At 52.4% G+C, this 70,472-nt stretch overlaps 2 protein-coding genes across 2 annotated transcripts; both read right to left on the minus strand.

Moving 5' to 3' along the window:
• Positions 1-2,112: 2,112 nt before the first annotated feature.
• LOC135324040 (olfactory receptor 14A16-like) lies at positions 2,113-44,180 on the minus strand. The gene is made up of 5 exons (XM_064499471.1): positions 44,151-44,180; positions 38,450-38,698; positions 37,760-38,293; positions 2,476-2,601; positions 2,113-2,382 (listed from the first exon to the last, which is right to left on the minus strand). Exons 1-5 carry the CDS (start codon positions 44,178-44,180, stop codon positions 2,113-2,115), a joined length of 1,209 nt encoding a protein of 402 aa, XP_064355541.1.
• A 9,786-nt stretch (positions 44,181-53,966) lies between these two features.
• Positions 53,967-55,164, minus strand: LOC135324041 (olfactory receptor 14A16-like; the record flags this gene model as incomplete). Its single annotated transcript, XM_064499472.1, has 2 exons — positions 53,967-54,083; positions 54,703-55,164. Coding segments are annotated over 2 exons (579 nt in total), but the record flags the coding sequence as incomplete, so codon positions are not given.
• Between the last annotated feature and the right edge of the window lie 15,308 nt (positions 55,165-70,472).

Here is a 70,472-nt window from a genome sequence, read left to right on the forward strand (position 1 = left end):
TGGCTCCCATCTGCGCCTCATTCCTGCACTGGCCCAGACCTGCTGCCCTGCACGTGGCCCCACAGCCCCACTGCCCCACTGTGCAGGCACTGCACAGGACCAAGTGCATTCAGGAGTAGGGAAACATCTCCGCAGCATGGTCCTCATGACAGCCCTCAGTGCCCAGGCCACCATGGCCCTCCTGCCCAGCAGCCTCCCACCAGTCCCAAGCCCCTGCCCAGCCCTCATCCTGTCCCATCCCCTGGGGTTAGCAGAAGGCCATGCTCTGGGGACTGCTGGATTCCGGGTCCAGGGAGAGAGGCCAGGCGAGGCAGCCATTCCCCCCATACAGGTGCTGAGCCCAGCAGGCAGATGGAGCTGGTCATAGTCAAAGATCACCCCTCAGCAGGACCACAGGGAATGGCCAGTGCTGGAGATGGCTGGTACCAGGGACTGGGTGGGTGAGGAGTTTTCTGGGACAGCTTCTCCTCTCTGTTCATACAACAGCAAGCTGGGCTGCATCTTTGCACTGAGGCACCCTGCTTGAGGGCTCCCATGGGAGAAGGATGGTCTACAGGCCCAGTAGATGGCCCCAGGGCCTCCTCTGCTGCTCCCTGCCTGACCTGCAGAGGATCCAGAAGAGGGCTTGTCCTCCCAGGCTCACAGCTGGATGCCCAGTCCTCCAGATGGGCATGGAGCCTTGTCTGGGGATGACTTTTGGGGTAATGGCCAGCATGCAGGGTGGGGGAGATTGTCTCAAGGACATGTGCTGGGGATAGCGCCTGAGAGAGAGCAGCAAACTGATATGGCTCCTGGGTCCTGCTTCCTTCAACACAAGCTCTGACAAAGAGTCCCAGCCTTCCTTTTGGTGCCACCCATCAGGAGGGATGATGGCAGGATGAGCTGGGCGGGTGGGGAGAATTAATCCTTCTTCAGCCACTTCCCAGGCCATGTGGAGGCCAGGACAGCAAGGACTTCTGCCTCTGCAATGAGAGCTCGCTTTAGTGTACCCACACTCCGAACCTTTTTTTCTTGGATTAAAAGTTGCCATTTTTCTCTCCAAGACACTTTCAAGCCCAGTTCCACTTCCTTCTCACCTCTCCCAACTCCTCCTCTGATCTCGCTGGCCATTCCCACAGCCCTCTCCTGTTCTCCCACAGGACCCCGAGCTGATGGTGCTGCTCTGCAAAGCAAGCAGGCTGTGAGGCCACAGGTCCACAGGGTGACTCTGCACTGGCCATGCTGGTCAGGGTGGGAATCAGACCCAACCAAACGAGGATCATGGCTTCTAATCCTCTCCAGGGGACTGCAAATGTGGCAGGTGCTTGGAAGGACTATGGAGCATTTCCAAGGGTGCTAGTTGTGTCCAGGTGTGCCTCTAGATCCTGTCCCTGGTATTTCACAGAGGGTCTCCAGTCTTCCTTTCCTGTGCCAGCTGGCTCCTCACTGCCTCTCCTGGGATTGCAGAGTCCTCCTTTGCCCACAGATGCCTGGGTTTAGCACTTTACCTTTAGGTGACTCCACCTTGGAGGACATCTCCCTTTGTGAGGCTCCACTCACTGCCCACCCAAAGAACCCGCTGTCCCAGCAGATCCCCTGTGCTCTCCTGGCACCTCCAGATTCCCCCTCCAGAAGGACAGGCATCTGACACTGTGCTTTAACATGTGGCATGGCTCTGGGTATGTAAATCTGTGACCATTCATCCCCTCCACTGTCACTGGACACTGATGGGGGAGTCCTAAATCCAGCCCTTGGTCTCTAAGAGATAGTTACAGATTATGAGCTTTTTGCTTCTGAACCCATGGAGAACCCTACACAGCACACCATTTTTGGGTGCAATTCCTAAGGCCTACTCTTGACACCAGCTTTGGAAGAAGAGCCAGCCTTCAAGCACTGCACCAGGAAGAACCTGCTTTATTTCAGAGATACTGTGAGGGAGTCAGCTCTGACCCAGTGTTGAACACAATGTTATGTGGGCAACAGGTGAGACAGAGCAGTCTCAGTAGAGGTGGAATGAATCCAAGCATTTGTGTAGCAACAGGATTACAAATGTTACTAATAATAGTAACAATAGTCATAATAAAAATAAAATGAACAAACAATGCTCAGTCTTGGTATAGGACACAGGGGGAGTCATTTGTGGAGAGCAATGGCAATGTTGCCACTGCTGAAAAGTATCCATGAAATCATTTTCCTCAGTGCCTCCTTGAGCTCCTTGTTCCTCATGCTGTAGATGAGGGGGTTCACTGCTGGAGGCACCACCGAGTACAGAACAGCCACCACCAGATCCAGAGCTGGGACAGAGATGGAGAGGGGTTTCAGGTAGGCACAAAATGAGGTGCTGACAAACAAGGAGACCATGGCCAGGTGAGGGAGGCACATGGAGAAGGCTTTGTGCTGGCCCTGCTCAGAGGGGATCCTCAGCATGACTGTGAAGATCTGCACATAGGACAGCACAATGAAAATGAAACACACAAAGACTAAACAACCACTAACCACAATAAGCCCAACTTCAATTAGGTAGGCATCCGAGCAGGAGAGCTTGAGGATCTGGGGAATTTCACAGAAGAACTGGTCCACTGTGTTGCCCTGACAGAGTGGTGTTGAAAATGTATTAGCAGTCTGCAGCAGAGCATAGAGAAAACCACTGGCCCAGGCAGCTGCTGCCATTTGGACACAGGCTCTGCTGCCCATGAGGGTCCCGTAGTGCAGGGGTCTGCAGATGGCAATGTAGCGGTCATAGGCCATGACAGTGAGGAGAGAATACTCTCCTGTTAATGAGAAGACAAACAGGAAGACTTGAGCAGCACATCCTGCGTAGGAAATGGCCCTGGTGTCCCACAGGGAATTGGCCATGGATTTGGGGACAGTGGTGGAGATGGAGCCAAGGTCGAGGAGGGAGAGGTTGAGGAGGAAGAAGTACATGGGGGTGTGGAGGTGGTGGTTGCAGGCTATGGCGGTGATGATGAGGCCATTGCCCAGGAAGGCAGCCAGGTAGATGCCCAGGAAGAGCGAGAAGTGCAAGAGCTGCAGCTCCCGTGTGTCTGCAAATGCCAGGAGGAGGAACTCGTTGAGGGAGCTGCTGTTGGACATTTTGCTCTCTCCAGGCATGGGGGACTGTCCAAAGAAGAAAAGACACTGAGACGTTAAGAGAGACTTTTCAAGCAAAAAAGCCCCCAAATATTTCCGTTCTCATACCATCCCCCACATTGTCACTCTCTTTACCTAGAGGATCTGTGTGCAGCTCCCTTGCTTGAGCTCCACTTTGCACTGGCTGAGTGTGCTGCTGTGAGGAGCTGGGACATCTGCCTGTGGACTCCAGAGGAGTCAGTCCTGCTGTGCAGTAGTGGGAATGGGTTAATGGGTTTGACTATCCCTGATATTCACAGTTCCTGTCAGGTGAAATCCACCCGTCACGCGGAAAGGCTTTTCAGCATCTTCACTCCAAGTTTTAAAGAAGGAGGTTTGAGGAACAGAGTTTTAGGGATTTTTAAATAGCATTTATTTTCTTTGAGATGTCCTTGTCACCCCTGGGGAGTATTCCTTAAAGGCAGAAATTCTCAGCATTTCTACTGTGAGTCCTGAGAAGATTGGATTCAATGTCATGTACTGTAGAGTGAGGACATCTTGTCTATTAGCCTTGTTTCCAGCAGTCCTGTGCTCGCACCTGTTTGAGTGAAGGATGATGTTACCCTAAAAAGAAACCAGCCCCAGATGAGGGCAGAGGAGTCCAGTTTCAAAGTACAGGTCTCCAACTGTCTCACCCTTTCTCCAGGCACCTGAGGGAGCTCTCCACGCTCCCCTTCTAGCCAAGGACACACAGGGCTCTTTTCAGATGCCCACCACTAGCTCCATACTCTCAGCATCTCTGCAGCTTCTTCATGGGTCTCTCAGATATCACAGAGATGCTATGAGACAGCTGTGCCTTGCTGGAGGGCAGCTTGCAGCCTGGCAGGACACCACAGGGAAACCATCAAAGGACCATTAGGACTGAAGATGGGCTCTCCTTAAGGGACATTCAGCTCATTTGCCAACCCCACAGACTGCATTTCCAGGGGCCACACAGCTTAGAAGGGGGCTGGGAAAACCTCTTTTCCATGCAGACTCCTCTGTTGCCCAACTCGCAGCGCTGGTGTCTGAATTGCAGCTGAACACCCCTCCCCCACACACACCCCAGGGAGCCCGAGAGAAGAACAGGAACAGCGTGGACAGGAGGGAAAAAAAGAAGCAACATCATGGTCTTGGTGCTGAAGGAGGCAAAGAGAGAGAGAGAGAGAGAGAGGGACGCTTGGGAAAGCCTTCACTTTACCCAGCTGGGCATGTCACCTTGCAAACGGTGACATCACTGGGCAGTCACTCTCAGCCCCTTTGTCGGGCAGCACAAAATGGACCCATAGCAGGAAAGATGCCCCTCTCCTCTGCTGGAGGTCTGCCTGCAGAGGAGGCAGACTCATGCCCTGGACCCCATGGCTGTCAGGGCAGAGGCTCTGCTGGGTGGGAGGGGAGACAGGGGCAGCTTGCTCAGAGGAAGCATTGGAGGGACCGACCAAGACTTGCTCGAATCCATCCTCCCATGATGATTCTGTTAGCAGTTCCCTCTCATTGGCTGGCCATCTCTGCTGCCTGGCGCTGTCCCTGATGGCAGCTCTTTCTCTGTCCCAGCATCTTTTCCCTGTCAGTGCTCACAGACCCCATCCCACCCTCCATGTGTGCTCAGTTCTGCCCTACAGTAACCTCCTGGATTAGAGCACTCTCCAGGGGCACCTCTGTGCATGCACGTCCTAAGGAGCAGCTCACATAAAGTCCTATGAGGCCACAAAGCTGATATTGATGCTGTCTCTAGGTTAACGTGGGGATGAAGCAGCTTGCTGAGGTTTCTCACAAACCTATTAATCTCTGAGCGTGAAGGTTCAGCAGTCCCAGTTCCTTGACAAAAAGAAAACTCTTTCCTTCATTCTCCCTGCCAAAATTAGGAAAGTGAAAGTGGAAAAACCTGAAGGAAAGCTCCTTGTCTTTCAAGTAGCCCTTCCCTTGATATTCCTCTTGAAAAGGCTCCTCGGACATCTCCTGTGCATGAACTAGAGCTGTGAGCAGCCCTGACCTATGCAGCAGCCTCTCAGCAGGAGAATGAACCTGCCCTGCTGGGAGTCGCTCCTTTGACCCACAGCTTTTCTGCACAGTGCTGTGGAGAGCTCCCCAGGCAGGCTGAGGGCTGTCCCTCGCAGGTGGAAGTCACTGCTCCAGGCACACAGCACCCTGGGTCATAGGGACACTGCTCTGAATTACAGCCCTGGGCAGACCTGTGTGCACACCCTGGCTTCACACCCCTGCAGGGTCCCTGGAAGTGGGTAGGAGCACGCCCTGTCCTTGTGATGGTGCGGCAGAGAATCCCTGCTCTGAAGCATCTCCTTCTCCTATGCACAAGAGGAACTGGGAGAGCAATCCTTAAAAAGCCTATCAGTCATGCAATGGGTTAAGTTCAGAAGACCCCTCGAGGAACCACAGTAACATTGCTCTACAGCCAGAGACTCACCAAGTCAAGTGCTGTGAAGATTTCTCCCACAAGCAGCTCTCCTCTGGCCTCCCACTCCACACTGCCTTGCACTTCTCCTTGCCTTCTCTCATCCCATGTCAGCAGCAGCAGGCAGTGCCCGCAGCCCTGCTGCTCTTGGCAGAGGAGCTGCTCCTGCACACAGCTGTGTCTGGGCAGTGCTGCCAGGTTGCCATGAGCTCCCTCCATCCCAGGAGCCTGGCCCCACTCAGGAGCAGAGGCCCAGCTGAAGACACAAATGTCTCTGTCCCTTGAGCTCCCTCCTCCTGGGAAATGTTCACTGAAGTAGACTAAAATAGTCACCAATGGTCCCTCTCTAAACACTGAAGGAAGATTGATTCCAGCATTACAATTAGTCTCATCAGAGGATGGTTGTCTGCAAGAGGTGGAAACGTCCCACCTTGGAAGCCCTAGTCCCATCTCCTAACTAGGCAAGATAGGGACAGGAAAGGAGTTCACTTACTCATGGTTCAGGTGTTGATTCCGATGAGTCAATTGAGGCATCTTATGCCAGGTTAGAAGCCCCTGGGCTGGAGTGGGATTCAGCTAATTCCCGTGAACTCCACAAGCACACAGGAGGTGGGATTGCCCAAGCTGAAGTTTGCACAGCATAGATGTCTGCAGGCAAGCTCCTTGTCTAAGCTCCCATTGGAATCACTGGAGATGGAGGGTGGGAGTCAGTTGCCCACACACAAACACCTGGTGACAGTTGAAGAGACAGAGGTGGTCCAAGGCATATGCCAGTGTCTGCTTGCTCTGATGGAGCGACTGTGAGACCTGCATCCTTCTAGAGCCTCAGGTGGGGAATCTCCTTGGCCATCTGAAACGACTGCAGATGCCTTCTGCTACTATTAGAGCGCCACTCATTATGAGGCAGAGACACAGGTAGATCTCCACTGTGCAAAAAGCTAACAGAATTCAGTGCAGACACTTGATTCAGTGACAGAGAAATAGGCCTACAGGGCCATGTCAGATGCTTGGGGTGTCCAATGCAACCGCATGTGTCTAGCAGATACTGCATGGAACCTACAGGAAAGGCATGCCCTTTTGGAGTTGCTACAGGGCAACTGTTCCAGAGCATCTCAGGTTTCCTACCTGTGGCCAGACAACTGAATCCCACCTCTGCCTTTAGGCCAAGTCCATCCTGTCTACACCCAGGTGTGCTGCATAAATGAGAGGCCCACCATACCAGGGTCTCCACTCCACACTCTGCACTCTCAAACCCTTCTGGCTTTCCTCCTCCTGAACATCTTCTCACTCCCAGATGATATGAACAAGGAATGGACTAATGATAAACTCAAGGTGGCTGGATCACAGGCTGTTCAGGCTCAGGGACTTTCTTCACTGGCAGCTTGTGCTGCCTGGAGATCAGTTCACCTCTGTCACAGGCCTCATGGTGCTGCAGAGTCAGCTCAGGCAGCAAACCCCTCTCCTGCCATTTCAGCACAGCCCAGCTCTGTTTCTCCCTGGCCTTGGGCACTGCAGGGTTTGCTCTCTTAGTGGGAACCTCCTTTCACCCTTACGTTGCCACCTGCTACCTATGCCAGCATGTCTCTGCCCTGAAGTGCGGCCATTGCACACGCGTTGCCCTTGGCTCTTGCTAACTGGTTTCACCATGACCAATCTGTTCTCTGTGCCACAGCTGAGGCTCTGTAGCCCAAAGAGATGCAAATGCCTGCAGCCTGGGGCACAGCCAGGAGCACAAGCTGTCACAGGACTGCAACATCACTGGAATACCTGAGATGTGGTGGGATCCCCCACATGACTGGAGGGCTCTCCTTGGAGGGTACAAGCTCTTCGGGAGAGTCTGTCAGGGACAATGAGGAGGGGGGATGCCCTTGGTGTGAAGGGGCAGCTCAGCTGTGTGGAGCTCTTCCATGGCAGAAGCAAGGCTTTGGGTGAGTGCTTGGCTGCAGTCTCCTTTAAGCAATGTGAACAAGTCTGTGGATCACAGGCCCTGGTTCTTAGGGTGGTGGTGGTGGTGGTGATTTTCATGTCCCAGACATTGACTGGAAGGGCAAACAGCAGAGTGCAAGCAGGCTAGGAGGTTTCTGGAGGGCATCGGGGACAACTTCTTAGCACAGGTGTATGATGGGACAATACTCATGATACTTTCTTGTATCTGGAAATTTCAAACAGGGAGGAACTGATCAGGGATGGGATAGGCAGTAGCAGCCTTGCCTACGGTGACCAAGGAAAAGTAGAGTTCCAGATCCTGAGCGGAGTGAGGAAGAATAATAGCAGAGCACAGACCCTGGACTTCAGAGGAGCAGACTTGGGCCTGTTCAGGGCACTGGTGGATCCCAGGGGAGGCAGCTCTGAAGGGCCCAGGAGCTCTGCAAAGCCATCAGGTCTTTAAGGACAGCATCTGCCACACACAGGGATGGTCCATCTCAATACTCAGTAAAACTAATATACATCTCAGGAGATCGGCTTGGCTGCATTGGGAACTCATACCTCAGCCCCAGGGCAAGAAGGCAGCATGCAGGAAGCAGAGGGAGGGAGAGGCTGCAATGGAGCAATTCAAAAATGTTGTCCAGCGAAGCAGGGATAGTGTTCGGGAAGCCAAAGCTCCACTAGGATTGAGAATTGCAGGGAACATCAAGAGCATGAAGAAGAGCTGCTACGGTTTCAGTTACAGTAGAATAATATAAAGGAAAATGTTGGCTCACTGCTGGACTGGGCAGGGAATCTAGTAACAGAAGACGCAGGTGGGTCTGAGGAGCCCAGTGCCTTCTTGGCTTCAGTCTTCACCAGCAAGGTCTCCCAGGCTGTTGTGACCAGAGTCAGGACTCCAGAGGAAAAAAAAATCAACCAAAGGTGGATGAGGGTTCAGTGGGAGATGACTTGCAAGAACTCCACCCACACAAGTCTATGGGATTGGATTGGCTGCATCTGAGGATGCTGAGAGGGCTGGCCACTATTGCCACAAGGTCAGTCTCTATCATCTTTGAAAGGTTGTGGAGATCAAGGGAGGTCCCAATGAGCAGAAGAAGGAATATTTTTTGCCTATCTTCAGAAAGGCCACAAGGACACCCCAAGAAGCTGCAGGCCATTCAGCCTCACTTGAGTGAGGAGTGTTTCATGGAGTGAATCCCCCTGCATCACATTTCTGGGCACATGAAGGAGAAGAATGTGCCTGGGAACAGTTAACATGGGTTCACTCCAGGTCAGTCATTCCTGAGCAACCTGATTGCCTTCATGATAAAGGACCTGTACTTGTGGAGGAGAGGAGAGTAGTGGCTGTCATTTGCCATGACTTTAGCAAGGTGTTTGACACTGTCTCACACTATATTCCTGTATACAAATAAGGCATTATGATAGGCTGGGTAGACAACCAGAGGGGTGAAAAGCTGGTTGGATGATCGAGCTCAGAGGGTTTTTATGACTGGGTTGTGATTTACTGGGAAGCCAGTGACAAGTGGAGGATGCAGGGGTCTATACTGGGACCTGTCCTGTCTAACAGGATCATCAGTGACCTGGACAACACACCTCTCATCACATTCACAGATGGCACCTCATCAGGAAAACAGTCATAAGCCCAAGGGCTGCCATTCAGAGGGACCGCAGCAGGCAGGAGGAATGCGCTGTCAGGAACTTTGTGAAATTCAAAAGCAAAACCAATGCCAGGCCCTGCACCTGGGGTAGACCAACACCCTGCAGTGGTACAGGCTGGGGAGAGCCCGGCTGGGCAGCAGCTGTGCAGAAAAGGACATGGGAGTCTTTGTGGGCAGCGAGGTAAGCATGAACCAGCAGTGTGCCTTGACAGCAACGGAGGCCACAGCATCCCAAGCTGCCTGAACGAGAGCACAGCCAGGAGATCGAGGGAAGTGATTATCGCCCTCTACTCAACACTCGTTAGAGCACTTGCAGATACTGCATCCATGGGGGGACCTCTGCAGAAGAACACTGTTGATCACTTGCAGTGAGCTCGGTGGCAGGCCTCCAAGGTGGTCGGTACCGGAGCACTTGCCATGTGAGGAGAGGCTGAGGGAACAGGCCTTCTTCAGCCTGGAGAGGGAAAGGCTTTGGGAGGAACTCATAGCAGCTCCCAACTCAAGATTACCACCCATAAAGAATCAGGCTTTTGCAGAGTTGGCAGCACAATGAGAAGCAACGAGTATAAGCTGACACAAGTGCAGCCAAAATTGGATATAAGGAAGAAAACTCACCAGGGATAATTAAGCATTTGAAGAAGGGTCCAGAGAGGTTATGGATTCTCTGTTTTTGCAGGCTTTCAGGACTCTGTTGCACAAAGTCCTGAGAAACTTGGTGTGAATTCAGTGTTGATCACCATGTGAGCAGGAGGTTGGACAAGAAACCTCCTGAGGTCCCTTCCAACCTGAATGGTTCTGTGATTCCATCATCTCTGCTGATAGTTGCTGCAATTCTTGCAGGTCTGAATTCCTTTGCTGCATGTGGGTTAGTCCCAAACATGGCCTCTCCAGAGCCAAGCTCTCCTAGTGATGTGAGGTCGCCTCTTGGGTTGGGAAGGTTTTCAGTTCAAGGGTTAATTACGAGTGACTGCTTGTGCAGAATGGGCCCCCTTCACAGCCTACAACACCTGTACATCACAGCACAGTGCCAAATGAGTGTGATGCATGCAGAAAGTCATGGCATGTGGGTGACTGCACTCTAATGTGCCTAAGGTCTTTTGCAAATCCATTAAAACCCAGAAGGACCAGAAGAGCCTTAAACATCCTAGGCACACCTAGTTAATGTTGACTTTGTCATTATGGGAGGCTGAGGGAGCTGGGTTTGTTCAGCTTGGAGAAGAGAAAGCTTTGGGGAGACTAACAACAGCCTGCCCATACCCATCAAGAGTTTATCAGGAAGATGGAGCCAGGCTCTTCACTGTTGAGCGCAATGGGAGGATGAGGCCCAGTGGGCATTAGCTGTAAGAACAGAGGTTCAGGCTGGGTATAAGGAGAAACTTTTGACCCATCCAGACAGTCAAGCACTGGGGACGGTTGCCCTGAGAGGCTGTGCCATTTTCCATCCTCAGAGGTTTTCAAGTCCTAAATGAGTAAAGGCCTGAGAAACCTGGTTGGACCTGAGAGCTGACCCTGCTGTGGGAAGCAGGTTGGGCCAGAGACCTCCTGAGGTGCCTCTCAGCTGGAATGATTCTGCATTTCCCTCCACCCCCAGTCTTCTCTTGACCCTAGGAAAACATTCAGCTTGCCTGTGAGCATGGAAATAGGTCTCAAAAAAGTATGACCAGATCAACTGCATGTTTTTTTTGTCCTGCTCCAGTCGGAGTAATTCAAATTCAGGAATGCTTGGCAGGTACCCATAAATAGCCTGATTTCTTTTTCTTTGCTTCACCTTTTATTGCATTTTCCACCTTTTCCACCTTCCAAGTTCTTTTCTTTTACCATCCTGATCCCCTCCCATGCAGTCAGCCAACCCCTCTCTCCCTTCCCCATTGGTCCTGGTTTTGCCTTCTTCGTACCTTCATTCAGCTTTTCTGAGATGGTTGCCATGCTGACTTCTACTGTTTTAAGCAGTTCCTCTTTTACTATATCTGCAGTGTCCTGCAGTTCCTCATGCTGTTATCCTGCCAGAGGCACCGCAAGACAGGATGAGCCTTCTGCACACACACATGGACAGCTGACACAAAGGAGCGTCAGTCCAGAGGGGCCTTGAGAGATTTGGAGCTTTGGCCAACAGAAACCTCATGACATTGTGTAAGGGGTAGTGGACAGTCCAGCATTGCACGACAGACCAACACGTGCATCAGGACAGGCTGAGATCTGATCGGCAGAGGAGTGACCTTGAGGAGAAGGGCTTGGACGTTACGAGGGATGCCATAGGAGCCAGTGGTGTGGGCTCACGACAAATGAGGCCAGCTGCATGCAGGACTGTATTAGGAAGGACATGGCCACCCAGATAAGGAGAGTTATTATCCCCCTTGGCTCAGCACTAGCATGGCCACATGAGGAATAGTGTGTCCTAGTGTGGGCTGCCCAGTGCTGGAGGAATGGGGAGCAACTGGAGAGGGCCCAGAGGAGTCTGCCAGTATGGGATTAGGGGCCTTAAGTGCATGGAGAGGCTGAAGGACCTGGGCTTCCTTAGCCTGGTGAAGTGTTACAGCTGAGGCCAGTACAGTAGGTGCCTGTGACTGCTTGAAGGGTGGTTTCAGAGATACTGGCACTCTTCTTGGTAGTGGGAAAAAGCATGAAAAGGGGAATCAGCCACAAAGAGCAGCTTGAAAGATACAGACTGGACTTCAGCAAAAAGAAATGTCATAATGGCTTTGTGTTTCAACAAAAAGCAAGTGAGCAAAAAGGGACGTCAGTAAAGGTGGGGAGATCCTGCAGTGAGAGCAAGGTGGGGAAGCAGGTTGGGTGTCTGCAGGCTTCAGAGAAAGAGGCGCAGCTTTGGGACAGCTTAGGACAGTATGTGGTGCAGATGACCGAGGACGATGCCAAGGCCGAAAGCCTCCAACAGAACTGAGGTCTCTGCCCTCTTGTCTCTGACAGCAAGGCCTACAAGAAGATGGCGTTTCCTTATGGCACTGGGCCTCATTGCCTCCTCACCCCCAGGGAGCCCAGGAAGTGCTGTAACATTGTCCTGCATTCGGCATTGTGCACTCCCCCCCAGCAAGAGCCCTGAGTAACACGTGAGAGAAAGGATCGCCCTACCAGGGGCTGGCTGTGGGGCTTGGCCATTCTGCTTGATAACACACATCAAGGTTGACTTGGCATCACAGCCACCTGCACATTGCCTTTGCCTGCCTGCAATCAGGGCCTCCAACTTTGTGCTCTAATCAGCCCCTGGGGAGGCCTTCTTGGTAATGGCCCTCAGTGGGACCTATTAACGCTCCAAGAAACTTGGAAACTTGTCTTCTGACTAATTCTTGAGAAGTCTGTTCAGCCTCAGCATCGGAGGTTCATGGGCTCAGCACCAAATACCCCATGGGGTTCATTAAAATGCAGAAAACCCTAAGCAGCCATGCCTCTTCCCATAATTTTCTTCAGCTCTTCAATTCTTGTGTGCATAATTGGAGAGGTTTCAGGAGTCTATTTACAAGAGGAAGATTTCAATGCGCATTAAAAAAAAAAAAAAGATGCCTGCTTTTAAAGTTTTCCTTATTTTTCAGCTTACAGAACAGAGTGATATCCACATTCTCCAACTGAGATTGATCCAGAGTGTCTCCTAATGAAGTCTGGACATGTAGGAAAAGCAGCATCCTTGAGGTCAGACATCCATGGGAAATACTCCTCTGCACCTCCCCAGCCCTGCCATTTCTCTCATCAGCCACTGGGGACTTAGAGCACTCTTGTTGAAATCTAACCTTTTTCCACTCAAGGCTGTAGCTGAATGTTACAGCTCATGCGCACCAATTCCCGCCTGCTTTCAGTAGAGAACTAGCTGTAAAGAGACACAGAAGGATTTGTCTTAATGGCGATCAAAGTTGCCACCAGTGAGGTCCACAGTCTACAAGGAACAACCTTCCTTTCAATGTTTTCGACAGATAGATAGGAAAGGCTGGATAGACACACAGTGAAGGAGTTGGTTGAAGAGACAATTAGACCCCTGAGAGACGAGGCAAGCTTTAGACTCCCTGAAGTTCAAAGCAGCAACTGGAGAGTAGAGAGGTATCTGAATGCTAAAGAGAAGGGGAGGAGGAAGAAAGGAAAGAGCATATGCCCATACCGTCTGATACACAGTTGCCTTAAGAAATGATCAGTTTAATCAGGGCATATGGAAATAGGGGAAAGATTAGTGAGGTTAAAGCCACAGCATAACAGAGAGAGTAGCGGTAACGCAAGTTAAGGGGCAGATCAACATTTCTTCCCCTGAGATTCTTGACCTTCCTCAAAATCTCCATTATGTCATCATGGGAAAACACTGACATTTTATTAAAATTATTCAGTCCTTTCAGCTGATGAAAATGGTCTCATATGCTTTTATTTAATGTTGAAAACAACTCTTCACCTTTACAGGCAGAGCTCAGGTGTCCAACCACAACCAGCCAGTGGCACTTGCAGAGGCCCTGGTGTCTCTGAGGCACCTGCCTGGGCCTGGCAGCTCTCACAGGGGACCTGCAGGAGACCGGAGCCCCTGGGAGCTGCAGAGGGAGGCTGGGCAGAGGGCACCAGGGCACCAGCCATCCATGACCCTGTGACTGCATCCCACCCAGGTTCTGGAAAATCACTTTCCTTTTCAGACAAAAAGATAATGCATAATCGCCCCAGAAGACTAGTATACTGAAACAGAACAAATCAAGAAAGACAATAAGGACATGCAAAGAAAAGAAAAGCTGGAAAGTATAACAATGCATTTCTTTGCTTTAAATCTCTTTTTTTCAATTGCTTTCTTGTTTCATTTTTAATATCATTTTCTAAACAGTTTTGCTATAATCAGGCTTGCACCATTAAAAAAGATTTTTGTGTCACATACAGAGCCTGGTGCTCAGAAAACCACCCCTTGCCCACAGCTATCCGTGCCACTCCTCACTCTTTGCACAAAGCATGTCTTACTCTGAGGTGTCGGGCTCTCTCGACTGGTGAGGAAAGCAGGGTGACCAGCTTCGTCTATTTTTGGGTGGCCAAATTGGCACAAATCTCAACATAGCTGTGTTTCTGTGACCTTTTAAAGGAGTCCCGAAAACATCTAGCCACACGCCCTTTTCCTTCCCTGCACAGTCAATGAAGTGCAACTTCATTTTTAGGGGACAACAGGGAGGAGGCTGATCTCACCCCATGCCAGACCCCATCAGCACATATGTCTCTGTCTAATCCAGTTTTCTGGACTTCCCTTTTTAATCTATGGAGGGAAAAAGGTTGTCTCAATTGAGTTGTTTTGAGATACATTTCCTAATCACAAGTTAAGGCCCCGTAGGAGACAGAGCAAAAATTTCCAGCACCACATGGGAACACAGCTACACCAGGGCATCTCAGGCAGCAGCAGCCTCTCTATGTAGCTAGATGAATCAAGGCCCAAAAGTAGATTCTAGTCATAAGTTGAAATCTTCTCAGAAGATAACTCAGTGCAATAATTGACAAGAAATCCCCATTTCCAAACCTTCTTCATAGTTCATAAACTTCATACATATTTTACCAATGCCAAATATTCTTTTTTCTTTCTTATTTATTAGCAGCAACATATTCATGCACTAGACATTAGTCTGTCCATGCAAGTATACGTACATATATACACATTATTCATCAAATTACATTTGCCACCAATACTCTGAATGGAGAATCTTTGTTCTGAGGAACTGCTTTATTTAAATGGACATGTTTCAGATCTCTTCTGCCTCTCTGTCCTTTCTTCTTCCTCTGCCTCTTCTCTCTTTACAGAGCTCTCCAGGGGATGGTTCACTGAATCACAGCACTTAGGGTGGACAAGACCTCTGGATGTCCTCTAATCTGGATGTCCTCTAATCCCAGCCCCCCGGTCAATGCAGAGGGAACTAGATGAGGTTGCCCAGGGGCTCCTCCTAGTTATGCATTGTCCACAGAGGTGGTGGGATTGTTCTCCATCCACTGTGCAGGCCATTAACAAAGAGGTTAAACAGTCCTGCCCCACATGTTGATCACTGAGGGATGCCACTAGTAATGAGCTGCCACTTGGAACGTGTACCACTGAGCACAGCGTTTCAGCCTGATGATCCAGCCAATCTTCCACCTTCCCTATGGTCCACTGATGCAGGGCAGATCTCAGCAATTTGGCTATAAGGAAACTATGAGGGACTGTGTCAAAGGCCTTGCTAAAGAGAAGGTTCACAAAATCCCCTGCTTTCCCCTTGTGCACAAAGCCATTCATCTGATGGCAGAAGGCAATCAGGTTGGTCAGGCATGGTTTCCATTTCCCCTTCCTCAACCCATGCCGCCCTTCTCCTTCATATGCTTGGAGATGGTTTCCAGGAGGATTTGTTCCATCACCTTGCCAGGGACTGAGAGGAAGATGACCAGCCTGTCATTCCCCAGATCCTCCCTCTTGCCCTTCTGGAAAATGGGTGCCATGTCTGCCTTTTCCCAGTCATCAGGAACCTCCCTGATCACCCTGACATTTCATAGACAGTGTTGCAATGACTCCAGCCACTTCTCCCTGCACCCTGGGGTGCTTCCCATCTGGTCCCATGGACCTGTGTGTTCCCACTGGGCAGAAGTCCTCTCCAGCTGCAGCTTCCTCTGCCATGGGTGAGGCTTTGCTAATACAGATGCTGCCAAAGGACGCAGGGGCAGGGAGGCCTTGGCAGGAGACAATATCCATGAAAGACAAGGTGAAAGAGGCAATGAGCACCTCAGCTCTGTCTTTGTCACTAGGTCCCCTGCCCCACTGAGCAGGGAGACCACATTTTCCTTGGCTCGCTGCCTTGTACTGCCAGCATCCTTACAGAAGCCCTTCTGGTTGCTCTCTCCATCTCTTGCTAGCTCCAGCTCCAGCTCCAGCTCCAGCTCCAGCTCCAGCTGAGCTGTGGCTTGCCTAACTCCATCCCTTCCACCACAGCAAATGTCTGTCTTCTTCCTGGGTAGCCCATTCCCCTTCCAACCCTCTGTGCACTTCCTTCTGCCTTTTCAAGTCCTAAATCACAAAGTCCCTGCTCATCCACGCCAGCCTCAGGCCAGGCCCTGCTGGACTTTCCTGCAGAATAGAACATTCCTGTGCTTTGAGAACATTGTCCCTGAAGATCCAAGAGGGCTCCATGGCTCCTCTGCCCTCCAGGGCAGTCACCCCTGGGATCCTGACAAGGATCCTCCTGAACAAGATGGAATCCTCTCTGCTGCAGTCCAGGGCGAGGACTCTGTTATTCCTCTTGCCTCTCCACCATTCCACGGTCACTGCAGCAACAGCCAGCCTCCACATTTGCATTCCCATCCAGGCTGAGCTTCACGGAAGAAAGAAAGAAAGGGGAAGATGGCACCATCTACTTAGAGGTGCAGCTACAGAGTTAGAGAACTCACACTGCAGAAAAGCCTGCATTTCTTCCCCCACCACTGAGGGGATTCAGGACTTTTGTGTGGTTAAAGGTGGATGCAAAGAATTTCAGGAGTAATGCAGATATGCCTGTGGCAGTGCCTCCCAGGCTGCCTTACAGTCAACGGGGAGGAGGAGGTGTTCACCTGCCTTCTTTTAGATGGTCACATAAAGCACAAATGACTCCTGTCCCATTGCTCTGTGCTTGCAATGGGGCCTGAGGTCACAAGCTTTTAGGATAATTCATGTTGAAGGGCACACAGGAGCCCTGTAGTGCAACCTACTGCTCACAGCAGGGTCAGATATAGGGTCAGGAACCAAAAAAGGCTCCTGCCAAAGGATTTTGGGGTGATACAGCAGGAGAAGACAGGAGAAGGTTGAGGAGGCAGTAGAAGTCCCCTGGACAAAAGGGTTTCCTTTTTTGCTTTCTCCAGAGAATTAAATCCTCAGCTTTCCAGAGGGAAGAAGCTGGGACACTAACTTTGCCACTAACATGGAGGCAGAGAAGCTCCTGAGCCCCTTACAGACAGAGGTTGGACCAAAGGCCACCACCCCCATGGCACCAGACCCCGAGGCATGCCTGCCTTGCTGCTGGGCACCCTCCAGCCCCAGGCAGGAGGTCTGTGGGGAACAGCGTGGGGTCTGCAGCCTGCAGCCCTGGCCACCCAGCAGGGGTGGTGGGACCCTGCTCCTCTAGGCGAGACTGGGCTCTGCTGCATTTCCCCAGTCTGAAGCTTGTGTCCCCTCTGGCTGGGAATACAGCCCGGCAGGGAGGTCCAACATGGGAAACATAATCTCTGTTCTGTGGTGTGAAGAGAGAGGGGAGGGCAGAGGGGGATCTGCTCATGCCTCGGGCAGTGATTCCCTCCCTGCAGTCGGTACAGCCCTGCTGCTGCCCTGTAACCCGTGGGCCCAGGACATAGGACTCTCATCTGCTTTGGCTCTAAAGATTTCTCAGCCCACAAGACCCAGCATGCAAAGCACCGCTCTGGGGACACCTCAGCAGTCGAAGGGGCTGAATGCCTGGTGTGTTCCTGAGAACTCTTCTGCAGTCTCCCTGCACTGGTTTGACTCCTGTTGCCATGGAGCAGAGACTCCTTTTGAGGATGAACTCACTCCCTGTGTGACTCTGAGGACAGGCTTGACCAGGCAGTACAAATGCCAGCAAGGCCTCAACCCCACAGCAGTGTGCCCTGCCCAGGACTCCTCCTTCCAGCCCCTTCCTCCTGGAGGCTTTGGGTTGGGAGAGACTGCTGGAGATGTCCAGGACCATGATCTTCTCTGAGCTGGGCTAACTTTGCAATTAGATCAGGTTGGTGAGTGCCTTCTCTGGGAGAGATTTCAAAGATCTCCTGGCCCCTGCCCCAGTGCTGCTTCACTATCATGGTTACTATTTTTTTCCCCATAAACTCATTTGAAATTTCCTTTGCTGCTGCTTGTCCTTGTTGCCTCTTGTCCTTTCCTCCCCTTGGCCCCCAGCCAACTTTGACGGAGGACAACCACAGCCTCGTCTCCAAGCTCAGCCTTACTGGGATTTCCTGGGACTGTGCGGGTGGGCTGTTCTGGCCAGCTCAAAGCAGAGCTACGTGTTACAGGTCCCTACATGGTCTCCAATGAGAGTGTATGGAGACATAACATGAGTTAGGGCAGAGCCTCTGGGCCGATGCCAGGGCAGAGCCAGAATCAGCAGGGGTGAGAACAGAAGACCTCCAGCAGCTCCTCTCCACATATGGGCAGGGAGCGATGCACCTGGAAATGCTCCTCAGAGGCGATGGTGACACAGGCTGCGGTGCTTGACACCAACCACCTGTCCTTGGTCTGGGAGTCTTGGCATGCAGTGCCAGCAGCTGCAGCCCCTGAGAGACCCCCGACCCTGCTAGCAGCAGTGAGTCCCCTCCACGACCGTCGGGAGCTTCCTGGAGTGTCATGGCTCCCATCTGCGCTCCATCCCTGCACTGGCCCAGCCCTACTGCCTTGAGCATGGTCCCATGGCCCCACTGTACAGGCACTGCACAGGACAGGGTGCGTTCTGGGGTGGGGAAACATCTCCCCAGCATGGTGCCCATGACAGCCCCCAGTGCCCCATCCCCCAAGGGCCTCCTGCCCAGCAGTCTCCCACCAATCCCCAGCCCCTGCCCAGCCCCAGCCATGTCCCCACCAGGGCTAGCAGAAGGCCATGCTCTGGGGTCTGGGCCCAGGGAGAGGCCAGGCAGGGCTGGACATTTCCGCCATACAGGTGCTGAGCCCAGCAGGCAGATGGAGCTGGTCACATTCAAGGATCACCCCTCACCAGGATCGTGGGGAATGGCCAGTGCTGGAAATGGCTGGTATGAGGGGCTGGGGCTGGGGCTGGGGCTGGGAGGAGTTTCCTGGGACTCTTTCTCCTCTCTGTTCTTGCAACAACAGCAAGCTGGGCTGGATCTTTGTTCTGATAGACCCTGTTTCAGGGCCCCCACGGGAGAAGGTTGGTCTACAGGCCCAGTAGATGGTGCCAGGACCTCCTCTGCATGCTCCCTGCCAGCCCTGCAGAGGGTCCCGGAGAGGGCTTGTCCTCCCAGGGCTCACAGCAGGACGCCCAGTCCTCCAGCTGGGCACGGAGCCTTGTCTGGGGGTGACTTTTGGGGTATGGACCAGCATGCAGGGTGAGGGAGATTGTCTCAAGGACATGTGCTGGGGACAGGGCCTGAGGGACAGCAGCAAACTGATGTGGCTCCTTACTCATGCCTCCCCCAAAGCAAGCTCTGACAAAGGGTCCCAGCCTTCTTTTTGGCGCAACCCATCAGGAGGGACAATGACACTATAAGCGTGGAGTGCGGGGAGCATTAATCCTTCTTCAGACACTTCCCAGGCCATGTGGAGGTCCAGGACTTCAAGGACTACTGGCTCTGCACCATGAGCTCGCTTTAGTGTACCCACACTCTGAACATTGTCATGGATTATATGTCAGCGTTTTTCTCTCCCAGACACTTTCAAGTCCAGCTCTGCTTCTTTCTGATCTCTCCCAATCCCTCCTCTGATCTCGCTGGACATTCCCACGCCCCCTCCCCTGTTCTCCTCCAGGGCCCCGAGCTGGTGGTGCTTGTCTGCAGAGCGAGCAGGCTGTGAGGCCACAGGGCCACAGGGTGACTCTGCACTGGTCATGCTAGTGCGAGTGGGAAGCAGACCCAACCAAACGGGGATCACGGCCTCCAATCCCTCCAGGGGACTGCAAATGTGGCAGGCGCTTGGAAGGACTATGAAGCATTTCCAAGGGTGCTAGCTGTGTCCAGGTGCACCTCTAGATCCCGTTCCTGGTATTTCACAGTGGTGACATGAATTGCTCCCCAGTCTCCCTTCCCCATGCAAACTGGGTCCTCACAGCCTCTGCTGGGATTGCAGAGTCCTCCTTTGCCCACAGATACCCGGGTGTAGCACTTTACCTTTAGGTGACTCCACCTTGGAGGACCTCTCCTTTTGTGAGGCTCCACTCACTGCCCACCCAAAGAACCCGCTGTCCCAGCAGATCTCCTGTGCTCTCCTGGCACCTCCAGATTCCCCCTCCAGAAGGACAGGCATCTGACATTGGGCCTTAACATGTGGCACAGCTCTGGCTATGTAAATCTGTGACCATTCATCCCCTCCACTGTCACTGGACACTGATGGGGGAGTCCTAAATCCAGCCCTTGGTCTCTAAGAGATCATTACACCATTATGAGCTTTTTGCTCCTGAACCCATGGAGAACCCTGCACAGTACGCCATTTTTGGGTGCAATTCCTTGGGCCTATTCTTGACACCAGCTTTGGAGGAAGCCCAGCCTCCAGGCACTGCACTGGGTAGAACCTACTTTATTACAGAGATACTGTGAGGGAGTCAACTCTCACCCAGTTATTATTAACTAGACAGAATTTTATGTAGACACCAGGTGAGACAGAGCAGTCTTGGTAAAGGTGGAATGAATCCTAGCATTTGCACAGCCACATGATAACAAATAATAATACCACTAATGATAGTAATAATATTAATAATGAAAATAAAGTGAACAACACATCGTCCTGGTATGGGAGACAGTGGGATTCATTTGTGGAGAGAAATGACAATTTTACCACTGCTGAAAAATGTCCATGAAATCGCTATCCCCAGGGCATCCTTGAGCTCCTTGTTCCTCATGCTGTAGATGAGGGGGTTCACTGCTGGAGGCACCACCGAGTACAGAACAGCCACCACCAGATCCACAGCTGGGGAGGAGAGGGAGGCGGGCTTCAGGTGGGTAAAAAATGAGGTGCTGACAAACAGGGAGACCACGGCCAGGTGCGGGAGGCACATGGAAAAGGCTTTGTGTTGGCCCTGCTCAGAGGGGATCCTCAGCACAGCAGTGAAGATCTGCACGTAGGACAGCACAATGAAAATGAAACACCCAATCATTAAACAGGCAGTAACCACAAGAAGCCCCACTTCCCTGAGGTAGGCATCTGAGCAGGAGAGCTTGAGGATCTGGGGAATCTCACAGAAGAACTGCTCTACAGCATTGCCTTGGCAGAGTGGTATTGAAAATGTGTTAGCAGTGTGCAGGAGGCCACTGAGAAAACCACTGGCCCAGACAGCTGCTGCCATTTGGACACAGGCTCTGCTGCCCATGAGTGTGCTGTAGTGCAGGGGTCTGCAGATGGCAACAAAGCGGTCGTAGGCCATGACTGTGAGGAGAGAATACTCTGCTGAAAACAAGAATGCAACCAGGAAGAGCTGGGCAGCACATCCTGAGTAGGAAATGGCCCTGGTGTCCCACAGGGAATTGGCCATGGATTTGGGGACAGTGGTGGAGATGGAGCCAAGGTCGAGGAGGGAGAGGTTGAGGAGGAAGAAGTACATGGGGGTGTGGAGGTGGTGGTCGCAGGCGACAGCTGTGATGATGAGGCCGTTGCCCAGGAGGGCAGCCAGGTAGATGCCCAGGAAGAGCGAGAAGTGCAAGAGCTGCAGCTCCCGTGTGTCTGCAGAAGCCAGGAGGAGGAACTCGTTGAAGTAGCTGCTGTTGGACATTTTGCTATCTCTAGGCATGGGGGACTGTCCAAAACGAAAAGACATTGGCAAGTTAGGAGAGAATTGTCAAGAAAAAAAAAAGTCCCCGGATGTTCCAGTTCTCATATAGCCCCCCACTTTGCTTCTCTTAACCAAGAGGATCTTTGTGCAGTTCCCTTGCTTGAGCTCCACTTAGGACTGGCTGAGTTTGCCATAAGGAGCAGGAGCCTCTGCCCGTGGACTCCAGAGGAGTCAGTGCAGCTATACAGCAGTGGGAATGGGGAATGGGGGTGACTAGACCTGACATTCACAGTTTCTATCAGGTGCAATCCACTCGCCATGTAAAAGAGCTTTTCAGCGTCTTCACTCCCAATTGTAAAGAATGAGGTTTGAGGAATAGAGTTTTAGGGATTTTGTAGGGATTTTGTTTTCTTTTAGATGTCACCCCTGGGCAGTGTTCCTCAAAGGTAGAAATCCTTGGCATTTCTACTGAGTCCTGAGAAGAAAGCATCCACTGTTCCTTGTTGCAGAGTGAGGACATCTCGTCTATCTATTAGTGTCATTCCCAGCTATCCTGAGCTCACACCTCCTTGAGCTGGAGGATGTTACCCTAAAAAGAAACCAGTCCCTGCTGAGTGCAGAGGAGTCCATTTTCAAAGTGCAGGTGTCCAAACTTATCTCCCTTTCTCAGGGCCCCTGAGGGAGCTCTCCACACTCCCCTTCTAGCCAAGGACACATGGGGCTCTTTTCAGATGCACACTTACACCCTCACACCACCATCTCCATACTCAGTATCTCTGCCACTTCTTCATTTGTCTCTCAGATATCACAGAGGTCCTATGAGACAGCTGTGCCTTGCTGGAGGGCAGCTCACAGTGTGGCAGCACAACACAGAGAAACAGTCAAAGGACTGTTAGGACGGAAGATGGGCTCTCAAGAGAGAGTCAGCTCATTTCCCAACCCCACAGACTGCATTTCATGGAGCCACACAGGTCAGAAGGGGGTTGGGGAAACCTCATTTCCATGCAGATCCCTCTGTTCCACAACTTGCAGCATCAGTGTCTGAACTGCAGCTGAAACCCCCCTAACCCCAGGGAGCCCAAAAGCAACAACAGGAGCATCATGAACAGGAGGAGAAACAAGGAGCAACACCATGATCCTGCTGCCAAGGGAGGCAAGGAGAGAGAGACAGACGGGCACTCGGGAAAGCCTTCACCTTACGCAGCTGGGCATGCCACCTTACAGACAGTGACATCACAGGCAGTCGCTCTCAGCCCCTTTGTCGGGCAGCATGAAATGGGCCCGTGGCAGGAGAGAGGCCCCTCTCCTCTGCCAGAGGTCTGGTTGCAGAGGAGATGTTTCATGTCCTGGACTGCATGGCTGTCAGGGCAGAGGCTCTGCTGGGTGGAGGGGAGACACAGGGCCCTTGCTCAGAGGAGGGTGTCTGCATTGGAGGTGCTGACCATGGCAACAAAGGTGCTGCTGGAGGTGGAGCCGAAGGGGCTTGCTGAGGTTTCTCACAGACCTATTAATCTCTTAGAGCAAAGGTTTAGGACTCTTAGTTCCTTGCCAGAACAAAACAAAAAAAAAAAAACAAAAAAAAAAAAACAAAAAAACCCCCTCTTTCCTTCATTCTCTCTGCCAAAATTAGGGAACTGAAAGCACAGACACCCGAAGGAAAGCTCCTTCTCTTTCAGGTAGCCCTTCTCTTGATATTCCTCTTGAAAAACTGGGGGTCGCTCCTCTCACCCAAAGCTTTCTCCTGCAGCACTCTAGGGAGTTCCCTGGGCAGGCTGAGGGCTGACCCTTGCAGGCAGCAGTCACTGCCCCAGGCACACAGCACCCTGGGGTGCAGGGACACTGCTCTGAATTACAGCCCTGGGCAGACCAGTGTGCACGCCCCGGCTTCACACCCATGCAGGGTCCCTGGGAGAAGGAAGTAAGTAGCATGCTCTGTCCCTCTGCCTGTGTGTCATTGCAGGAATCCCTGCTCTGAAGCATCTCCTCTGTTTAGGCACCGGAGGAGCCGAGAGAATGATCCTTAAAAAGCCTATCAGTCACGGGATGGGCTGGGTTCAGAAGACCCCTCCAGGAAACTCAGTAGTATCACCCTGCAGCCAGAGACTTACCATGCAAAGGGCTGTGAAGATTTCTCCCACAAGGAGCTCTCCTCTGTCCTCCCACTCCACACTGCCTTCCACTTCTCTCTGCCTTCTCTCATCTCATGTCAGCAGCAGCAGGCAGTGCCCGCAGCCCTGCTGCTCTTGGCAGAGGAGCTGCTCCTGCACACAGCTGTGTCTGGGCAGTGCTGCCAGGTTGCCATGAGCTCCCTCCATCCCAGGAGCCTGACCCTCTCTGTCCCTTGTGCTCCCTCCTCCTGGGAAATGTTCACTGCAATAAACTAAAATAATCACCTATTGTCCTTTTCTAAGGAGTGGAGAGAAACTGATTCCAACATTGCAACTTATTTCATCAGAGGGTGACTATCTATGATAGGTGAAAATTTCCCACTCTGGAAGGCCTTATTCCCATCTCATAACTAGGCAGGACACCTAGATAGGGACAAGGAGGGAGCTCATGGACACATGGTTCAGGTTTTCATTCAGACGAGTCAATCTGGGCATTCATGCCTGTTTAAAAGCCCCCAGGCTAGAGTGGGATTCAGATCCCTCCCATGAACTCCATAAACACACAGGAGCTGAGATTCTCCTTCCCAAGTTGAAGTGTGCACAACAGAGGGGTCTGCACGTGAGCTCCTTGTCTCCACTCCCATTGCAATCACTGGAGGGGGAGGGTGGGAGTCAGTTAGCTGGTGACACCTGGTGACATTTGAAAAGACAGAGGTGGTCCGAGGCATGTGCAGTGTCTGCTTGCTCTGATAGAGCAACTGGGAGGCCCACATCCTTCTGGAGCATGAGGTGGGGGCCAGGTGGGGAATTTCCTTGGCCATCTGAAATGACCCCAGATGCCTACTACAACTAGAGCCCCACTCACTAGGAAGCTGAGACACAAGCAGATTCCAATGTTACAAGCAGCTAACGTAATTCAGTGCAGACACTTAATTTAATGACATAGAAAGAGGCCTGCAGGGCCATGTCGGATGCCTGAGGAGTCTAACGCAACCACATGTCTCTATCACATACAGCATGGCACATTCAGGAAAACCATGGCCCTTTGGAGTTGCTGCCAGGCAATTGCCCCAGGGCATCTTGGGCTTCCTTACCTGTGCCCGAATAAATGAATCCTTCCTCTGCCTTTGGGCAGTCTCTACTGTCTGCATCCAAGCGTGCTTCATATACAGGAGAGGCACCTCACACCAAGATCTCCGCTCTCGTCTCTGCACTCTCAGACCCTTCTAGCTCTCCTCCCCTGAACCTCCTCTCGCCCGCTCAACATGATATGAGCAGGGACTGGGCTAATGATGATCTCATAGTTACTAGATCATAGGCTATCCAGGCCAAGGAATTCTTTAGTGGCACCTTGTCCTTCCTGGAGATTAGTTCAAGAAGTCTGTCACAGGTCCAACGGTGCTGCAGAGTCAGCTCAGGCAGCAAACACCTCTCCTGGCATTCCTGCACAGCCCAGCTCTGTTTATTCCCCTGGCCTTGGGCCCTGCAGGGTTTGCTCTCTTAGTGGGAACCTCCTTTCGCCATCCCATTGCCACCTGCTATCCATGCCAGCATGGCACCACTTCCAATCAAAGCCTTTGCATACGTGAGGTCCTTGGTAACCTGTTTACCTGTAACAAATCTGCGGTCGGTGGCACAGCTGATGTGCTAAATCCAACATATATGCAAACACATGCAGCCTGGGGCGCAGGCAGGAGTAAATGGAGATGCGCAAGCTGTCACAGGACTACCACATGGTTGCAGAAACTGAGATGTAGTGGGATCACTCGCATGACTGGAGTCCTTCAATGGCAGGGTGCAAGTTCCTCAGGAGAGACCACCAGGGATCATCAGGAGGGGGATGTCCTATGTGCGAAGGGGCAGCTTGGATGTATGGAACTCTTCCATGGGATGGACCAAAGCAGGCAGCTCTGAAGGGCAGAGGAGCTCAGAAAAGCCAGCAGGTCACTCAGGACAGCATCCATCAGGCACAAGAATGCTCCACAGGAACAGTCTGTAAAGCTGGTAGGCATCTCTGGGGCCCAGCTTGGCTAAACAGGGAGCTCACACCTGAGATACAGGGCAATAAGGCAGCCTGTGGAAAGCGGAAGAAGGCAGAGGCTGCAAAGGAGGAATTTAGAAACATTGTCCAGCAAAGCAGGGATGGTGTTAAGGAAGCCAAAGCTCCCCTGGGATAGAGACACTTGCAGGGGATGTGAAGGACAGGAAGAAGAGCTGCTACTGCTTCAGTGACAGTAAAAGAATAAAGAAGGAGATGTGGGCTCACTGCTGAATGGGGCAGGGATTCTAGTAAAAGCAAATGTAGTCAGGTGTGGGGAAGTCAAGTCCTTCCTGGCTTCAGCCTTCACCCACAGGGTCTCCTGAGCTGTAGTGCCTCGAGTCAGGAGCCCTGAGGAGAATACGAATGCACAGTGCCTAAGTCTCTAGAACTCAACCCCTAGAAGTCTATGGGACTGGATGGCTGGCATCCATGGACATGGAAAGAGCTGGCTGCTATGACAGCAAGGCTGCTCTCTGTCATCTTGGAAAGGTTGTGAAGATCAGGGGAGGTTGCAATGAGCAGAAAAAGGAAGCCAGGTAAAGGTGGGGTATGCAGGGGTACACCCTGCATCCTGTCCTGTTTGAAAGGCTCATCAGCAGGGCAGAACAACACATGCATCAGGACAGGCAGAGACCTGACCAGCAGAGGAGTGACCCTGAGGAGAAGGGCCTGGACGTTACAAGCAATGCCATATGAGCCAGTGATGCGTGCTCACCACAAATGAGGCCAGCTGCATACAGGACTGCATCAGGAAGAGCATGGCCACCCAGGCAAGGGCACTTCTTATCGCCTTCTTGACTCAGCACTGGAGTGGCCATGTCTGGAACAGTGTGTCCCAGTGTGGGCTGCCCAGTGCTGGAGGAATGGGGAGCAACTGGAGGGGCTTCAGAGGAGGTCTGCCAAGATGGGGCTGGGGGTCTGAAGCACATGGCCTGTATGGAGAGGCTGAGGGACCTGGGCTGCTTTAACCTGCTGAAGTGGAGGATAAGGACAGTACAGTAGTCACCTGTGATTGCCTGTGACAGGGTGGGTTCAGAGATGGTGGAGCTTTTCTTGGTAGTGGGAAGCAGCATGAGAAGAGCCACAAACTGCATCTTGATGGGTTCAGACTGCACTTCAGGTAACAAGAATGTCACTCGTAGGGTAGTGCTGTGGTGCAACAGGACACCCAGAGGGACTCTGTGATCAGCCCCTGGCTTTGTGTTCCAAGCAGCAGCCAGCAAGGACAGAGGGACATCAGTAAAGCTGGGGAGATCCTGCAGTGAGAGCGAGGTGTGGAAGCAGGTTGGGTGTCTACAGCCTGCAGAGAAACAGGTGCAGCTTTGGACAGCTTAGGACAGCCTGCGATGGAGATGACCGAGGGCAATGCCAAGGCTGAAAGTCTCCAAGAGAGCTCAGGTCTTTGTCCCCTTTGCTACGGTGAGCATCTCTGCCATTGAGGCCTATGAGAAGATGATGTTTCCTTGCAGCACTGTGGCCATGCTGCCTCCTCACTTCCAGGGAGCCCAGGAGGTGCCGAATTGTTGTTCTGCATGAAGCATTGCACACACACCCTTCTCCCCTCCCGCCCGCCCCCCCCAGTCTGACACTGCCCCTAGGAAGAGCTGTGAGCGACATGTGAGGCAAAGGATCACCCTACCACAGGGCTGGCTGTAGGGCTTGGTCATTCTGCTTGATAACACACATCAAGCTTGACTTGGCATCACAGACACCTGCACACTGCCTTTGCCTACCTGCAATCAGGGCCTCCAACTTTGTGCTCTAATCAGCCCCTGGGGAGGCTTTCTTGGTAATGGCCCTCAGTGGGACCAATTAACACTCCAAGAAGCTTGGAAACTTGGATTCTGACTTCAACTTCTTGAGAGCTTATTTCAGGATCCTCTCAGCATCACAGGCTCATGGACTCAGCACCAAATCCACCCAAGGGGAAATTAAACTGCAAAAAGCCCTAAGAAGCCATGCCTCTTTCCATAATTTTCTACAGCTCTTCAATTCTTGTGTGGCTAATTGGGGAGGTTTCAGAAGTTCATTTAACAGAAAATTTCAATGAGCATCAAAAAAAAAAAAAAAAAAGGATTTCTGCTTTTAAAGTTTTCCTTATTTTTCAGCTTACAAACTAGAGTGATATCCACATTCTCCCACTGATATTGATCCAGAGTGTCTCCTAATGAAGTCTGGACATGTAGGAAAAGCAGCATCCTTGAGGTCAGACATCCATGGAAAATACTCTTCCTCACCTCCCCAGCCCTGCCATTTCTCTCATCAGCCGCTCGGGACTTAGATCACTCTTGGTAAAATCTAACCCTTTCCCACTCAAGGCTGTAGCTGAAGGTTGCAGCTCATGTGCACCAATTCCCACCTGCTTTCCTTAGAGAACTAGCTGCAAACAGACACAGAAGGATTTGTCTTAATGGCGATCAAATAAAAATAAACTTGATCCAGTGTCATAAGAAATGAAATACACTCCTCAACCGTATGTCAAGTCCAAGTTGCCTCCAGTGGGATCCACAGTCTGCAAGAAATACCCATCCTTGAAATGTTCTTCACAAAGAGGCTGGATAGACACACAGTGAAGTAGCTGGTTAAAGAGACAATTAGACTGCTGAGAGGTGAGGCAAGCTTTAGACTCCCAGAAGCTTAAAGCAGCAACTGGAGAGTTGAGAAGTATCTGAATGATAAAGAGCAAGGGGAGGAGGAAGACTGGGAAACTATGGAAAATGCATATGCCCAGATCGTCCGATGCAAAGTTGACTTTAGAAATGATCAATTTATTCAGGGCATGTGGAAATAACTGAAAGATTGGTGAGGTTAAAGCCACAGCATAACAGACAGAGCAGTGGTAACACAAGTTAAGGGGCAGATCAACATTTCTTCCCCTGAGATTCTTGACCTTCCTCAAAATCTCCATTATGTCATCATGGGAAAACACTGACATTTTATTAAAATTATTCAGTCCTTTCAGCTGATGAAAATGGTCTCATATGCTTTTATTTAATGTTGAAAACAACTCTTCACCTTTACAGGCAGAGCTCAGGTGTCCAACCACAACCAGCCAGTGGCACTTGCAGAGGCCCTGGTGTCTCTGAGGCACCTGCCTGGGCCTGGCAGCTCTCACAGGGGACCTGCAGGAGACCGGAGCCCCTGGGAGCTGCAGAGGGAGGCTGGGCAGAGGGCACCAGGGCACCAGCCATCCATGACCCTGTGACTGCATCCCACCATAGTTCTGAAAATCACTTTCCTTTTCATACAAAAAGATAATGCATAATCTCCCCAGAATTCTAGTATACCGAAACAGAACAAATCAAGAAAGACAGTAAGAACACACAAAAAACGAAAAACTGGAAAGTATAACAAAGCATTTCTTTGCTGTAAATCTATTTTCCAATTTCTTTCTTGTTTCATTTTCACTGTCATTTTCTAAACATTTCTGTTGTAATCAGGCCTGCACCATTAAACAAGATATTTTTGTGTCTCACATGGAGCCCAGTGCTCAGAAAACCACCCCCTGCCCACAGCTGTCCGTGCCACCCCTCACTCTTTGCACAGAGCATGTCGCACTCTGAGGTGTCGGGCTCTCTCGACTGATGAGGAAAGCAGGGTGACCAGCTTCGTCTATTTTGGGGTGGCTAAATTTGCACAAATCTCAACATACCTGTGTTACTGTGACCTTTTAAAGGAGTCCCAGAAACATCTAGCCACACTCCCTTTTCCTTCCCTTGCACAGTCAGTGAAGTGTGACTTCATTTTAGGGGACAACAGGGAGGAGGCTGATCTCACCCCATGCCAGACCCCATCAGTGCAGATGTCTCTGTCTGACCCAGTTGTCTGCACTTCCCTTGCTAGTCAATGGAGGGAAATAGATTTCTTAACTGAGCTGTTTTAAGATACATTTCCTAATGACAAGCTAACGTCCCGTAGGAGCCGCCTCCAGAATCTCCAGCACCACGTGGGAACACAGCTATCCCAGGGCATCTCAGGCAGCAGCAGCCTCTCTATGTGGTCAAATGAATCAAGCTCCAAAAGGAGATTCTAGTCATAAGCTGCAATCTTCTCCAAAAATAACTCCAGGTGATAACTGACCAAAAAAATCCTCTTTTCAAAAACTTCACACATTTTTACCATTTCCATGTAATTTTTTTTCTGTCTTAATAATTGGCAGCATCATGTTCATGCTCTACAATAACCATGGCTGTGAAGCATGGCAGGGACCAGGGTCCCAGATAAAGCTCTCAGGATGATGTGTGTTCTGGGCATATTTGCTCTTTTATGGTGTATCTTCTCTGCCTTAAGCACCGCAGACCAAGAAACCTTGCTGAGGACTTTTAAAAGCAAAGAGGCTGCTTTGGTGCCTCAAGGAGGAACGCTGTGGCCTCTCCCGTACTGTCCTGCATCCCATACTGTCCTGCATCCTGCTTCTACAAAAAGACCAACTCACAGTAGAAGTGACCTTCCCAGGCCCCCCTTTTAGATATTGCACAGCCTTTGGCACCATCTGGAGACATTCCTAACAGATTTATCAGCAAGTTTTTGGAAAATACCTGGGGTGAAGGGAGGTGACTGCTTTCCAGGACATGAGGGGAAATCTCTCTGCGCTCTCCCTGGCTGTGCCATCTCCATGGCGGTGACCTCCTGAGCCCCCTGATGACATGAGCTGAGGTCACAGTGGGATGTGCTGCATCACAGGAGGTCTCTGCGGGGTCATGGTGGTGCCCTCACTTCCCTGCGAGGCCCAGGAGCTGCTGAGCACTGCTCATGTGCTCCCCACAGCTGCTCTTCAGAGCTGCTCCATGGCAAGGATGGGGGACAGGAGGCAGCTGCGCCATGCTGGGGCCCCTTGTCAACAGGCAGAGGAGAAGGGGCACATTGGAGAGGAGTTTGGGTGATGAGATGGGAAGACCATCCCCCCTCCCCAGCTGGAGAGGCAATCCGAGGGCAAGGGGGCAAGCGAGATGGAGAACTGCTGGACCAAGACCACCAGCATGCACCTCAGCTCCTTGTTCCCAGCACTCCTGTGGCTCTCCAGCAAGGGTAAGGGCTTCGGGAGCTCCTTGCTGAGGGGTCACACAGAGACCATTACTGAAACAGAACAAATCAAGAAAGACAATAAGAACACAAATAAACATGAAAAGCTGGAAAGTATAACAAAGCATTTCTTCGCTTTAAATCTTTGTCTTAATTTCTTTCTTGCTTCATTTTTAATGTCATTTTCTAAACACTTCTGTTATAATCAGGCCTGCACCATTAAACAAGATACTTCTGTGTCTCACACAGAGCCCAGTGCTCGGAAAAAACACTCCCTTCCCACGGCTGTCCATGCCACTCCCCACTCTTTGTACAGAGCATGTCACACTCTGAGGTGTCGGGTTCTCTCAAATGGTGAGGAAAGCAGGGTGCCCAGCTTCAAAGAAATGCTCTGGTTTTGGGTGGCCAAATTTGCACAAATCTCAACATACCTGTGTTAAAGCAAGGTTTTAAAGGCGTCTCTAAAACATCTTCAATGCAATAATTGACAAATTATTTTCCACAATTTTCCAAAACTTTGCACAGTTTTTACCACTGCAAAATAGTTTTTCTTTCTCGTTCATTGGCAGCACCATGGTCATGCACTACGGGAATTAGTCTGTTTACGCAAGCATACGTACATAGACAGATAGATACATTATTCATCAAAATACATTTGCCACCAGTACTCTGAATGGAGAATCTTTGTTCTGAGGAACTACTTTATTTAAATGGACATGTTTCAGATCTCTTCTTCTGCTTCTCTCTCCTGTCTTCTTCCTCTGCCTCTTCTCTCTTTACAGACCTCTCCAGGGAGCGGTTCACTGAATCACAGCCCTTGGGGTGGACAAGACCTCTGGATGTCATCTAGTGCCAACCCCCCTGGTCAGTGCAGAGGGAACTAGATGAGGTTGCCCAGGGGCTCCCCCAGTTACGCATTGTCCACAGAGGTGCTGAGAGTGTGCTCCAGCCACTGTGCAGGCCATTAATGCAGAGGTTAAACAGTCCTGCCCCACATGTTGATCACCGAGGGATGCCGCTAGTAACCAGCTGCCACTTGGAACTTGTACCACTGAGCACAGCATTTCAGCCTGATGGTGCAGCCAATCTTCCACCTTCCCTATGGATGCAGGGCAGGTCTCAACAATTTGCCTATAAAGACACTATGGGGGACTGTGGCAAAGGCCTTGCTAAAGAGACGGGTCACAAAATCCCCTGCTTTTCCCTTATGCGCAAAGCCATTCATCTGATGGTAGGAGGCAATCAGGTTGGTCAGGCATGGTTTCCATTTCCCCTTGCTCAACCCGTGCTGCCTCTTCCAACCCTTCCCCTTCATATGCTTGGAGATGGTTTCCAGGAGGATTTGCTCCATCACCTTGCCAGGGACTGAGAGGAAGATGACCAGCCTGTCATTCCCCAGATCCTCCCTCTTGCCCTTCCTGAAAATGGATGCAATGGCTGCCTTTTCCCAGTCATCAGGAACCTTCCTGATCACCCTGACATTTCATAGGCAATTGGGAGCAGCGTTGCAGTGACTCCAGCCACCTCTCCCTGCACCCTGGGGTGCTTCCCATCTGGTCCCATGGACCTGTGTGTGCCCACTGGGCAAAAGTCCTCCCCAGCTGCAGCTTCCTCTGCCATGGGTGAGGCTTTGCTAACACAGACCCTGCCAAAGGACTTGGGGACCAGGGAGGCCTGGCAGTAGATGATACCAGGAAAAGACAAGGTAAAAGAGGCAATGAGCTCCTCAGCCTTTCCCCTGTCTTGGTCACTAGGTCCCCTGCCCCACTGAGCAGGAAGACCACATTTTCCTCGGATGGCTGCCTTCCTTGTGCTGCCAACATCCTTACAGAAGCCCTTCTGGTTGCCCTCCCCATCCCTCTCCAGTTCCAGCTGAGCTTTGGCTTGCCTAACTCCATCCTAAACAAGACGAAATCCTCTCTCCTGGAGTACAGGGCAATGATTCTGTTATTCCTCTGACCTCTCCACCATCTCATGGTCACTGCAGTGACAGCCAACCTCCACATTCACATCCCCATCCAGGCTGAGCTTCAGGGAAGAAACCAAGGGGAGGATGGCACCATCTACGTAGAGGCGCAAACTACAGAGGTAGAGAACTCACACTGCAGAACAGCCTGCATTTCTCCCCTCACCACTGAGGGGATTCAGGACTTCTATGTGGTTAAAGGTGGATGCAAAGAATTTCAGGCGTAATGTAGATATGCTTGAGGCAGTGTTGCCCGTACAGCCAGTGGGGAGGAGGAGGTGTTCACCAGCCTTCTTTTAGATGGTCATATAACTCAGAAGTGACTGCTGTCCCAGAATTATTTGCTCTGTGTTTGAAATGGGGCCTGAGACCACAGGTTTTTCGGATAATTCAGGCTGAAGAGACCACAGGAGGCCTGTAGTGCAACCTGCTGCTTAAAGCGGGGTCAGAGAGAGGGTCAGAAACCAAAACATGTCCCTGCCAAAGGACTTCTGGGGTGACAGAGCAGGAGAAGACAGTAGAGAGTTGGCAGCATAATAGAAGTCCCACGCAAAAAGGTTTCCCTTTTCCCTTCCTCCAGAGAATTAAATCCTCAGCTCTTCAGAGAGAACCAGCTGGGACACTAAATTTGCCACTAACATGGAGGCAGAGAAGTTCCTGAGCCCCTTACAGATAGAGGCTGCTCCAAAGGCCACCACCCTAAAGGCACCAGACCCCCAGGCACACCTGCCTTGCTGCTGGGTACTCTCCAGCCCCAGGCAGGAGGTCTGTGGGGAGCAGCGTGGGGTCTGCAGCCTGCAGCCCTGGCCACCCAGCAGGGGTGGTGGGACCCCACTCCTCTAGGCGAGACTGGGCTCTTGTCCCGATATTCAATGTGTCCAATATCGGGGGGGGGGGGGGTTTCGTTACGATCCCAAGGACGAGATTAAGACACTAAAACCGGTCAAATATTGTACAACCTTTTAACTTTATTTTCCACGGAGTGGGGAGAAAAGGTGGGGAAAGGCGAAGGGGAGGAGAGAGAAAGAGAGAGAGAGAAAAGGGGGAGAGAGAAAGAGATATCACCACCCGTGGATCCAGCGGCGTCCCGTTGGTCCTCTTCACCCTGGGTGTAAATTTTAGCGATGCGCGTGCAGTAATTACAACTCGAGCAGGGTCCGACCCTAGGTTCCCGCTGAAAAGTTCGGAGCCAAATCAAGGCAAATTAAACAAATAGATTGTAATGACACGTGTGCAGTAGTTACAGCTCGAGTTGGGTGCCTCCGAAGAGGGACCCCAAACAAAGAAATCCCTGGGCAATTATAGCTTTTTCAAATTAAGTTTCCCACCCCTCACACGGCAGTTCAGACCAATAGTAATTTTTGGGTCTGGGGTCTCCTGCTCCCTATTGGGTCTCCTCGTTGTTCCCAGGCAGGCTGCTTTTCTCCCTTATCTTTACTGTTGCGGTTTCTGCTGACAAATGTGTTGATTCCTTGGGTTCTGCCCTTCTTTCTCAGGGCCCTGACAAACAGGTGTTGTTCCAGCAATTAGCACTGCCCCAGCAGTGACAGTAGGTGTTATCTTCCAAGGTCCTGATGAAGAGGGTATAATCCAGACCCCCCCCCTAATTAACACTGTTTCAGCAGTGAGGGGAGGCTTTGTTTCCCAGGGTCCTGGCACCCAAGCAGGCCTTATTTCACAGCCTTGACATCCTCCCTCCTGGAGTGTGACGCATAGGGATGCAGACTGCTTGTAACTCCCTTATCTTTCCAGTCTGCACCAGCTCTGGGGCCCTTTCTCACTGAACTAGGGAGTGCGGCCTAAGGCTTCAGCAAATTTAGCTACTCATGCTAAGCAAGTTTTATAAAAGTTGTGCTAAGCAGCAGTAATTTGCAGTCCAGGTCCCAAAGTCTCTGTCCGATCGTGCCCTGGTTCGGCGCAGGCTCGGTGTGTCCTGGGTGGTCACAGGGAGACCATTTCAGGGGTCACAGCAGCTCAGTCCTGTTTCTGCCGGGAACAGATGGCTTGTTTGGGGTTATGGTTTGCTTGCACCTTACGTACCAAGAAATGTTTAAGGCAAAAGTTCACTCATCTGTCCGCCACACCCTGGCAGTGCCAGCCCCACCTCAGCCCACTTCTGAAAGGCTCCAGCGCAGCCCTGGAGGGAGCTGGAGCTGCCTTGAGCCCCAGGGCAGTCTGGCGGCAGGAGGGTTTGACATGGGCACAGCAGCAGCGGTGCCGGGAGCAGGGGAAAAGCAAGGATATTGTGGCAAAGAAAGACCCCTGCCCTTTGTTGCATGGCCGGGGCACTGGATGGGTGATGCCTTTGTGGCTGGTCAGGCTCCATGTTCGTGGTGGATGCCCACTCGAGGGTAGGAGCACCAGCATCTTCATGGGAGCCATGACTGTGAGGAAGGCAAGTGGGCAGACCCAGGCCCAAGCAACTGCAAAGGCCAGGGATGGAAAAGGCAGCATGGAGCTGGTGAAGGACCTCCCTCCCCTCCCCATGTGGAAGAGAGTCCCCACGCAATGCTGGACTTCACTTTGGCCGATGGGAGGGGAGCACAGGGAGAGTAGAAGAGGCAGATGGAGCCTCTCGAGGTGCGTGAGTTTTCCAAAGGCCAGGGCTGAGCCAGGGACTTTTGGATCTTCCCCCTGACACTCTCCCAGCGGAGCTTGTTCTGCTCTGCCCCAGGGGCTCTCCTCCCCCTGCCAGCTGTGCCAGAGCAGAGGCCGAGGAGCAAAAATTCATGGAATCTCAGAGTTTTGGTGGGAAGGGACCTCTGGAGATCTGCAGTCCAGCCTCCCGCGCAAAGCAGGGCTGGTTGGCGCCCTGCAGTCTTGTCTGGCCATTGCTGGACTGTGCCTGATGCTGGTTACCATCCCCAAACCTGCTCTGCTCCTCTTGTCCAGGCACTGTGGGATGGCACCTCTCATCAGTGGGACCCTGCCCTGCCTGCCTGCCTTGCCGGCACCCTCAGCTCTTGGCTTCCCTCATCTTTTGTATTTACAGCCTTCTTTGGGATCTCCTTGGATCCCAGCTTCCCTTGCCAAGGCTTTCTTCACTGTAGGCAGAGGCAGGTCCAAGGCCGAGACGGGGATTCGGGTCAGCAGGACAGAGACAGGGTCAGGTTAAGACCCAAGAAGCGCAGGGCCAGGAACAGGCATGTCTACAGCATCACTCAGGCACGGTCCAAGGACAACGGCAGCAGCTCCCTGGCAAGGACACAAGGCCTCGCAGCGAGGCTGGTCACTCTCTGCCTCCCCTGCTCTTGTGTCCAGCAGATCCCCCTCCCTGTCTGCCTGCAGCCCCTCCATGCCCACCCCGCTGCCCAGCACAGCACCAGAGCCCTGGCCCTGCAGCCCCTCCAGCAGCTCCTGCTGCCCCAGGGACAGAGCTGCCTGCCCTGAGCTGGTGCCCAGAGAAACCTGTTTCCCCTTCTCATTTTCTCTGCATGCTGCCCTGCTTTTCTCCTGGGACATCCCTGCTCCCCAGAGAGCCTTTCCCCAGGTCAGTGCATCCATGCTTGCATGGCTGTTCCTGCACCCCTGCCCTGTGCTCCCTGCAGGGCCCCAGGCTGGTGGTGCTGCTCTGCAGAGCGAGCAGCTGTGAGGCTACGGGGTTATTCCACACTGGCTGTGCTGGTCGGGGTGGGAAGCAGACCCAGCTGGGCAGGGACCAGTGATATTACTGACACAGGTCTGTGCTCAGTGACCCCAGGACATTTGCAATGGCAGGAGATGTGTTTGGGTGGGCACTAGCTCCAGCCTGTGGTGTTTCACTGAGGGTGCAGGAATCACTCTCCAGGGCCCCTTCCCTGGGACTCATGGGTCCCCACTGCCTCTCCAGGGATTGCAGAGCCCTCGTTTCCCCACGCATACCTGGATTTAGTGCTCTGCCTTCTGCTTACTCCACCGTGGATCATTCCTCATTTTGTGAGGCTCCGCTCACTGTCCCCCCAGGCACTCGCTGTCCCTGGAGATCCCCTGAGCTCTCCTGGGGGATCAGATTCCCCTCCAGAAGGAAGGGCATCTCTCATCAGCACTGTCACCTGTGGGACAGCCCCAGGCAGGCAATTCCGACACCATTCCCCGTCTCCACTGGTCACTGACAGATGAACCCTGAATCCAGGCCTCAGTCCCTAACGGACCAGCCAGGGACTCTGAGCTCATCTCCTGGAGCCTGTGGAGTTCACAAGCAGAGCCGCAGGCCCTTTTGTGGTGCAACCCCTGGGGCGTATTTTTGACTCCAGCTTCTGAAGAAAGGCCAGACTTCAGGCACGTCACAGGGGAGATCCCCTTTTATTATACAAAATGTTATTTTGGAATCCAGGTCTGGCATAAGGGTGCCCAGTGCCTGGTGCTGCCTGAGCTCACAGAAATACACATGGAAGCACCACGTTACCAGAGCACTGAGGCCATATGCACACATGAGAGCACAGGGTGGAAAGGAGAAGAAACCTTGAAAAGAGAAACTCCTGCTGCTGTTGGTGGATGTGTCTCCCAGAAAGCTGCAGCCCCCACTGGAAGGCTGCAGCCAGGAAATGCCTGCTGTGGCAGTGGGGGGACAGTCCTGAGGAGCAGAGGGTCTGTCCCTAAAAGCTGCACCTAGACTCTCCTGCCCTCCCCTCCCACTCCGCTGTGAACATTGGAGCACTGGAGAGGGAAGGGACGAGGCCACGGTGACAGATGGCTGCCACCCTGGCAGGAGAGGGATATGTGAGATCACACCCTGAGTGTCGCCACGGGAGCTGAGCTCTCCTAAAGGACACAGAACCCATGGTCTCATCCAATCTATACTTGTCCAAGCCCGACTGTCCCCTTGAGGTCCTTTGCTATCAGGACCAAAAGAGACACTGCAAAGGCAAATTCTCCCCATTGCCCTGAGGGCATCTGAGGGAGCTCAGACTAGGAACCTCTGAGGTTCCTCCATCTCTGCTGATGAAGGGAGAAGCATGGCTTGCTGCTTCAACGTGGTCTCTGGGTGAGATTCAAATGAGAGATTCCTGAGGATAAGTGGTAGGAACCAAAACATTTTTTTTATTTTTACAAGATTGTACCAGAGAAAAATAAGAAAAAAAAAAAAAAAGAATAACAGAGCTTTGCTGCCAAAATCACTCTGAATGATGAACAAACACACATGGGGTGGTTATTGGTATTGACATCGTACCCATTGAACCAGTTTCTTCAGGGCATCCTTGATCTCCCTGTTCCTCATGCTGTAGATGAGGGGGTTCAGTGTTGGAGGCACCACCGAGTACAGAACAGTCACCACTAGGTCCAGAGATGGGGAGGAGAGGGAGGGGGGCTTCAGGTAGGCAAAAAATGAGGTGCTGACAAACAGGGAGACCACGGCCAGGTGCGGGAGGCACATGGAAAAGGCTTTGTGCCGGCCCTGCTCAGAGGGGATCCTCAGCACAGCAGTGAAGATCTGTACATAGGACACCACAATGAAAATGAAACATCCAAAGGCTAAACAGGCACTAACCACAAGAAGCCCCACTTCCCTGAGGAGGGCATCCGAGCAGGAGAGCTTGAGGATCTGTGGAATCTCACAGAAGAACTGCTCCACGATATTGCCTTGGCACAGTGGTATTGAAAATGTGTGAGCAGTGTGCAGGAGAGCATTGAGAAAAGCACTGGTCCAGGCAGCTGCTGCCATTTTGACACAAGCTCTGCTGCCCAGGAGGGTCCCGTAGTGCAGGGGTCTGCAGATGGCAATGTAGCGGTCATAGGCCATGACTGTGAGAAGGGAATACTCAGCTGAAATGAAAATGGCAAAACCTAAGACCTGGGCAGCACATCCTGAGTAGGAAATGGCCCTGGTGTCCCACAGGGAATTGGCCATGGATTTGGGGACAGTGGTGGAGATGGAGCCAAGGTCGAGGAAGGAGAGGTTGAGGAGGAAGAAGTACATGGGGTTGTGGAGGCGGTGGTTGAAGGCTACAGCTGTGACGATGAGGCTGTTGCCCAGGAGGGCAGCCAGGTAGATGCCCAGGAAGAGTGAGAAGTGCAAGAGCTGCAGCTCCCGTGTGTCTGCAAATGCCAGGAGGAGGAACTCATTGAGGGAGCTGCCGTTGGACATTTTGCTCCCTCCAGGCACGTGGGACTGTTAAAGGAAGAAAAGACAGTGACAAGTCAGGAGAGACTTCTCCATTCAAATCTCTTTCCCTTCCTCACAGACAACCCCAACACATACACAGTCACACACACCCACATACACACAAGTATTGCTTTTCTCCTCAGCAGGACCTTGATTCAGCTCCCTGTCTGGAGCTCCAGTTTGGGCTGGCTGCGTGTACCACGAGGGGTCAGTCCTGCTGTAATGTACAAAGTCTGTTTAACATCTTCACATCCAGTTCTGAGGCATTTTGATCACGAAAGCAACAGCTTCACTTTGGCGGGGGTGGAGGGGGGAGGCTTGTCTGCTTGTTTGTCTGCTCTGCACAGTGGGAATATGCAACCTCTCCCCTGCTCTCAGTGTGAAGACTAGTGAGACCTGAGAGGCAAAAGCTCTCCCTGTGCCCTAGGACAGAGCCAACACACTGGTCTCCACATCAGTCCCATTCCCAGATGCCTTGGGTGTGCACCTGTCTCAGCGGACAATCTCAGCCACAAGTTACCCTTAAAGGAAACTGGCCTGTGCTGACAGTGGTGTCCACTTGCAAAGCACAGATCTCCAAACTCACCTCCCTTTCTCAGCTCAGATGTTCCGAGAGTGATGGAGAGGGTGTGACATAGCACATGGCTCCGATGATCAGAAGAAGGACTCTGATGCAGCTCTGACACTGAGGGAGCTCTCAGCACTCATTTTGTAGCCAAAAACACACAGTGCTTGTTTCAGCTGCCCACATAGAGCCACCTGCAGCAGCATTTCCATTTCCTTAGCACCTCTGTGGCTTCTGCATGGGACATTCAGCTATCACACATGTTCTACAGAAGAGCTGTGCCCTTCTGGAGGGCAGCGCACAGCCTGGCAGCACACCCCATGGAGCATCAAGTGTCTTAAAGGTGGGATCTCCTGAAGGACAGTCATCTCATTCCCCATTCCTCTGCTGGGTGAGAGAGGAAAGATGAAGGGGGCTTGCTCATGGGAAAGCATCTGCACTGCAGGGACTGGCATAGAACTTCCTGCACCCCAACCTCGCATGAGGTGTCTGGTAGCAGTTTCCTCTCCCTCTCTGACCATCTCTCCGCTGCTAGGAGATGTCCTTGCTGGCAGCTGTTCCTTTGTCCCAACACAGACCCCATCCCACCCACTGTGATCTCAGCTCTGCCCTACAGAAACCTCCAAGCAGCAGGAGACTGCCCAGGGGCATATCTCTGTTTGCAGGTGTTAAAGAGCAGACCTGAAAATCTCCGAAGAGACTGGCAAGGTGATGTTGGTGCTGTCTGTAGGTTGAGGAGTGGTGAAGGCACCTGCAAACCTTTCCCTCCTTCAGCGTGGTGGTGAAGATTCTTAGCCCCTTGTCTAAACCTGACTGCTGCATTTCCATTCCCACCATGCAGAGACAAGTCCTATGGAAAACTCCACTCTCAAAATGTCCTCATGGTGAGCGGGAGCTGTGAGCAGCCCTGACCCATGCAGCACTCGCTTGATGGGAGAATGAACCTGCCCTACCAGGGGTCCCCCCTCTCACCCAGAGCTTCTCCCCACAGCACCATGGGGAGCTTCCCGGGCAGGCTGAGTGTTGACACTCACAGGCAGCAGAGTCACTGCCCTGGGCACACAGCACCCTGGGGTGCAGGGACACTGCTCTGAATTACAGCCCTGCACAGAGCTAGGTGCATTCTCTGGCTTCACATCCCTGCAGCCATCCCTGGGAGAAGGGAACCAGATGCCCTGTCCCTGTGATGGTGTGGCAGGGAATCCCTGCTCTGAAGCATCTCCTCCTCCTCTGCAAAGGAGAAGCCAGCAGAGTGATCCTTTAAAACCCTATCAGTCACGGGAAGGGCTGCATTCAGAAGACCTTTCCAGGAAGCTCAGTAGTCTTGCTCTACAGACAGAGACTTACTGTACAAAGATCTGTGAAGATTGCTCCCACAGTGAGCTCTCCTCTGGCCTCCCACTCCACACTGCCTTCCACTTCTCTCTGCCTTCTCTCAGCTCATGTCAGCAGCAGCAGGCAGTGCCCGCAGCCCTGCTGCTCTTGGCAGAGGAGCTGCTCCTGCACACAGCTGTGTCTGGGCAGTGCTGCCAGGTTGCCCTGAGCTCCCTCCATCCCAGGATCCTGGCCCCACTCAGGAGCAGAGGCCCAGCTGGAGGCATGAATTTCTCTGTCCCTCGTGCTCCCTCCTCCTGGGAAATGTTCACTGGAATAAACTAAAATAACCACCTATTGTCTTTTTCTAAAGAGTGGAGAGAGACAGATTGCAACATTGCAATCTCTTTCATCAGAGGATGGTTATCTGTGAGAGGTGGAAATGTCCCTCTCCAGAAGGCCCTATTCCCTTCTCTTAACTAGGCAGGACACCTAGATGGGGACAAGAAGGAAGCTCATGGACACATGGTTCAGGTGTTGATTCAGATGAGTCAATCTGGGCATCTCATGCCTGTTTAAAAGCCCCCAGGCTACAGTGGAATTCACATCCCTCCCATGAACTCCACAAACACACCGGAGCTGAGATTCCTCTTCCCAAGTTGAAGTGTGCACAACACAGGGGTCTGCACATTAACTCCTTGTCTCCACTCCCATTGCAATCACTGGAGATGGAGGGTGGGAGTCAGTTAGCTGGTGACACCTGGTGACATTTGAAAAGACAGAGGTGGTCCAAGGCATGTGCAGTGTCTGCTTGCTCTGATAGAGCAACTGGGAGACCCGCATCCTTCTGGAGCATGAGGTGGGGGCCAGGTGGGGAATTTCCTTGGTCATCTGAAATGACCCCAGATGCCTCCTACAACTAGAGCCCCACTCACTAGGAAGCTGAGACACAAGCAGATTCCAATGTTACAAGCAGCTAACGTAATTCAGTGCAGACAATTTAATGACATAGAAAGAAGCCGGCAGGGCCATGTTGGAGGCTGGAGGAGTCCAGCACAACCACACGTCTCTATCACATACAGCATGGCACATTCAGGAAAACCATGGCCCTTTGGAGTTGCTGCCAGGCAATTGCCCCAGGACATCTTGGGCTTCCTTACCAGTGCCCAAATAAATGAATCCTACCTCTGCCTTTGGGCAGTCTCTACTGTCTGCATCCAAGCGTGCTTCATATACAGGAGAGGCACCTCACACCAAGATCTCCGCTCTCGTCTCTGCACTCTCAGACCCTTCTAGCTCTCCTCCCCTGAACCTCCTCTCGCCCGCTCAACATGATATGAGCAGGGACTGGGCTAATGATGATCTCATAGTTACTAGATCATAGGCTATCCAGGCCAAGGAATTCTTTAGTGGCATCTTGTCCTTCCTGGAGATTAGTTCAAGAAGTCTGTCACAGGTCCAACGGTGCTGCAGAGTCAGCTCAGGCAGCAAACACCTCTCCTGGCATTCCTGCACAGCCCAGCTCTGTTTATTCCCCTGGCCTTGGGCCCTGCAGGGTTTGCTCTCTTAGTGGGAACCTCCTTTCGCCATCCCATTGCCACCTACTATCCATGCCAGCATGGCACCACTTCCAATCAAAGCCTTTGTATACGTGAGGTCCTTGGTAACCTGTTTACCTGTAACAGATCTTCGGTCGGTGGCACAGCTGACGTGCTAAATCCAACGTATATGCAAACACATGCAGCCTGGGGTGCAGCCAGGAGTAAATGGAGATACACAAGCTGTCACAGGACTACCACATGGTTGCAGAAACTGAGATGTAGTGGGATCACTCGCCTGACTGGAGTCCTTCAATGGCAGGGTGCAAGTTCTTCAGGAGAGACCACCAGGGATCATCAGGAGGGGGATGTCCTATGTGCGAAGGGGCAGCTTGGATGTATGGAACTCTTCCATGGGATGGACCAAAAGAGTCAGCTCTGAAGGGCAGAGGAGCTCAGGAAAGCCAGCAGGTCACTCAGGACAGCACCCATCAGGCACAAGAATGCTCCACAGGAACAGTCTGTAAAGCTGGTAGGCATCTCTGGGGCCCAGCTTGGCTAAACAGGGAGCTCACACCTGAGATACAGGGCAATAAGGCAGCCTGTGGAAAGCAGAAGAAGGCAGAGGCTGCAAAGGAGGAGTTTAGAAACATTGTCCAGCAAAGCAGGGATGGTGTTAAGGAAGCCAAAGCTCCTCTGGGACAGAGACACTTGCAGGGGATGTGAAGGACAGGAAGAAGAGCTGCTACTGCTTCAGTGACAGTAAAACAATGAACAAGGAGATGTGGGCTCACTGCTGAAAGGGGCAGGGATTCTTGTAAAAGCAGATGTAGATAGGTGTGGGGAAGTCAAGTCCTTCCTGGCTTCAGCCTTCACCCACAGGGTCTCCTGAGCTGTAGTGCCTCGAGTCAGGAGCCCTGAGGAGAATACGAATGCACAGTGCCTAAGTCTCTAGAACTCAACCCCTAGAAGTCTATGGGACTGGATGGCTGGCATCCATGGACATGGAGAGAGCTGGCTGCTATGACAGCAAGGCTGCTCTCTGTCATCTTGGAAAGGTTGTGAAGATCAGGGGAGGTTGCAATGAGCAGAAAAAGGAAGCCAGGTAAAGGTGGGGTATGCAGGGGTATACCCCACATCCTGTCCTGTTTGAAAGGCTCATCAGCAGGGCAGAACAACACATGCATCAGGACAGGCAGAGACCTGACCAGCAGAGGAGTGACCCTGAGGAGAAGGCCCTGGACATTACGAGCAATGCCATATGAACCGGTGATGCGTGCTCACCACAAATGAGGCCAGCTGCATACAGGACTGCATTAGGAAGGGCATGGCCACCCAGGCAAGGGCACTTCTTATCGCCTTCTTGACTCAGCATCAGCGTGGCCAGGTCTGGAGCAGTGTGTCCCAGTGTGGGCTGCCCAGTGCTGGAGGAATGGGGAGCAGCTGGAGAGGGCCCAAAGGAGGTCTGCTAAGCTGGGACTGGGGGTCTGAAGCACATGGCCTGTCTGGAGAGGCTAAGGGACCTGGGCTGCTTTAACCTGGTGAAGATGAAAGTAAGGCCAATACAGTCGTTGCCTGTGACTGCCTATGACAGGGTGGTTTCAGAGATGATGGAGCTTTTCTTGGTAGTGGGAAGCAGCATGAGAAGGAGAAAGAGCCACAAAATGCCTCCTGAGAGGTTCAGACTGCACTTCAGGTAACAAGAATGTCACTCGTAGGGTAGTGCTGTGGTGCAACAGGACACCCAGAGGGACTCCATGATCAGCCCCTGGCTTTGTGTTTCAAGGAGCAGCCAGCAAGGACAGAGGGACATCAGTACAGGTGGGGAGATCCTGCAGTGAGAGCGAGGTGGGGAAGCAGATTGGGTGTCTACAGGCTGCAGGGAAAGACACAGATTTGGGGCAGCCTGTTGTGGAGATTACAGAGGGCAATGTCACGGCAAAAGCCTCCAACAGAACTGAGATCTTTGTCTTTTTGTCTCTGCCAGCAAGGCCTACAAGAAGATGACATTTCCTTATGGAACTGGGCCTCGTCTTCTCACCTCCAGGGAGCCCAGGAGGTGCCGTATCATGGCCCGGCACTCGGCATTGTGCACTTCAACCCTCACACTGCCCCCAGGAAGAGCCCTGAGCAACATGTGAGGGAAAGGATCGCCCTACCCAGCAGGTGGCTGTGGGGCTTGGCCATTCTGCTTGATGACACACATCCAGGTTGACTTGGCATCACAGCCACCTGCGCATTGCCTTTCCTACCTGCTATCAGGGCCTCCAACTTTCTTGGTAATGGTCCTCAGTGGGACCGATTAACACTCCAGGAAACTTTGGGAATTGCTTCTGACTTCAACTTCTTGAGAGGTTTGTTCAGTCTCCTCTCAGCATTGGAAGTCCATGGGCTCAGCAAGAAATACACCCAAGGGGTCATTAAAATGCAAAACCCCCTGACAATCCATGACTCTTTCCATAACTTTCGTCAGCTCTTCAATTCTTGTGTGGCTAATTGCGGAGGTTTCAGGAGTAGGTTTAACAAAAGATTTCAATGAGCAGCTTAAAAAAAAAAAAAAAAAAGAATTTCTGCTTTTAAAGGTTTATTTTTCAGTTTACAGAGTAAGTGATATCCACATTCCCCAACTGCTATTGATCCAGAGCATCTCCTAATGAATCTTCATGTGTAAAAAAACCCAGCATTTTTGATAGGAGACATGTATGGACAACCTTCCTTCTCTCCTCACCAACCTTGTCATCAGCCACTGGGGACTTGCATCACTCTTGTTAAAAATCACCACTCCTGTTAAAATCTAACCTTTAATCCACTCAAGTCTGTAGCTGAATGTTACAGCACATAGGCACCAGTTCTCGCCTGCTTTCCTTAGAGACCTAGCTGCAAACAGACATGGATTTGTCTCAGTTGTGATCAAGCAAAAATAAAACACGATAGAGTTCAATAAACTAAATATACAGCACTTCTCAGTTGGCCCTTAAGCCCAAGCTGCCTCCAGTGATTTCCCCTTTCCACCAGGAATAACTTTCATGGAAATGTTTCAGATGGGTAGGTGGGAAAGGATAGAGAGAAACACAATGAAGCTGTCAGCTAAGGAGACAAAGAGACTCCTGAAAGATGAGGCAAGCTTTAGGGGCCCTCAAGCTCAAAGCAGGAACTCAAAGCAGAGAGGGTAGAGAAATCTCCATGAACAGGAGTATGAGAGTGCAATAACACTAAGGGGAGGAGGAAAACAAGGGAAAGAGCATACGCCCAGATCATCCGATGCAAAGATGCCTTTAGAAATGATCCATTTAATCCGGATGTGTGAAAACATGTAAAAAATTACTGAGTTTACGTACACAGCATAAGAGAGAGAGCAGTGGTAACAGAATTTCAGGGGCAGATCAATAGTTCTTCTCCTGAGAGTCATACCCTGCCTCAAAATTTCCATTATGTCATCATGGAAAGCCATTAATATTTTTATTAAAGTTAGCCAGTCATTTCAACTCATGAAAATGTGCTCAGATATTTTTTAAACAGTGAAACAGTTCTTCTTCACCTTTCCAGGCAGAGCTCAGGTGTCCAACCACAAGCACCCAGTGGCACTTGGAGAGGCCTCGGTGTCTCTGAGGCACCTGCCTGGGCCTGGCAGCTCCCAGAGAGGACTGGCAGGAGACTGGAGCCCCTTGGAGCTGCAGAGGGAGGCTGGGCAGAGGGGACCAGGGCACGTGCAATGGCACCACGTGTCCATGACTCTGTGACTGCATCCCACCCCAGGTCTGAAGATCACTTTCCCTTTCAAGAAAAAAAGAAAGAAAGAAAGAAAAAGGATCTCCCCAGACGACCAGTGTCTCAAAAAAGAACCAAACAACAAAGGGCACTAAGAACAGAAAGAAGTTTCAAAAGCTGAGAAGTGTAACAAAACATATTTTTTTGCTTTGGATAATTCATCTAATTTATTTCTTGTTTCATTTTTACTGACAGTTTCAAAAGATTTCTTTTATAATAGGGCCTACGCTATTAAAAAAGCTGTTTCTGTGTCTCGCACAAGTCCAGTGCCCCTCAAACCACTCCCTGCCCAGGATCTTCCTTGCCACTTCTCGCTCTTTGTACACAGCAAATCGCACCATGAAGTGTCGAGCTCTCACAACTGATAGAGAAAAGCAACTTCATCAGCTTCAAGGAAATGCTCTATTTATTGATGGCCTAATCTGCACCAATGTCAACATACCTGTGTGACAGTGACATCTTAAAGGAGTCCCTACACATCTAGCCACTCTCCCTTTTCATTCCTTGCATGGTCATGAAATTTGACTCCACTTGAGCTGGCAAGAGGGATGGGAATTTTCTCACCCGATGACAGACCCCGGCAGTGCAGATGTCTCTGGCTAACCCAGTTGTCTGGACTTCCCTTTCTAGTCAATGGAAAGAAAAAAGTTGTCCCACTGAGAGGTCTGCAGATGCTTCTCCTGGTGACCAGCTAATGCTCCACAAAGCTTCCCATAGTTCCTGGATCATGTTTCCCAGCACCACATGGGAACACAGCTACACAGGGCATCTCAGGCAGCAGTGGCCTCTATATGTGTCTATAAAGGCCTGAATGTAAAGTTCTCGTCATAGGTTGAAATCTATTCAAAAAATAGCTCTATGCAAGAACTGGAAAAAAAAAATCTTCTTTTTCAGAAATTCAGACATTCTTCTTCAATCCTAAGGAATACGTTCATTCCTTTTTATTGGCAGCACCATATGCATGCACTACAGTAGTTATTCTATGTGAGTTTACATGTTTTTAAATATGTATATGTTCTTCTTCATGATACATTTCCTGGCAACACTCTAAATATAGAAACTTTGTTCTGAGAAACTACAGTATTCAAATTGACATGTCTCCTGTCTCTTCCTCTGCCTCTCCGTCCTCTCTTCATCTGCCTAGTCTGTCTTTACAGAGGCCTCGTGGCCCCTCTGCCCTCCAGGGAAGTCTCCTGGGGGATCTTGCCAAGCAGATCCTCAATTAGGTGAAATTGGCTCTCCTGCAGCCCTGGGCCCTTGGCTTTTTCTTACTTCTCCACCATCTCATGATCATTGCAGCCAGGGCTGCCCTCAACCTTTACAGCCCCATCCAGGTCTGCTCTGCTTGTGACTGACAGAGTCCAGCCGGTGTTGGCTCATTGGTTGCCTGTGCCAAGAAACTGTTCTCAGCGCCCTCCAGGAATCTGCTGGGCTGCTTGTGCCCAGGCCCACTGCCCTCCCAGCAGATTTCAAGGGGGTGAAACTACCCTGTGAGAACCAGGATCTGGGACCATGAGGCTTCCCCCAGCTGCCTACACAAGGTTTCAGCTGCTTCCCTTCCCTCCTCAGGCAGCTGCTAGCAAACACTCCCAGAATGTCACCCAGACTGCTGTGTCCTCTTCTCCTTCCTACAAGGTCTCCACTGGGCGATCACTTGCTCCAAGGCAAAGCCCTGTGCGCTCCAGCCACCCCTTTGCACAGAGCACACCTGCACCTCCTCGCCACCCCAGCCTGCCTTCCTCAGCAGCACAGTTTCATCCTGCCACATGAGTTGTCCCACCACGTGTGTGTAATTCCATGGGAATAGGGGAGAGGGAGGTGCCCGTAAAGGCGACATGGCTGGGATGCTGAATGTGGGGGTCCAGAAGAGAGGACAACTCAGAAGAGGGACAAGGGAGAAAAAGAAGTGAAACATCTGCAGTTCTGATGGTGAGGTCACCTCTTGTAGAGGAACCTCATGGACTGGATTCTGGTAGGAACCATTTTGAGGACAAGAAGAGAATTACACCACTCTCATCCCACCAGAGATGATATACGGGTGGGAGGACAGGAAGAGGCAGGCAAGGGGGACATGGCTGCAGTGCTGACTGTGAGGTCACTTCCACTGCAGCAGCCCAATTGGCCCTCAGCAGATGTGCTGGCCAGCAGGTTTGTGATGTCACCCAGTGGCTCAGAGAGTCCACCCAGCAGAAGTGACAGCCTTGGGGAGGGGAGGGGGTGACACAGGTGACAGGAAACCATCTGGGTGCTGATTGTGAGGGCACCTCTGCTGCAGCCACCCCACCAGCCTGCAGCCAGCAGGCAGGCAGGCACGGCTCATGGCCACCCTGCTCAGGACAAGCCCTCCGGAGTGGACCTGCCACCGAGCAGTGCACAGCTCCTCACCTCGGTCTGCTCTGAGCCTGGTGTGCTGCCGCTGTGGCCCAGAGACACCATGGACATTATCTGGAGGCTTCCTTTGGCAGCTCAACCTTCCCAAAGCAGTGCATGATGGATTATTACCAGCCAGAGGGGTATTTTATAGTGTGCTACCAAGAAGGAGTCATCCTGCAGGCTCCAATGTACAGTTTGATGATGGGTGGTGAGCTGAACTGTGCAAGGCCTCCTGGGACAGCCCTGCACCGCTCCAGAAGTAACTGACCCTCACTTGCTTTTATCCACACCTCACTGCCAAGAGGGCACCTTTGTCCAAATTAGCTCAGATCTACACTTGGGATGTCATCTCACAGGGGGTTCACTTGCAAAGAAGAGTCCATGAATGAGTTAAGACCCAGGCTGTGCCTGAGCTGATCAGGCAGGAGCTTCAGAACCTGCAGGCCTCAACCAGCTCAGTGACACACTGCAAAACGTGCTCAGCTGAGTTGGACACCTGGTCTGTCAGGTCAGAAATGACTCCCCTAGAGCAGAGAGGAGCACGTGGAAAGGTGAGGAACCTAATTCTGAGAGGATCTGCAAGTTATCTGCACAAAACAACTTCAGCTTTGCAAGCTGGTTCTCAGCTATGACCTCTGAAGTATTTCCTGCTGACTTGCAGGCAAGTGCTTGAGCATCATGACTCACTGCAGTCACTGCGCATGTGGGAGAAGTGGTTTTAAAGGCCAATTATTTTCTGAGGAAATACTTTGTCTTTGGAAGTTTTCCTTATTTTGCCCAATTTAAAAGCTAATGACTGTGGCACTGCCACTTGAAAGGGTGCCTCTGAGTGCTCCACTGTGGCAAGACCCTTTCCTTGTTAACTATGAATGAAAAAAGTCCCACATGATCTAAACTGCTCTCTGCAGCCTCCTGCTGCATGTCAGCCCCTGGGTGTCTGGTGTCAGAGCCCAGGGCAGTGCGCAGGGTGCAGGGAGCAGCAGAGAGCCCCAAAGCAGCGAGGCCTTCAGCAGGAAGAGTTGAAGACCTTCTCCTACCTCTTCTATTTCCCTGGAGCGGAGAGGGGTTAATTGGAAGGGTAATGAAGGACTGATTGGGGGATACCACTGCATTATTAGCAAAGAGTTTCTAGGGTCCTGCTGCATGAGAAGAAAAGAGTGTCTGCACCAATTAGGTATACGGGCAGTATCCCCCCTTAGCCTCCTGCTAACAGGAGAGGGAGGCAACTGCTCTGCTCCTAGCCTAAAAAAGCTTGTGGTACTCCAAATACTCTAAGCGGCATATTTATATGTATTTCACCTCCTCCCCTCCAAGGGCTCCCCAGCTCCCCAGCCTGGCGGCACTCCCCACGCACAGCACTGCTCTCTCCAGACACCGCCTCCCACACAGAGCAGCACCAAGACACTGGGGCCACCACTCGTCCCCACCACAGGGCACCCCACCACTGTGACACGGTGCACCCCCGCTCCTCGCCTCACAGAGGGTTGCCAGCCAACATGCACCTTCTCATCAGGGACACAAAGAGCACACAACCCAACATGGCAGCAGCAAGGGGACCCGCAAAGGCCCCAAAACACACAAAGGCCAATTCGCCAGCCCTTCAGTTTGCTTGTAGTTGTCCAAGGGCTTGCAACAAGCATTTCCTCTGAATAGGCAGTCACAGCCCTGGGTCTGGTCACTTCCTACCTCAAGGAATCAAAGGTCAGAGATACGGTTCAGATCTTGGAGAAATATCTCACAAGCCCCCCACAGCTCTAATGAGGCAGATTTTCTACAGCACACAGACACTAGAAATCAGAGATTTCGCCATCAATATCCAAGCCACGCTGCAGGTCTATATGTTGCTGGGACAGTTGTGATCTCAAAGTCAGTTCCCAGCCAGGGGCCAGCTGCTGGCCTGCCAGCTGCTCTGTCTGCAGTGACCTCACAAGGACCTTCCCAGGCAGGGGCCTGCTGCTGGCCTATCAGGGACTCAGAAGGAGGTGATCTCACAGTCCCCTTCACAGCCACGCGCCTGTCACTGGCCTATGAGCCTCTGAGACAGCAGCTGCCTTACTATGACTTCCCCCAAAATGCCTCAAACACAGACCTATCAGCTGCTCTTGTAGAAGTGATCCTCCTGGGCATGGCCGGGGGGCCAGAGCCCACGGGCAACGTCCTGCTGCCCCCGGGCAGGGCAGGGCAGAGCCCTCCAGCCCCTGGGGCCCCAGCCCCCTGCCCGCAGCAGGTTTCTCGGTCTGCGGTGCTTCAGATAGGGATGATATGCCAGAAAAGAGCAAACGTACTGTGACTGCAAGGTGGGCACGAGAGGGTCGTATACCACTGGAGAGAGACGCTCAGAGTTCGTGGAGGGTTAAACAGGATAGATTTAATAAAGGACTTACACTCTAGACTGCACAGGGAGCCCTGGGAACTGCAAGGAGGGGTCGCTAGCAGGAGGCTGCTGGACGCACAGGTCGGACACACGGGTCAGATGCCCAGGTGGGACCCCCTGTGTATTGCAAGGGCCCTGTTTTGTCTACTAGAACTACTTCCTTATTTCAGCTGTGCTAACCTTGAGAAACTACATCTGGGAAGCAGCTAGACATTGTGGACAAAATGGAATATGCTTGCCTGGCCCTGATGGGCATTTGGTCAGTGTGTAGTTCCACACGTTTGGGCTGCTGCTACATAATCTGCCAGTCACTGACTCCTCAGCAGATCTCCCGCGGGTCTTCTCACTGCACTCCACCCCCGACTGACCGAGACGTGGTGTTGGTGCCACCAGTGTGTAGGCAAGGTTTGGACATGCCTTTCAGGCATTAGCTGAACTGACAGCTAAGGTGTACAAGCAACTAAGTTATAGTAAATATATATAGTAAATTATAACATACATGCACGCAAAACTACTCCACTCAGAAGACCGGGAGTATAGTACATTTCCCCATTGTCCTAAATTCAACAGTCATGATGACAGTCACTGCCAGGGGTTGTCCCATGCTGATTCTTTGAATTTTACATCATATAGCCCTTGGGGTAGGCTCATTATCTTCTGGAAGTTGGGTTCGATGTGCTTACTGCAGGTTCATCGGTGTCCCAACTGCTGTCAGAGTACAGGGTTAGATGGAGAGCAGCAATGTCATGGCTCCACTCAGCATACTCATCAGGTCTCAGTTCTCTGGGTGAGAGTCTCCTGGAGGGAACATGGACTGGGGCACTTTCCCCTCTGATTAGTACCGGGTGGGTGTCTCCTGGCCCATCAGCAATGATTTCCCCCTCTGACTGTTCGGATTTAGTTGGATCATGCACCCTGTATAGCCAACATTGCCTGGATGCTGAGTAGGCTGCAAGGAATCTCCTTCCTTGATGCTGGGAACCACTATCCCCTCAGATATTGGTTGGGCTATTGGGTCTCCCTGTGCACATCGCAGGGGTTGGGATCTGGTGTAGTGAATCGCAATTCTCACCTCCTCAGGACAGTTCAAGTCAATGACCCCTGCCACGATGTCCACCTCCACTCTGGAGAGCTAAACTATTGCAGGGCACCAAGCGACCATAATGCTCCTGAGGTATAGCGACCGCCCACCCCATACTCAGGAGATGACGGCTCTCTAGTTCCAGGGTTATTTCTTTGTGTGGCAATCGCAGGTCCAACCCTGCACTCCTGGGCTCGGCTCACATGGGGAGGCAGGCTTGGGGGTGCAGCCATTGCACTCTAAGCACACGCGGCTGCTCCATGGATTCCCCTTAGAAAGGAGCATATGGGGTAGAGCCACGTGGTGGGTGGTCACTGAGGCAGGTAGTTGCTTGACAGAAGTTTTTACTTGCAACTGCAGTTGCAACCTCCTGGGTCAGCTGGTGAGCCTCCTTACCTGCTTTGAGATCCCTTTCCAACTGCCCATTTCCCTGGTGCTGCATCAGTAACACCTTGTCCAGGGTGCAGAGTGCAGTCAGGAGGAGCCACCCCAGATCCCTCACTGCCTTTCACATCGCCAGCCCTGCTTTTTCCAGCCACAGCTTGGAAACCAGTTCCAGGAGCTGCTCTGGGGATGCTCCCGGCTCACTCTCTAGCTCTGGCCATGTGGTGGGACGACTCACCCCACCAGCTTGTGAGCCATGGGTGCCCACCAACCCATAGCAGCCACCCAGGAATGTGGCTCCCCACCTCACCCTTGTCCTTTTGCCCCCAAAGAGGCATCTCCACACCAGTCTCCTGCCAACTACGCCAAATGTCACTGCAAGGTGGGCAAAAGAAGGTTGGATAGTGGCAGACAGAGATGCTCAGATGTTCATAAGGGCTTAAACAGGATAGATTTAGTAAAACATTTACACTCCAAGCTGCATGTGGAGACCTGGGAATGGTACGGAGAGGTTGCTGGCAGAAGGCTGATGGAAGCATGGGTCAGATGCGCAGGCGGTGCTCCATTCGTATCCTAAGGTCCTCTTAAATCTACTAGAACTATTTCCTTATCTCAGCTGTGCTAATCTAGAGAAGCTACTGTCCGGGAAGCAGCTAGACATTGTGGACAAAAGGGAATATGCGTGCCTGGCCATGATGGGAATTTGGTCAGTGTGTAGTTTCACATGCTGGGCCTGCTGCCACATACTCTGCCAGTGCCTGACTCCTCGCCAGGTCTTCCACAGGTGTTCTCACTACAGTGGGGAATGGCCAGTGCTGGAAATGGCTGGTGCAAGGGGCTGGGTGTGTGAGGAGTTTCCTGGGACAGCTTCTCCTCTCTGTTCATGCAGCAACAAGCTGGGCTGGATCTTTGGTCTGAGGCACCCTCTTTGAGGCTCCCCACAAGATGAGGATGGTCTACAGGCCTAGTAGATGGCCTCAGGATCTCCTCTGCATGTTCCCTGACAGCCCTGCAGAGGACCCAGGAGAGGGCTCATCCTCCCAGGCTCATGGCAGGATGTCCAATCCTCCAGCTAGGCGTGGAGCTTTGTCTGGGTGTGACTTTTGGGGTAAGAACCAGCGCACAGGGTGGGTGACATTGTCACAAGAATATGTGGGGACAGCAGCAAACTGATGTAGCTCCCAGGCCCTGCTTCTTTCAGCACAAGCTCTGACAAAGGGTGCCAGCCTTCTTTTGGAGCCACCCATCAGGAGGGATGATGGCACGATAAGCTGGGAGGGCGGGGAGCATTAATCCTTCTTCAGCCACTTCCCAGGCCAGGTGGAGGGCCAGGACAGCAAGGGCTTCTGGCTCTGCACTGAGCGCTCATTGTAGTGTGCCCACACTCTGAACATCGTCTTGGATTAAATGTCACCATTTTTTCCTCCAAGACACTTTCAAGCCCAGTTCCACTTCCTTCTCATCTCTCCCAATCCCTCCTCTGATCTCACTGGCTGTTCCCACACCCCCCCTCCCCTGTTCTCCTTCCAAGGCCCTGAGCTAACCGTGCTGCTCTGCAGAGTGAGTAGGCTGTGGGGCCCCGGGGGGACTCTGCACTGGCCATGCTGGTCAGGGTGGGAATCAGACCCAACCAGAGGGGGATCACGGCCTCTAATCCCTCCAGGGGACTGCAGATGTGGCAGGTGCTTGGAAGGACTATGGGGCATTTCCAAAGTCATGTCCAGGGCTGCCTCTAGATTCAGCACATGCTATTTCATTGACGATGACATGAATCAGTTTCCAGTCTCCCTTCTCCACGCCAGCTGGGTCCCCACTGCCTCTCCAGGGATTGCAGAGGCCTCCTTTGCCCACAGATACTTGGGTTTAGTGCTTTACCTTTAGATGACTCCACCTTGGAGGATCTTTCCTTCTGTGAGGCTCCCCTCACTGCCCACACCAGGCACACACTCTCCCAGGAGTCCCCTGTGCTCTCCGGGCACCTCCAGCTTCCCCTCCTGAAGGACAGGCATCTGACACTGGGCCTTAACATGTGGCACAGCTCTAGGTATGTAAATCTGTGACCATTCATCCCCTCCACTGTCACTGGACACTGATGGGGGAGTCCTAAATCCAGCCCTTGGTCTCTAAGAGATCATTACACAATTATGAGCGTTTTGCTCCTGAACCGATGGAGAACCCCATTAGCAGCAGCTCTTTTGGTCATGACTTCCTTGGGCCTATTCTTGACACCAGCTTTGGAAGAAGAGCCAGCCTTCAAGCTCTGCACCAGGAAGAACCTACTTTATTTCAGAGGTACTGTGAGGGAGTCAGCTCTGACTCAGTGTTGGACACAATTTTACATGGACACCAGGTGAGACAGAGCAGGCTCATTAAAGGTGAAATGCACCCAAGCATTTGTTCAGCAACATGAGTACAAATACTACTAATAATAGTAACAATACAAACACTAAAAAGTGAACAAAAAATGCTCAGTCCTGCTATGGGATAGAGTGGGAGTCATTTGTGGAGAGAAATGGTAATGCTACCACTGCTGAAAAATGTCCATGAAATCACTTTCCTCAGGGCATCCTTGAGCTCCTTGTTCCTCATGCTGTAGATGAGGGGGTTCACTGCTGGGGGCACCACTGAGTACAGAACAGCCACCACCAGATCCACAGCTGGGGAGGAGAGGGAGGCGGGCTTCAGGTAGGCAAACATTGCAGTGCTGACAAACAGGGAGACCACGGCCAGATGCGGGAGGCACATGGAAAAGGCTTTGTGTTGGCCCTGCTCAGAGGGGATCCTCAGCACAGCAGTGAAGATCTGCACGTAGGACAGCACAATGAAAATGAAACACCCAAAGACTAAACAAAGACTAACCACAAGAAGCCCAACTTCCCTGAGGTAGGATTCTGAGCAGGAGAGCTTGAGGATCTGGGGAACTTCACAGAAGAACTGGTCCACTGTGTTGCCTTGGCAGAGTGGTATTGAAAATGTGTTAGCAGTGTGCAGGAGAGCATAGAGAAAACCAGTACCCCAGGCAGCTGCTGCCATTTTGACACAAGCTCTGCTGTCCATGATGGTGCCGTAGTGCAGGGGTCTGCAGATGGCAACATAGCGGTCATACGCCATGACTGTGAGGAGAGAATACTCTGCTGAAAACAAGAACGCAACCAGGAAGAGCTGGGCAGCACATCCTGCGTAGGAAATGGCCCTGGTGTCCCACAGGGAATTGGCCATGGATGTGGGGACAGTGGTGGAGATGGTGCCAAGGTCGAGGAGGGAGAGGTTGAGGAGGAAGAAGTACATGGGGTTGTGGAGGCGGTGGTCACAGGCTATGGCTGTGATGATGAGGCCGTTGCCCAGGAGGGCAGCCAGGTAGATGCCCAGGAAGAGAGAGAAGTGCAAGAGCTGCAGCTCCCGTGTGTCTGCAGAAGCCAGGAGGAGGAACTCGTTGAGGGAGCTGCCATTGGACATATGGTCGCTTGGGGCACAGGAGGCCTGTCCAAAGAAGAAAAGACATTGACAAGTTAGATCAGGCTTTTGTGAGCCAAACCCATTCTGTTTCTCATAGAAACCCCCACATTTCCTTTGTCCTTTACCTTTTCAGCTCCCTTTCTGGGGCTCTGGTTTGCACTGGCTGAGTGTGTCATGTGCAGCAGGGGCCTCTGCCCGTAGCTCCAGAGGAGTCGGTTCTGCTTGCCATAGCTGTAAATGGACATGTCAAACAGCCCCAGGTATTTGGGGGGATACCCAGGAATGGGCACCATGAGCTGGGTGGAGGGGGCTTGGTCCTGTGACCCAGGGGGAATATTCTCTATTTACCACAACGAGAGCTGACTGCAGCACTCATGGCAGCTGTGTCTGAAAGAGAAGACCCTTGTGAGGGATTCATCCCCCCAAGTCTTGCCCTCTTGAACAGAGGTGTCTGTATCTGGATCAGTCACACCAGCTCCCACCCTAGCAAGGGAGAGGAACAGCCAAGGGAAGGCAGGGGCTGACCTGACTTTTTCTAGATGTCCCCCTTCCAGTGAGATAAACCATCTCCTCATGCCAATTTACCATCTGTGCTCTTTCTCCAGGCACTGTAGTGGGAATGGCAAGGGGCTGGCTCTGATGCACTCAGCCTGCAGCCAATTATGTCCACCCCTTATGTGGAAGGGCTGTTCAATGTTTTGTCAGCTATTACCGCCAGAAAATAACCTGCAGCAGAGGAGTCTGATTATATATTCATTTAGATTTTAGATGCCTCCATTACACCGTGGGAGCATTCTTGGATGGGCTGGAAATCTCTGGCATTCCAGTTGCTCTCAGCATGAGCACTTGTGCACCCGAGGAGAAAAAAAGGGCTCACTGTGACTTTGTACAGTCCTGGGATCTGGTCTGTCAGTGAGTCTTGCCCCTCACTGCCCTGCACTTGCACCTCACTCAGATAAAGGACAAGCACACTCACACGTTCCTCTACGAAAGAAACTGGACTGAGCTGGGAGCAGAGGACTTCAGTTAGAAAGGGAGGATTTCCAAATTCTCTCTCAGCCCAGAGATGGAGGGAGTGATGAGTGTGACAAGGTGTCTGACTCACAGGAGCAGACCAAGGACTCTCAGATACCACAGAAATGCTCCAGGGAAGCTGTGCTCTTCTGCAGGGCAGCTTGCAGCTTGACAGGACACCCCAGAGAAACAGGCAAGGGTCCTAAAGATGGGCTCTCCTTAAGAGGGAGACAGCTCAGTAAGAGTCATTTCTCTCTCTCTTAAGAGAGAGACAGATCAAAACGTCTGTGAGAAACCTCAGCAAGTCCCTTCATCCCCACCTCAGCCTGCAGACAGCACCAGCATCACCTGTATGGCCTCATCAGGGTTTCTCTGACCTGCTCCTCAGGACCTGCAAGCACAGAGATGGCCCTGGCCAGGGCCCTGACCCAGGAGGGTTCTGTACATCACAGAACACAGAAGTGGGGGGGTCTGTGAACACCGACTGGGAAAAAACTTTGGGACAGAGAAAAAGCTTTTGGCAGAAGCAGCTCCAGGCAGCAGGGATGGGCAGGGAATGGTAGAGAATTGCTAACAGAAACATCATGGGAGGAGAGAGATGAGCAAGTCATGGTCAGTCATGCAATGCCAAAGCCTCCCCCAGGGTTCTCTGGTGTGTCCTGCAGAAACCTCCCAGCAGCAGGGCACTGTCCAGGGGCATCCCTCTATGTGCAGGTGAGTTAATGAGTCTCAGCTGCGTGTCCAAACCTGACAGCTCCATTTCCATTTTCCCCTTGCCAGGTGGAAGGAAACTCAAAGCACCATCTCAGGGAATTGCCTTTTCTTTCAGTAAACACCTGCCTTCACCTTCCTTTTGCAAAGTCCCCTCAGAAATGTCCTGTGCATGAGCTGGAGCTGTGAGCAGCCCTGACCTATGCAGCACCCTCTCAACGGGAGAATGAACCTGCCCTTCGATCCTCCCACCCAGAGCTTCTCCCTGCAGTGTCTTGAGGAGCTCCCCAGGCAGGCTGAGTGCTGACCCTCGCAGGCGGCAGAGTCACTGGCCCAGGCACGCAGCACCCTGGGGTGCAGGGACACTGCTCAGAATTACAGCCCTGGGCAGACCTAGGTGCACACCCCAGCTTCACTTCCCTGCACCATCCCCTCAAGAAGGTAGCCATGATGCACTGTCAATCTGACAGCTGGGAATCCCTGCTCTAAAGCACCACCTGCTTCAAACAGGAGAAGCTGGGAGAGCTGCCCTGACAGACCCTATCAGCTGTGGAAGGTGCCAGCTGCAGAAGAAACTGCCAGGAACCACAGCAGCGTTGCTTGCAGCCAGAGACTTACTGTGTCAAGGGTGGTGAAGATTTCTCCTCACAGTGAGCTCTCAGCCATCCGCCTGTTCCTGACTGTCTTTATCATCTGGGCAGCTCATCTCACCCTGGCGCCTGCAGGCAGGGCCCTGAGTCTTGCTGCTCCTTTAAGAGGAGCTGCTCCTGGACAGAGCTGTCTCTCTGCAGCACCTGCCAGGTTGCCATGGGCTCCTGCAGTCCCAGGAGTCAGGCCCAGCTCAGGAGCAGAGGCTCAGCTGAAGATGTGACTTTCTCTGTCCCCTGCACTCCCTCGAGATGTTCCCAGGGCTCCAGGGCTGATATCGCCAGAAAGGCAGCAGAGTCACCCTTGGAAAGTGTCCACTGAAGTGGACTAAAATAATCACCGATGGTCCCTCTCTAAACAGTGGAGAGAGACCGAGTCCAGCATTGCAGTTGGTCTCATCAGAGGATGGATACCTAAGAGAGATGGAAATGTCCCACTCTAGAAAGCCCTGCTCCCATCAGGACACACAGACAGGGATGAGAGTCAGTTCATTGACTTGTGCTTCAGGGGCTGATTTAGAGGAGTTAATCAATGCATCTAATGCCCACTGAGAAGCCCTTGAGATGAAGTGGGATTCAGTTCCCTCCTATGCACTCCACAAACTCATAGTTGGTGCGATTCTCCTTGTCCAAGTTTTGGTGTGTACAAAACGGGTATCTGCAGGCAATCTCCTTGTCTAAGCTCCCACTGTGATCAATGGAGATGGAGAGCAGGAGTCAGTTGTTTACACACAAACATCTTCTGACATTTGTGGTGCCAGAGGCGGTCCAAGAAATGTGTAAGTGTCTGCTTGCTCTGACGCAGCAACTATGAGACCCACATCCTTCTAGAGCATCAGCTGGGGGCCAGGTGGAGATAATGTAATTCAACTACTGTAATTCAATGCAGACACTTGATCTAATGCAATGACAATAGGCTTGCAGAGCCACATCAGATGCATGGGGTGTCTGGCACAACCACCACGTTTCTAGCTGATACAGCACAGGACCGACAGGTAAATCATATGCTTTTGGAGTGATTGCTGGACAAACACCCCAAAGCATCTCGGGTTTCTTACCTGTTCCCAAACAATGGATCCCCACCACTGCCTTTAGGCAAAGTCCATGCCATCTACATCCGAGCATGCTGCAAAGATGGAAGGCACATCGCATCAAGGTATTCACACATATGCCTACACTCTCAAACCCTGCTAGTTCTCCCCTTCCTAAACCTTTTCTGATTTCCAGTGATATGAACAGGGACCGTGCTAATGATGCAGCTGCAGCATGGCTGGATTGCAGGCTGTTCAGGCCCAGGGACCTTCTCAGGGGCAACTTGCCCTTCCTGGACATCCGGTCACCTCTGTCACAGGCCTCAAGATGCTGTAGAGTCAGCTCAGGAACCAAACACTTCCCCTGTCATGGCTGCATGGCCCAGCTCTCTTTCTCTCTGGCCTTGGCTACTGCAGGGTTTGTTCTCTTAGTGGGTGCCTCACATCATCATTACCTCGCCATCTGCTATTTATGCCAGCAGGTCTCTGGGCTGAAGTTGGGCCCTTGCATACATGGTGTCCTTGGCGCTGGGGAACAGGTTTCACTGTGGCAAGTCTGCACTCAGCCCTGGTGCCACAGCTGAGGTTCTGCAGCCCAGATATACACAAATGCGCATAGACTGGTCCACAAAAAAGAGGAAGTGGAAATGCACAGGCTGTCACAGAACTGCAAATCTTTAAGCAACCTGAGGAATTCTGTGGATCACAGAACCTGCTTCTTATGGGGGGACTTTAATCTCTCTGACATTCATTGGGAGGGCAATGCAGCAAGGTGCAAACAGTCCAGGAGGATTCTGGAGGGTGTGAAGGACAACTTCTGAGCACAGCTAAGCCAGGCAGGTCAAAAAGGGTGACACTTTCTTGGACCTGGAACCTGCAAACAAAGAACTATTGACCAAGGATGTGATGATAATCAGTGTCAGCCTTGCCTGCAGTGGCCATGAGGTAGTGGAGCTCCTGCTGCTGAGAAAAGTGAGGAAGAAGAGCAGCAGAGTCCAGACTCTGGATGTCAGAGGAGCAGACTTGGGCCTACTGGGGGGAGGAATGGTGGAGGAATACCATGGGAATCAGCTTCAAAGCGCAAAGGAGCTCAGGAAAAGCTGGCAGGTCTTTAAGGCAGCATCTTCCAAGCTCGAGAATGGCCCGTACTGATACCCAGGAGAACAGGCAGGCATCTCAGGAGACAGGCTGGCTAAACACGGATCTCTCGACTGAGCTCTAGTACAAAAAGGCAGCACACAGGAATGGGCAGCAGGGAGAAGCTGCAAAGGGGGAATTCAGAAATATTGTCCAGGGAAGTAGGGAAGCCTCCACCAACAAGGTCTCCCAGGCCACTGTGCTTAGAGTTCAGGACTTCCAAGGAGAAAAACAACCAGCAGTGCCTGAGGGTTGAGTCAGGAGTTATTTGCAAGAACACAGGTCTATGGGATTGGATGGGCTGCAGCTAAGGGTGCTGAGAGAGCTGACCTATCTAGCAAGGCCTCTCTTTATCATCTTGGAAAGCTGTGGAGACTCGTGGAGGACCCAATGACTGGAGAAAGGCAAATGTTGCATCCATCTTCAAAAAAGGCCGCAAGGACAACCTGGGGAACTACAGGCCATTCAGCCTCACTTTGGTCAGGAGAGTGTCATGGACCGAGTCTTCTCCAATCCCATTTCTGTGTAAACAAAGGAGAAGAAGGTGACTGGGAACAGCCAGCATAGACTTACTCATAGGAAATGATGCCTCACCAACCTCACGGCCTTCTGTGTTAAAAGCACTGTGTTTGTGGAGGAACGGACAACAGTGAACAGCAGTTACCTTGACTTTAAGAAGGCTTTTGACACTTTCTCCCACAGTATACTTGCATGCCAGTTAGTATGCAAGTTAGTCAGACAGCAGTGAGCCCGGGCAGCAAGGAAGGCCAACTGCCTGAAACAGGCTGAAAGCCTCCGACAGACCTGATGTCTTTGTCCCCTATGCTTGTTGTCTCTGCCACTGAGGCCTGTGAGTAGACACCAGGGCCTCACTGTCCCCTTGTCCCCCGGGGAGCCCAGCAGGTCTCATGTCACTGTCCTGCATTCAACATTGCACACCCTGACCTGCACACTGCCCCCAGGAAGAGCCATGGAAAACAGGTGGGGGAAAGGATCTCCCTTCCCAGGGTCTCAGTGTCCATGCTTGGACATTTTGCTTGAAAAACACACCAAGGGTTAACATGGTATCAGAGCCACCTGCACATTGCCTTTGCCTACCTGTAATCAGTGATTACAATTTTCTGCTCTAATCAGCCCCCAGTGAGTCTTTGCAGGTAATGGCCCTCAGAAGGACCTATTAACACTCTGCAACAGTTTGGGATTTGTTTCTGACTTTGACCTGAACACTTTGCTCCATCTCCTCGCAATAGCTGAGGTTCATGGACTCAGCACCAAATACACCATGGGGCTCACTACAATCCAAAAGGCAGCATGAACCACGTCTCTCCCTGTAATTTTCTTCAAGTAATGTATGGCTAATTGGTTTCAGCAGTGTAGCGGAAATATAGCGACTTCAGTTAGAACATAGTGTAAAGGTATTTCTGCTTTTTAAGGTTTTTATGATTAGTATTCTTATTCAGCTTTCACAATAAGTGACAGCAACATTCTCCAAATGACATAGATCCAGAGTGTCTCCTAATGAAGTGTGGACATGCAGGAAAAGCAGTGTCCCAGAGGTCAGACACTGTATGGACACTCTTCCTCCCCATCTCCCCAACCCTGCCACTTCCCTCATCAGCCACCTGGGACTTGTACCACTCCTGTTAAAGTCAAACCTTTCTCCGCTGAAGTCTGCAGCTGAATGTTGCAGCTCATATGCCCCACTTCCCACCTGCTTGCCTTAGACAATCAGCTGCAAATAGACACAGAAGAATTTTTCTGAATTGCAAGCAAAAAAAAAAAAAAAAAAAAAAAGACATGATACAGTTTCCTTAAAATAATTACACTCCTCAACTGTATGCTAAGTCCAAGCCACCTCCAATGAAGTCCCCTTTCCACAAGGGATAACCTGAGTAGAAATCTTTTGAATAGATAGGAAATGCTAGATAGAAGCAGAATGAAGGACTTGCCCAGAGGAACAAACTACTGAAAGACGGAGCAAGCTTTAAACTCCCCAACACACTAATCAGCAGTGCAGAATGGGAATGAACAAAGAGTAATGGAAGGAGTTACAGTGTTACAGTGCCCGGATAGTGTGCTGTAAAGGGATGTTAGAAATTGTTAATGTAATCAGGACATGTGGAAGAAGAGGAGAGAGCCATACAGCTCCTGGGGGTCCTGCACCATGCTGGGGGCTGTGCTGCTCTTGGGCATCTTGGACCAGGTTGTGTTTCTGTACAAAAGTCTGGAAAACACTCTATGCAAGCCCCTAGAGAAGAGGGATTTTCCTGGACACTCAGAGCAACCCAGGCAGGACTCAGGCATGTGAAGGGAAACCCATCCCACCCACACCAAACCCACTGCTCTCAAGCGTTGGACCTTCCCGGGCCCTCGGACCAGGAGCAGGAGGGGGTGTGGGGGCATGGCCACATCCCAGACAAGCCTCCGTGAGGTCTTCAGCTCCACGACATATCATAGCTTCAAGTGAGCTCTCTAAAGCAACACTTCCCAGGCCTCTGGTGCATTGGTAAGACTTTGAGCAGACATCCAGGAGAAAGGGCAGAGAAAGGGCAGAGACCTCAGGGTGCAGAGCTGGGCTCACAGTGTCACAGAGGAGGTGCCATAGGCTGGATAAGCAACCCAAAGAAGTAAAGGAGTCCTTCCTTTTGCAGTGACTTGGAAAGCCCCATCTCTGACAGTATTCAAGGGGGATGGAGTCTCCCTTCTTCAAGAGTCACCCTGGGACTGTGCAGAGACTAGGAGGAGCAGGAAGGTTGGTTGTAGGGACGTTCTCAAGCTTCAGCAGCTGCAGAGTTGGGAGCTGGTCACCTCACAAACTTCTGAATGAGCCCAATTGCAGGTCCTGAGGCACTGCACCGCCTTACAGGCTCTGCACCGGAGCCTGGACAGCAGCACTGTGGTGTGTGGGCATGTCCTGAGATGATCAGGGTCAAAAATGTGGGAGATCCAGGGAGCCAGGGCTGTACAGATCCCCAGGAGATCTGAGTGTGTCAGCTGGGTATGTCCAGGGTGCCAGAGGCTTTAGAGACCCCCAGGCAAGAAGCACCGCTTTGAGGGGACACTGAAAAGCCCAAGGCCCAAAAGAGGCCCAGGCAGGAGAAATGGCTTTCCCTAGGCTCAGGTTAGGTTCAGCCAGAAGGAAAGCTGGGCAAAATGCGTGGGAAATGGGAAAACTTCCTCAGATTTGCTCCCTAACCTGGCCCTCCAGATGATGGGTGTTAAGGGCACACTGGCTCTTCTCTGGCCTATCATCTTCACCTTAAGCACCACAGATGGAGAAACCTTGTCGAGGACTTTTAAAACAAAAAGCCTGCTTTGGTGCCTAAAGGAGGAAGGCTCTGTCCTCTCCCATATTGTCCTACACCCTACTTCTACAAAAAGAGCAACCAACAGCAAACTAGTTTTGAAGCTCACCAAAGCATGTCACCCTGTGGCCACACTTTGTGCTGTTTCATCCCACATGACTTTGATCCTGGCTTTGAAAAATGCCAAACCTTAAACCAGCCCTGAGGCCCCGGCTTCCCACACAGGTGTGCCCAGGGCTGAGACCTGTCAGTGCAGGGGTGCGGAAGTGACTTCTCCAGTGCCCCATTTTAGATGTTGCTCAGCCTTTAGCACCATCTGGAGACAATCCTGAGGGATTTATCAGCAAGTTCTGGAAAATAACTGGGGTGAAGGGAGGTGACTGCTTTCCAGGACGTGAGGGGAAATCTCTCTGCTCTCTCCCTGGCTGTGCCATCTCCATGGCAGTGACCTCCTGAGCCCCCTCATGACATGAGCTGAGGTCACAGTGGGATGTGCTGCATCACAAGGAGGTCTCCCCGGTGCTGCCATGGCAGTGTCCTCATTTGCCTGCGAGACTCAGGCACTGCTGGGCACTGCTCATGTGCTCCCCACTGCTGTCTTTCGGAGCCACTCCATGACAAGCAGGAGGCACAGGAGGCAGCAGGGCCATGTTGGAGCTGCTCACTGACAGGCAGAGGAGCAGGGACATGTTGGAGAGGAGTTTTGCATGGCAAGATAGGAAGAGCATCCTTCCTCCACATCTGGAGAGAGACACTGACGAGAAGGGGACAAGCGAGATGGAGGGCTGCTGGACCGACACCATCAGCCCAGACCGCAGTTCCTTGTTCCCTGTTCTCCTGGGGCTCTCCACCAAGGGTAAGGGCTTCGGGAGCTCCTTCCCCAGGAGTCACACAGAGACTGTTAACTGCAAAAAAATGGCTGTGGGTCTTGGGTTAGAGGGGTGGCTGGACAGGGCTGGGGGCTGTCACAAGGGCCCTACCTGAGGGTCCCATCTGGCTCAGGGGACAAAGTGGCAGCCAGGACTCCTGGGTCCTAGGGCTGCAGCTGCCCTGAGTCCCATGGTTCCAGGGAGTGGGTCCCCCTTTGGGATCTGGCTCTGGCAGGAAAGGGGTCCTGTGTCCTGGAGCTGCAGTGTGCTGCAGCTCCTGTGGGGCTCTCCAGAGCCTGCTGGAAATGTCCATATGGGAAAAGAAACCTTCACCTTGTAATAACCCCAAGGCATCTACTCATTTAGAATAACCTCTGTTCCTTCCCCCTGGATCCTTTTATGCTGCCAACTTGGCAGAGCATGTTTTGGGCTCAGAGATCTTGTCCTCCAGTGGCCACAGACCCTGTCCTCCTGCAAATGGGGGTCAGACCTCTGCACCCAAAAACAGCCTGTTTGGGGGAGCAGCTTGAGAAGAGGTGGGGGTGCCATCGCCACCCCACAAGTCCCTGCTGACCCCAAGCCTGTTTCTCTGAGCCGTGGGGGGCAGTGCTGGGGGCAGCCCAGCAGGGACATCTCCCTCCCGGCCCCACACCTCCGCTGCCCAGCACCGGCAGGCCCAGATCTGCTCTGGCCCTGGCTGCCCCGTGGCCCCGGGGCTCCTCAGCCCTGTGGAGCGACGCGCCAGGGCCCAGCCCAGCCCTGCAGAGAGCAGCCCCTGCCTGGCCGCAGCCCAGACCTGCCGGGCACAGCGTGAGCGCTGCCGAGCCCCGGGGCTGCTGCAGGCAGGGGGCCGGGGCCCCAGGGGCCAGAGGGCCCTGCCCTGCCCTGCCTGGGGGGCAGCAGAATGCTCCCCGCAGGCTCCAGCACCCCGGCCATGCCCAGGGCCCCCGCGCTGGTGCCAGGACTGACACCAGCACCAGCACTTGCCCTGGGGCTGCTCCCCCACACCCAGCACAGCCCCCGGTCACAGGTCAGCCAGGAGCCCTGCGGGATCCCTGCGGCAATGCCCAGCCCCTGCAGGGCAGCAAACGGGCCCAGAGGCCCTGCACTGCCTGGGCGCACGGCGCCGGGCTGCCCCCAGGCCCCATCACGCCCCGCCACGCCCCGCGCTGCCGCCCACAACATGGTGCCTGGGGCCGCGAGGGGCTGCTAACAGATCACGGGGGAGGGGGGCACTGCAGTATTGCCATGGCAACGCCCCCAGGGCAGCCCTCCTGTTGGCTGGCAATAGGAGGAGGGTGGGGCTGGGTTTGAGTGATGGCTCTGTCAGCAAATCAGAGCCCAGCATGTGGGATCCTCACAGGCAGGTGGGGGAGGAAGTGGTGGGGCCTGATTTGGAGGAGAGAAGGGAGAGAAGAGGGAGAGGGAGCGAGGGGAAGGGAGAGAGAAGGGAAAAGGCGAGAAAGAGAAATGAGAGAGGAGCAGGAGCCAAGCAGGGCACAGGGAGCAGGAGAGAGAGGGTGTGAGCGGGGTTGGTGGGGTTGCGGGCGCATCCCGATGGCGGCGGGTGCCCTCCCGCCGGGGCGGGGGCAGAGGTGCTGCCCCGGGGCTGCTTTCCTCCCGGAGCTGCAGCAGGGGCTGGTGGGGCCGGGAGCACGGGACAAAGTGCCCCAGCCCCGGGGCAGCTGCCCTGCGAGCCAGACGTGCCGGCTGCCCCCGAGCAGCTGGGCTGGGGCAGCTGGGGGGTTTGGGGGCAGGAAGCTTTGCCCCTGCCCTGGGTTGCAGACCCATTTTTTTCCAAGCCTTTCCCTGAGCTGCTGCTGCCAATGCAGCCCCCCAGGTGCTGCTCAGAGCTGTGTTAGGGAGCTGCTGGGCAAAGTCTGAGCAAGCTGCTGGTGTCCTCATGAGGGGCCCTTCCCAGGGGTCTCTCTTGTTCTGAAAATGGCATTTCTGAGGGGCTCTGAGAGAGGCTTTCAGAGAAGTTGAGGCACAAGCGAGAGGCAAGAGCTGCCTGATCAGCCCTGTGAGAGCCCTTCTCCTCTGCTTCCTGGAGGTGGGAAGTGAGCAGGCCCCAGGCTGTGAGTGGCTGTTCAGAGGCAGTGGCTGTTGCAAGGCCTTGGAGGACTAGAAGGGAATTGAGGGGATGGAGAGTTGGGCTTTCTGTGTTTTGAGGCCCTGGGGGTGCCCTGTCTGCTGCCCTGTGTGGTGCTGTGCCCTGTGTGTCACTGATGCAGAGGCGCGTGTTGGCTGCCAACCCTCTGTGAGGTGCGGGGGTAGCGGCGTGTCCCAGTGCAGGGTGCCCTGTGGTGGAGCTGGGTGGTGGCCCCAGTGTTGTGCTGCTGAGCATGGGAGGAGGTGGCTGGCGAGAGCAGTGCTGTGCTCCCAGGGCGCAGTCTGCCATCACGGAGTCCTTCTGGGAGACCTGGGTGAGGACTGTTGGTGACCGTGTTCCCTCCTTGGAGCATCCTGGTGCGAGCCAGGGATGCTCGCAGTTTGGTGGTTTCTGTCAGCTGAGGTTCAAGCTTGCAGTTTCTGAAGGTCTTGCTGCTTCCCTGAGTCTTTGGGATTTTACTGGCTCTGCTGGAGAAAGTTCTCTTCTTACTCCCTGAAGGCTTTCTGTTGAAGCTGGACCCTCATTGCACCTTCCCATCTCAGACCCTAATCCATTCCGACCCATCCGAGAGAAGAGTAGTTAATCAAAGCAGTCAGCAGCATTTCTCCACTTTGTGCCTCCCCAGACCCTTGCAGACAGGGCAGTTGCCACCTCACCAGAAGTCAGGCCTCTCAGGGCACTGAGTGGCTCTGAGACACCTGTCTCTGGACAGTGGTGGAGGCAGCATCTCCAAAGCCACTGTTCCCTTTGGGAAGAGTCTCAGAAGAGCATATTCCTTGAGCCTGCAATGGGGGAGACATCTGGAGGCAGGGATCCAATATCCTGCTCAAGGCAGGTCCCAGGAGAGGAGGTATCTTTGGGCCTTTTCCAGTGAAGGTTTGATTAGTTCTGAGGATGGAGATCTGAGAACCTCTCTGGACACCTGTGCCACAGTTTGGCCACCCTCATGGAGAAAAATCTAAGAAGACACAGAAGAAACATCTGTGAAGAATTTCCCATTGTCCAATTTGTACTATTAGTATGCACTTCCAAGAAAATCCATCTCTGTCTTCTCTGTGCCCTCCATAAGGTAGCTGTGCACAGCATGAAGATACCCCTTGGCCTTCTCTTGTCTAGGCTGAACAAACCCAGCTCTCCCACCCTCTCCTCATATGCCCCATGGCTGTGCTCCAGGCTGGACTGTCTTAGTGTCCCTGTGCTGGATTTCCCCCTGTGTCTTAGTGCCTTTGCAGAACTGCAAAGCCCAAACAGGAGCCAATATAGAGACATGGTCTGTCCTGTGCCAGAAAGAGGTGTAGAACATTTCGGTTGCCCTGCTGGCTGTGCTCTCACAAATACAGCCTAGCAGAGAGGGGAGACATTTGCCCCTGACTGTTGCGACTCTGCAACACCAGCAGAACTGACAGTAGTACTCTGATTCTTCCTTTCTTTCTAGGTTACTCCACACATGTAGGTTCCCAGTGCAGTGCTAGAACCCCTGAGGATGGAGGCAGGATGCCAGGGTGTGTCCCTGTACCTGTCAACATCTCTGCCAACATGGTGAGCCCTCTGTGAAAGCAGCTGCATGTGAATGAGATGAGGCTACGTATGGATGTGAAGGCTCCCATAAATGTGTCTGGCTTCCATGGGTGATTTGGGGTGGGGGTTCACCTCCTGGTACCTCTGCTCTGCTGCTAATTCCACTTCCCACAAATGCTGTTACTGCCAGCCTGCTCAGCAAATGCTGTTGTGCCCCCTCCTTTTCCTAGAAGGTTGTGGTGCCATACAGGACGGGTCCAAGACCCTTATAATTAAATGCCAGCATCTCTGGAGTGCCTTTGTCTGCATGCCCCAAAGCCTGCTTAGCTTGAACTGAGGAAGTCTCACAGCTCTTGGGCTGCTGGCTCTGCAAGGGGTGAAGCTGTGCCCAGGGCCAGGTTGCCCATGGCACCCAGCCCTCAGTGCTCTGTGAACCCAGCTGTGGAGCCTGGACTCCTGCTGCAGAGCCTGCACAGCTAGGACAGCTGGCATTTCAGCAGAGCTCCAGTCTGGGGCTGTCTCCTTGCTTGGGCCTCATGTCAAAGCCTCTGCACCCTTTTCCCTTCACAGGGGCTCCTTGTCCAAGGAACTGAAGGAAAGGAACCAAGGTTACTTTGGGCTCAGGAGGCCTTCAGGAATCTCCAATGTTTCTACAGTGTATCTGTAACTTTTGTATTACTAAACAAAATCCCCATCCCCCCCATCCCTAGCTGGAGGTTCGTGAGGGGATGGGGGTGGAAAGCAGCAGCCTACTCTGCCCAAAGAAAGCAGGCCCCTTCCCTCTGAAAAGGGCAGCATTGCCCAAGGATCCAGCTCTGTCCCTGGTCTTGTGCTGATCATTTGCACCTGCCTTGTGAGCCTGGGGTGCCTTGGCCACCTCCTGGTGTCACCACAAGAGCTTCCCTGTGTGTGTGGGTTGAGGAGCCAGGGGAAGGCAGCGAGCAGAGCAGTGCCTGGGGAGTGTGCAAGTGGCGAGGGTCCTGCGTCCATCTCTTCTTGCTGGCACTTGGTTGTATCTAGCAGAACAGCCAGCTCTGTGGGGCAGAGACAGTGTGTTTGCAGACTAGCTGCCACAGCCGAGGTCTGGCATCAGGTTGATGCCTGGTGCAGTGCTGAGTTGATGTGACAGTGTCAGGAACCCTTTCCAGTGCAGCTGCTCCCTCAGCTGATCTCTGTACCTCGGCACTGGAAATGGCAGTGGCCTCCTGCTGTCATTGTGTAGGTGCTCCGGTGCAAAGGCTCACAGCTCGGACTTGATGGTCATAAAGGAAAAGCAAGATCAATCGTTCACTGTTGTGATTTGTGCCCAGGGTGACAGAGTGGAGATGTGCCGTGACCTGGAGAGAATCCTGCCAGGAGGTGAAAGCCGTTTGCAGAAGACTGTTCTGTACGGAGTGATAACAGCGTACTCAAGGGCCATGTGAGTGGCCCAGGTGAGCTTCTCCTCTGTGAAGGTTTGCACTTTTCTGGTCACTTGTGACTCGGTACCAGCTAGGCCAGCAGCAAGCACGTCGATGCCATTTGTGCTTGTGAGGTCAGTTGTGCCTCTGAGCCTGGTGGGCCAACAGCATGCACATAGCTTTGGTGATGCTGGTGAGGTCCCTCGTGTCTCAGTGCCTCACAAACGGGGAGCAGGCCCATTGCTGCTGGTGGTGCTTTTGTGGTCAGCTGTGCATCAGTGCGTGATTGGCAATGAGCAGGCACATTGCTGCTGTTTGTGCTTGTTTAGGTCAATTGTGCCTCAGTCACTAACAGGCCAGGAGCAGATCAGTGGCTTCCTGTGAGGTCACTTCAGCTTCAGTACCTGACAGTCCAGCTCGATGCATATTGCTGATGTTTGTGTTGGTGAAGTCCTTCAGCCTGAGGATCTGCTAGGCCACCAGCAGCCATGTTGCTCATTTTTGTACTTGTGAGGTGACTTTCGCTTCAGTACCTCATTAGACAGCACCAAGCACATTGCTGCTTTTGTGCTTGTGAGGTCACTTCTGCCTCAGTGTGTGACAGGCCAGCAGCAAGCACAGGGCTTCAATGCAGACTGTGAGGTCACTTTTGTTTCAGTATTTGTGAGGCTGATGCTGGGCACATGGCTGCTGTTTGTGCTTGTGAGGTCACTATTGCCTTACTATCTGATAGGCCAGCAGATGGCACGTGGCTTTGATGAAGACTGTGAAGTCCCTACTTCCTCCGAACAGGATAGCCAAGCACCAAGCAACTTCCTGTGATACCCATTGTGAGGCCACTGTGCATCTGTGAATGACAGGCAACAAGGAGACATATTACTGCTCTTTGTGGTTGTGAGGTCACTTCTGCCTCAGTTCCTGATAGGCCAGTGCTGGTCATGTGGCTGGTGTTTGCAGTTGTGAGGTCACTTGTGCCTCAGGCCCTGATAGGCCAGTGCTAGGCACATTGCTGCGGTTCGTATGTGTGAGGTCACTTTTGCCTCAGCACTGGACAGTCCAACGGTAGGCAAATTGCTTCTGTTTGTGGTCGTGAGGTCATTGTGCCTCTGGACCTGATAGGCCAACAGCAAGCACATAATACAAATGATCCAGCAGCATGCGAAACTGCGTGCCAAAATCTAG

This window comes from Dromaius novaehollandiae, chromosome 30 (assembly GCF_036370855.1).
Source record: "Dromaius novaehollandiae isolate bDroNov1 chromosome 30, bDroNov1.hap1, whole genome shotgun sequence".
Classification (NCBI taxonomy): domain Eukaryota; kingdom Metazoa; phylum Chordata; class Aves; order Casuariiformes; family Dromaiidae; genus Dromaius; species Dromaius novaehollandiae.

Excerpts from the sequence above, each read along its gene's own strand:
- LOC135324040 (XM_064499471.1), bottom strand. The coding sequence starts at position 44,180 with ATGATACGGCACCTCCTGGGCTCCCTGGAG. Across the intron at positions 38,699-44,150 it reads ACCTCCTGGGCTCCCTGGAG|TCCCACGTGCCTGGAGGGAG; the intron begins GTGAGAAGACGA and ends TTCCTTTAACAG. Across the intron at positions 38,294-38,449 it reads TTGGCTCCATCTCCACCACT|CTGCACTACGGGACCCTCCT; the intron begins GTCCCCAAATCC and ends ATCTGCAGACCC.